The sequence below is a fragment of the Benincasa hispida genome, chromosome 9, assembly GCF_009727055.1.
Source record: "Benincasa hispida cultivar B227 chromosome 9, ASM972705v1, whole genome shotgun sequence".
In the NCBI taxonomy this organism is placed as follows: Eukaryota; Viridiplantae; Streptophyta; class Magnoliopsida; order Cucurbitales; family Cucurbitaceae; genus Benincasa; species Benincasa hispida.
In genome coordinates, this window is record NC_052357.1 from 42,988,867 (window position 1) to 43,060,955 (window position 72,089).

Here is a 72,089-nt window from a genome sequence, read left to right on the forward strand (position 1 = left end):
ATATCTGGCCTAGTGCAGAGCATCGCATACATCAAACTGTCAACGACAGATGCATATGGGACCCGTCTCATCTTCTCAACCTCTTGAGCCGTCTTAGGACACATGTCCTTAGACAAAGTGACTTCATACCTGAATGGTAGTAGGCCCCTTTTGGAGTCTTGCATCGAGTACTTGGGAAAGATCTTGTCAAAATACGATGCCTAAGACCTGTCTCTTATACACATCTAGATGTGTATAAGAGACAGTCCTTAGACAAAGTGACTTCATACCTGAATGGTAGTAGGCCCCTTTTGGAGTCTTGCATCGAGTACTTGGGAAAGATCTTGTCAAAATACGATGCCTAAGACAATGCTAGCACTTTGTTCTTACGATCTCAAAAGATCTGTATACCCAGAACAAACTAAGCCTCTCCCAAATCTTTCATTTGGAATTGGGTTACTAACCAGTTCTTAACTGTAGTCAGTAGACCTACATCATTTCCAATGAGTAGTATATCGTCTACATATAACACTAAGAAAACTACTGAACTGTTGATGATCTTCTTGTAAACACAAGGTTCATCAACAACTCTAGCTGATGAAGCAGGTCCTTCAACAACTCTTGTTGAAGTTTCAGTAGTTTCGTTGGAAAGCTCACATAACATGAATTTGCTACATAGACTGTGCTCCTTGATATGATTCTCCTCCAGGAAAGTAGCATTTGTGAAAACAAACACCCTGTTTTCAGACTGATCATAAAAGTAACCCCCTCGTGTACCTTTGGGGTAGCCTACAAAGAGGCACAACCTCGACCGTGATTCTAACTTCTTGGGATTTGCCTCAAGCATATATGTTAGGCAACCTCATATGCGGAAGTGATGTAAACTAGCTTTATGCATGTTCCACAATTCTAGAGGTGTTCTTGCAACACTCTTGGAAGGAACACAGTTGAGTATGTATACCGCAGTCTCCATTGTGAAACTCCAAAACGAGATCGGTAAGGAAGAGTAACTCATCATCGAACGAACTATGTCCAACAAGGTTCTATTTCTTCTCTCCGTTACACCATTCTGCTGAGGTGTACCTAGCGCTGAGAGTTGAGAAACGATTCCATGTTCTAATAAATAGTCCTGGAACTCAGAATCCAAAAACTCTCCACCTCGATCTAATCGAAGTGTTTTAATCCATCTATCCAAGGCATTCTCAACTTCAGCCTTGAATACTTTGAACTTTTCAAAAGATTCAAACTTTTGTTGCATCAGATAAACATACCCATATCTAGAGTAATCATCAGTAAAACTGATAAAGTACTTATAGCCTTCTCGACCTCGCACATTCATAGGACTGCAAAGGTCAGAATGAACTAATTCTAGAGGCTCTTTGGCTCAATAACCTTTTCCAATAAAAGGTCTTTTAGTCAAGTCATCTTACCCTCAAGGCAAGATTCACACATTGGTAAAGAATTTTCTTCTAACTCACTTAGAAGGTCATTCTTCACCAATCTCTCAATCCTATTGAGATTGATGTGCCCTAATCGAAGGTGCCAAAATTGGGCATTTTCTTTTGGAGAAACTTATTTGCGTTTAGATTGAGTTACGACAGATTTAAACATCTCTATGTTATGGAGGCTAACAGTCTTAGCACATACAAGTTATTTTCCAGTTTAGCTGTACAAATTTCAACACCATCCTTATGAATAAACACTTTATTCAATTAAAAGAAAGAGTGTAATTGCATTGTAACAGACACTTTATAGAAATAAGGTTGGAACTACAAAGACATCTTTTAATACAAGAAACCTATTCTGTAAAGTTAACTGGATGTCTCCCACTGCCACAGCTGAGACAATGTGCCTGGTGCCTACTCGCAATGTCATCTCACCAGCCTCCAACTGTCGCCAGGATCTAATCCCCTGAAAAGAAGAACAAATATGATTAGTGGCGCCCGAATCAATTATCTAGGTAGAATTTTCATTCTCCACTAAAAAATTTTCTAACACAAGTATTGGTATAGTCCCTAAACCCCTCACTTCCCTTTTTCTCCTTACTTTTCAGCAAGGATTGGTAAGTCTGCAACTTGTTGAGGAGAGTAGTAAAGGTATAGTCCACTTTGTTAAGAATCATATTGCTAACAAAGTAGAGGAAGCACTCCGGCAATGAATGCAGGATAATGCTAACCTGGCTGCCCTCATCGATTTTAGACCCATTCATCTCCGCCACGTTAGAATGGACCATCATATTCAGCACGTGTTTACGAACAGAGGTGCCTTCTTCTATTTTGGAGCTGAAGATGTGTTTCAAGGCCTCGTGCTTGAGCTGTCCAGATGGCTGTCCGAACATTCCCTACAAGGACTCCATGATCTCAAGTGCTGAGACCATGGGCTCATGGTTCTTGGCCAACACATCATTAAGACTGGCCAAGATATAGGCTTGGGCTTTCTCGTTTTCCCGTGTCCAACGCTCGTACGCCGCTCGAAAATTTTGAGCAGCGTTCTGAGGTGGAATAGGAGGACAATCATTTGTAAGGACAAACTTCATATCCTCGATGATGAGTATCGTCGTGAGCATATGTTTCCAACTCGAATAGTTTTGGCCATTCAATTTTTCGGCACTAAATAAACTGATAGTGGTTGTAGCCATTTAAAAATGTTGCTGAATAACGAATAAACTTTTATAAGACTTTGCAAAACCACATTTTTAACCAATTAGTTTTAGTAAAATAGTTTCCAAGTACTCTAAGTGATAAGACTTCTATTTTGCAATGATGCCCCAATGAGGCAGGACAAACTTCACCGGTGGGGTGATCATATGTCCCTTCACTGGGATGAGACATTTTCAACCATTAGGCAGAACTAACTCTTGGAAATGAACTTAACAGCCACCATTTGTTTGGTCTAGAACTGTTAACCCTTAACAATTCCGTGTAAGTGTAACCCCTCGTTTTCGGCTCCAGAGTCCCGTCCTAATGCGTCCGCTGTAGGGAAAAGCATATTTGGACAAAAGACTAAATAACCTTATCCTCTTATAGGAGATCAAATAAAGAAACGCACAAAACAACCATCCTACAGGGGGACACTCCCAGGGTGCCTCGAGGCGATGCGTAGAAACNTACAGGGGGACACTCCCAGGGTGCCTCGAGGCGATGCGTAGAAACTTTATTTAATCCAACGAGAGAGACTGTGGGATATGTTGTCGCACTTTTCGTTCCCACTTACTATGAACATTCTCTCCATCCACCTTGATATTGACCTACCCAAACACCATCCTTTAGGGGGACACTCTCAGGGTGCCACGAGGCTGAGGGTAAATCTCATGTTGTGGACAATAAGGGAGAAATGTGAAAGGTTTAAATGAAGCATCATATGCCGCAAATACCTCCCACTGAATGTTCTACCTAGGGGTTTATTAACCTAGAAAAGCCGGCTACCGATTATAATCTAAGTCATTTATTAAATCTGCTAAAAAACAACTTTTTTCTTTGAAATAAAACAAGTTCAAGTAGTCACATTAAACTCTTTAATGGACTGTCCTTAACTTGCATACATGCATCAAATCTATCTAATTCACCTTTCTAGGTAGGTTTCCAAGTATGGGTGTTTCGTTGCCGTCACCTTAAATACTCCAGCCTAGACAGAACCCGCCTTAGACAAAAAGTTCCTTATAGATAGATTTGCTACACTTTAACCTTTTATTATTGATTTTAGTTTTAATTTCATTTAATAACCTTTATAAAAGAAACAACTAAAACGTACATTGCCACATATAATGCTTAATAAATAATGCATGCATAAATATAACTCTTATATTATATAATGCATATACATGCACTTACGTAATTTAAATCATGCTTCCCTAAATCATAACACTTATAATAAAGAGAATGTGCATGACCAATGCATAACCTAAGGTGGGATTTGTCTATATGTGTATACCCTATGACATAAAAAAACAAACATCGCATGTATAAAACCATGGATTAATGGACCGGGATAAACTAACACAAAACCAAAATGAAAATTCTATCTATTACATTATTCCACCGAGCAAACCGGTTCACAAGCAAATCGGGTCTTGAACTTCCAAGCAAAGCTCCCATCATTTAGTAAACACCTCTAGGTAAACGATTGTGTAGAGCACACTAGACGATAGCGCAAAAGCTAAACGATTGCATAGATGACAACGAGGCCGCGAAGCCTGATCGTCTAAATGATCGCTTAACACGCGAAAGGTAAACGATTTACCACGCATTTACTCTGCGATCGTATAGTCAGTAATTAAGCGATGAGGCTTGTTGAGCTATACGATCGTCTAGTGCGCATATGCGTTAAGCGAAACTTGAGCATCTGATACATCGTCTACCTCATCGTCTACACGACTCGACCAACGTTTGATCGTCTTCTTCCTTGAAGAACAACAACCCTTGCTCCGAACTTCTTCACGAACGACTCAAGACTCAAACTAACTTTGAAATTATAGCTTTGATACCAATTGAAGGAACTCTTATTCAAGAGTACCAATGAGCGGAAGAGGATCTTTCCAATTCATTGTGACAAAATTTCCACATATACATTCAAACATATAGATATGCATTTACAACGCTAAATAACTGGCATGCTTAAAGGATCAATAAATAAGAGACCGAGAGATCATACCAGTTGAAGACTTTTCTTCGTAGCAAATCTTGCTTTTGCTGGAACGACAAGTTATTGTTTAGCAACTCCCAATCGTCTACCTTGAACAGTCTCCACACAAACAGAAGGAAATGGGGACGACACCCTCACTCGGAGCCCTCAGTATTCTCAGAGTGAAAATCCAAAGGGTGGGCTTTGTTCGGATTTGGTAGAGATAAGGAGGAAGAGACATCATATACAACGATCAAGCAAGTGGGAGAAAGTCTCCTCTATCATATAGACAAAATGCTTGATCATTTAAGTGAAGTATACGATCGTGTAGGAAAAGGTAAGTGATCGTCTATACAATGAAAATGCATCCATTCTTCCTCGTCATTCATCCATTTGAACGATGTTAATAGACTATTAAACCATTTCTTTTATCCATTTGAGCATATGCATTCCTCCATATCATCGCAGCAGGGTCTACGTTGTCCATCCACTTTTGAAATTTAATGTTCAGATCTTCAAGTATGTCAACGAGGGGATCGTACTTCTGTTGCATTTTTTGCCTCTTCCCATACTTCCTTGTGTCTTTCCACGGTGTAGTTAATTTCTAAGAAATTTTCCCCATTCGGCCACTACGACCTTTTATTATATTTAGATTTTTTGTGTCTTGTGAACTTATATCGATAGCCTACACAATAAATAATGGCTACTATTATTAATAAGAATAGTGTTATTCGATCAATCTACACAATTAATAAAGTCTTGTGAACTTATAGATGATGGTTATACTTCTATGTCCATTATAGTGTTATCGATCAAAGAAATAATAAAATTTCAATTATTATTCAGAATTACAACAATAAATTTACCTACATACTAAATAGAAAGACAACGACGATAAGAACAGACAACAAGGATCATGACGATATATCCTAACTTCTCAACGACAATATTACATCAAAAGTTTTGATCGTTAACTTCTCAACGAGGTCATACCTCGTCCTTCTATCCATCAATGTCTGACCCTTCATCTATAACATCGTCACCTGGAACCACATGTACCATATCACCACCTACAGCACCTAGAGCTCCATGAGAATGACCATCCCTATCACCATCATTTGTCATAGCATAATCACTCGTACCTCCATGGTCCCCACCTCTAGTGCAATCAACGTATTTTCCCTGCATGCATAGCTATTAGATAGGACCATAATAATATATCCTTACCTTCGATAATCGTCGCAAGCAGTTCTTAATGTTCTTTAGGTCACATTCCAAAGGCTAAAAGCTTCTTTTACCCAGTCTTCTCCCATAGGCGATGAAGAGGGTCAATACGATCCCTTTAAAGCGAGTGAGTGAAAAGCGTGGCAAGAGAGCGAGTTCGACTCGCGAACGATCAGCAAGTGAAGGCGCCTCTGCCGCCGTTTCTAGGACCGACCGACGCTTCACCTGCAGTCATGGCTCGCAGGTAGGTCGCCCCAACAAGTCAGAATCCTACCAAGACCTTCGAGATTCAGAGCGCCAGAGCGTTAAGCGGAACCGCTGCTTGCTTGCATAATGAGTGAGCCGGGAAACGGGAAGAGCTAGCTGACAATTCAACAACAACTTTGACAAATTTCTGCAAGAGCTGGCAGATCATCCACTCTTCCCTGAAGCGTTCCTTCTGAGCCAGGATCAAACTCTTCTTTTGAGTATGATTGAGCCCCACTGTGGTAGAACCTGGTGAACCAAACTTTCCATGCGACGATCAAGACCTTTGATTAACTTAATCAATTTGCGATACTTCTTCCGCTTTTTCTTGGTTTTCCCGTGATGCCTTTGTTCACTATTACTATGATTAACCTCTTTAGTGTTCAAAGGTCCAGCAACATTGCCATCATTTATGGGTAGAGGCGGTTCTAGTGGTCCAGCAACATCGCCATCATTTGTGGGTAGAGGTGGTGCAGGTGGTACAACTGAAAGAATGAGTGGCTTCATAGCCCGATTCATAAACTGAATCTCTTCCTCAGATGGAACGAGTTGCAATGTGATCCCTACCTACAAAAATTGTAATAATGAATAAATAAACTGAAAAGCTATAATCATGAAAAAAATTCTAACTCAAAAAACTTAAAAAAGAACATACTGCAACTGACCTGAAGACTTCATCTCTAATCATTCCATATGGTGGAGAATGTGAGCACGGCCATCTCAAAATGCTTAGTATCGCATTGTCATTCAATCTGTTTGTAACGTGACCGGATAATGATGAAATCATTTCGTATGCCCATATCTATATGAAATGTAAGTGTGTATTAGTGGTGTAATTAAATGAATATTCATTAAATCAAATTAACTAAATTAGCTGAAAAGCATGGAGAAACCCGTAAAGATTGTACGTCTGTTATTTTCCATCTACATTACCCTTATATGCCAGTGCTTTATCTTTCAATCCTTGTTTAAATCGTTTGATTGTATTTCCAAAAAGTTTCTTGCTCCAGTCCTCATTACAAAATCTATTCTAGTCATTTATGATCGCTAAATTTTTAAAATCCATTTGTTTTTTCCCATCTCTACCCATCATAGCGAACCCAATAAAATAAAACAATGCAATTTTCATTGCATCAACATCGTTTTCAAACTCAAGTGTTAGAAAAATTGAGTCCAACTCATATGCCTTCATATCCTCATTATCATTTAGATTCTTAGCTCTGAGTCTTACAAAAGAATTTTCTCCCCTCACAGTTTTAGTTTGATGTTTTAGTCCTGTAATAAGGTTAAACTCTATTTGGCTGAATGATACCTTATTCTGTATAAGATTAAAACTAGTAACATCTCTTCTAGGTTCCTCTACATCTCGAAGAAAAATATAATGAACCAGTGGTCCATTGAAGATGATGTTTGTGTCAAGGAGAGGACCAAAACATGTTTGTCTAAACATGGTTAATTGTGTCGGCGTTAGTTTTTTCTCAATTTTAGGGATAGCCTTTCCTATATGGGAACAACAAGAAATGACTACAGAAAAATGATCATTAAGATGAATCTTAATTTCTAGTTCCATTATAACCTACATATTTTATCAAATAGATAAATTAGAAGTCAACATAACACAAAAATGCATCAGAATATTTAAAAATACAAAAAAAAAAAAAAATGTAAGCTACTGGTTTTTGGCTCGGCCCTATACTCGGTCAAGCCTAAAACTGGGCCAAAAACAAGTAGCTAGCTTCGAAGATTGCCCGGTTTGGTCCCTTCCTAGTCCCGAGTCGTCCCCGTCCCAACCATATAACTACTGGTATTTTGCCTGGCCTCATACCCGGTCGGGCCCGGGATCAGGCCAAAATTCAATAGCGGTCTCGCCTACCTCTTCACAGTCCCAAGTTACCCAGTCCCCGTTCCTATTTTTTGGCCCGGCCCCATACCCGACGGGGCCTGGGATCGGGCGAAAAAGGAACGTCCCCTCCCCTTCTAGCCCGGTCCTGCCCAGTTTCCCAAGTCTCCCAGCCTCATACCTAGCTGGTCCCGAGACCGGGCCAAAAATCGTCCACTCCCCTCTCACCTGGTCCCTTCCCCTTCTCACTCGGTCCCGCCCCATCTCACCCGGCCCGCCCTCTTCCTAGTCAAGCCCACTTTCTTCTTCTCGGTCCCGCCCCCCTTTTCGGTCCCAATTTCTCACAACCCATCCCACCTGATCAAGATCTAAAGAAGCCCGGTCGGGTTGCATCGAATTGTAGAGTCTCAAAATTAGAAAATCGGAGTTTAAAGCAAAAAATTAGTTTCTAATGTACAAATCAACTCATATACTATTATAGGTCTTAAATCATTCTAAAATGTAATGTTTTTTTACAAAAAAAAAAAAAAAAAAAAATCTAAAAAAATCATGAAACCCCATGAAAACCCATAAAATCAAGAACAATGTCAAAAAATCCCAAACCAAAACCCTCCTAAAATGTGCATAAATACTTACTTGATGAAGATGAATGGATGAACTTGAAGATGATGAACCAAAATGTTAAGAAAAATCGAAAAAATATGAGGAGTTTTGAAAGGAATTTGAAGGATTGCAAAAAAAACGATTATGGAGGGAGGGATTGTAGTTTTGAATCTTTTTCCTAAAAAAAAAAATATAATGATAATTTCTTATTATAAGGGGTCAAGAAATACATTCTTTTTAGAAGGAGTTCTAAACTTCCAAATTGCCATTTTTACTAATTGTCCTAGAAAAAAGTTATTGGTAGAAAATTTTTTGATTTTTGGGTGTGAAATTTTTCCAACCTAAAATTGAAATATTTGTCTCGGCTCCCGACGACCTCGCCGCCGCTTCCTCACAGAAACAGTGGTTCAGCTGCTAACCCCCCGCCGTTGGAGAGATCGCGCCACCACTCTTTTCTCCATCAGACCCCAAGGTTTTTATTTTTGTTTTATTTTCTTATTTTTTTTTAGGAACACAACTATAAGAGTTGTTGGAATGATGAATGAAACCTTGCAGCGATCGAATTGCAATTCTCCAAGCCCCCAGTCCTTGGATGAGTTTCTGAATTTCGCCATCGAAAAGTTCACTACAAATTTTCAATGGGCAGTCGGAGGAAAAAGAAGCGTACTGTGGATTCAGACGAGCCTTCTTCATCGTCACCGTCCTCCTCCGATGACTCCGACAGCTCCTCTATGCGGTCGCGCCGCCATCACCGCAGTGGCAGTTCTAGAAGGGAGAAGGACAAGGAACGAGAGTCGAGGAGTAGAGATAGGGAGAGGAAGAGAAAAGATAGGAATAGGGAGAGAGATAGAAAGAGGAGAAAGAAGAAATTGAGAAGGGAGAGCAAGAGAAAGAGGGATGATTATGGATCTGAGAGTGATAATGAATCACCCCATTCAGGGGATTCTGTTGATAGCAGGTCTGATAGACGGAAGGTGAAAATTATTGAGCCTGAAGTGATTGTACGCCAGCTGCTGAAGGAATTTCCTGATGTTGGGAACGACTTAAAACAGGTCATTGCCTTGAATTTTTAGCTTATTCTGATTATGTTTCTCATTTGTCATTGTTGTGCATATTTGTTGAATCTTTGAATTCTAGTTAGGAAGGGTAGTTTCATGAAAGTTGGATGGCTTGTTGGCAGGGGGTTTGAAATTGAGAAATGTATACTAATACCAGAGAAGAGGAGATGAGATATCCCCACAAGACCAATGGGTTGCAAAAGCAACTGTCAATTGGCAAAACTATGCATAAGCTTCTAGTTAAAAGTATCTGCAGAAAAAGAACAAGATAAGGAAAAAGTTTCCAAAAGCTCTTGATGCTCGACTCGAAATTTGTAGGCAAGGGAGGTTGTTGATATGAATCAAGTGATTCATCTCTTATGGAAACAGACTTGTTTAGAGCAAACTTCCCTTCTTTCAACCTCTCAATCATAGGCGATTTTTTTCTAATAGACCCTTGATGGAGTGCTTGAGATAGCAGCATAATTCTTCCATTTTTCTAGTCCTCTCAAAATTCTTTCCTCAACAGGCTTCTAGAAAGCTTGTTTTTCCGACTAGTTCAAAAGCCGTTCCAAGTATGGTAATTTACCAAAGGAGCATCCAAAGTTGCTGCTATTGTCATGCTCTGTTCGCTTGCTACATTTATGCTCTAACCCAGAATAAATTTTGTTGGATGCAATTCCAAAATCTTAAAACAGGTCCTCTGGTTTCCTGAGTAACGTGTCATTTACATGAGCTTATTTTACTTTTTATTTTCAATGTAATCTAACAAGTAAATTTGAAGATGTTTGAATTTTTGTTCACAAAGAATTTACTTTAATCAGATTTCATCTATGAGAGAAAAATGAAGAAAGAAATTTGACTTACGGACACAGAAAAATGACCTTTTTCTACATGAATTGTTGAGAATTGATGTTAGAATGTGATTTGATGTTCTGGTCTAACTTTAAATCTTAGGAAACCAGCATGTATTGGGATAAATGTTAGAGTAGGAAAAACAGAGGACTTGGCTGAGGTGTTGGGCTGTAAAACTGAAGCTTCGCCTTTTAATTACTTGGGTCTTGCTCCCCTTGCTGTTTGGGATCCTATCACCGACAAGTTTAGGTCTAAGTTGAGCAAATGAAGAGGCCTTCTCTTATCTAAAGGGGGTAGTTTATCTTTGGCTCAATTAATGTTAAATACTTCACTTATACTATTTTTCCCTTCTCAAATGTCGGGTGGATGTGGAAACAGAGATGGATTGTTTGGATAGGGATTCTTTATGGGATGGCGGTGATTTTAAAAAATGTACCCACCTTGTAAATTGGAAAGGGACTTCCCTCTCTATTCCAAAGGTGGCCTTGGGATAGGATCCTTTAAGCAATCTACAACTGGATACTTCTTGGTGCTGTTGTGGCAACAGTAAATTCTTTTGTAATTATTCTTTTTTGATGTTTTTCGACAATTGGAAAAATTTCTTGCAAGTAGTTTCTCTTGGGAGGGGGACTTCCCCTCACTGCCCCTAATCTGTACCTTTTTCTTTTAATATATCTCAGGTTTGTAATATATATATATATATTTTTTCCTTTCTGGAACTTGTTATGCAAAAAAGTCATCTGGTGTTTTGGGAACCAAAGATATTAATGATCATCACGTTTATAGGGGATAAAATCAAGTATTTTGATGTGATGAATTAAATATTCTCTATTGCCAAATATTTTATTCGATTGTTTGTTTATCTTACACTCTTGATACAACTTACCAGCATATATTTTCTGTTTTTCCTGTGACACTTTTGTGGTTGATATTTGTTATGATCTTCTTTCATAAACAACATCTTCTTACTGAGAATGATTGATGATAGACACGCTGTAGGAAACTAACCTATAACTGCCGTTTATTTTTACTACAACACTCTTACATTGCATTTAATAATTGTTTTTACTTTTCCTTGTTTTTTTATGACATACTTTTTCTAATCTTATTTGTCAATAGCTTCTCAAGATGATTGATGATGGACAAGCTGTTGATATTAGCGGAATTTCTGAAAGGTCTTTGGCCAAGCGTTTGAAGAAGCTGTTTGTTTCATTAAATCTTGAAGAGTCTCAAGAAAGGGTATTCTTACTACCTTCCAATGTCCGTCCCACTCTGGAAGTTATTGGACCACTTATTGAGACTCATATGGAACAAAAGAGCAACCAGGTTGACCATTCTGTAACTGTGGATGATAAGTCGTCACCACCTTTGAATATGGAAACCACACAAGCAAGAGAGGACGATATGTCAGAATTGGCATACCCAGATGGTGAAGCCAGTGGTCCTAAAAGAAGGTAACTAATTTCTCCATTTAGTTATTTATAGGTCGTAATACTTAAATGGCTTTGAAACTTGATTGGAAGTGTGAAATTGGAGCATGAATCAACCAGTCGTCAACATTTGTGTTTTAGAAGTATTACCCTTGTTAGCTTTTTACGTACCTGTTATGCCTTCTATAGTAAATGTTCGCTTTAGAAAGGCTAAACAAAGAAATCGAGTGAAAGTGAGGGAGTGAGAAGTATTTTACCCTTTTAGTAGCTTGAGACCTAAGGTTGAGGTATGTTATTTTTGGATTTGTGGGGCGTTTTTGGAAGAGAACAACCCTCTCGAAGAGGTGGCTATTCCCCAAAATCTTAGGAGCAAAAGTGCTTAACACCAATCATTTAAGAGCCTCAAGGTTTCTATTTCTTCTTTTGATATCCCCACAAAAGGATTGCTGAACAGTCCTTTTCATGTGAAAAGAGTTCTAAAGATGTGTGAAGAACGCCCATTATCTGTTCTCCTTATGTTCACATGGGTCTGAACTTGGTTTTCAATCATCTTTTTTAAATAACCCAATAACGTAGTATAAACAACATAATGTTTGACTCTTGGGACATGGTTCTTGATTTCGTCACATGGTGTCATGTCAAATGGTTTCTCAATCATCTTGGAAGTAACCTGATAGCCTCTCGTTGTTTAGGTATTGCTTTGAAATTTTCAATTTGATATTGTTGTTGTCCTTTCATATTTTGGTTCAGGATGCTTGGCCCTGAAATGCCATCAGCTGAGCTGCTTGCTGCTGCAGCAAAACTAACCGAAGCACAAACTGAGCTTAGGTATTCCATTAAATGTTATGAATATTTATTTGATCATGTAAATCTTTAGATTGAAATTTTTGAACAGACATATCAGTGAAACTGACTTATTTCCATCTTTTCTATATTTCCAGGGAAGCTGAGTTGGAGGAAGACGATGAGTTATTTGTCGGGCCTCCACCACCTGCTATGGTTGCAGAAGCTGAAACAGCCAATGAGGCAGAACGGTTTGAAGAGGTATGCTTTATCAGACTCGTTATAATATATGCTAAAATAAGTTTGGTGGGGCAAAAAATTCAATCTCTCATGCTAAATCTCAAATTTCCATTATTATTGGAAAAGGAGGATATGGCATTTGTTGAGTTGATTGTCAACCCTCTTCTCAGGAGTTAGTTTATAACGACCCAACCTTTTGAGTACTTTGACAATGACCGTTACTCATATTTATAGATTTACATTCAAACCATATTGATCATTAAAGCATGAATTTATTGAAACAGGGAAGATTCTTTCAAATCAATTTATTCAATCAATAAATAAAATATTTATTCAGGATCCCCTAAAAATATTTACAAAGAAAATATTCAAAACATTAAAATTTTCTGTCTGACATCAAATTCTAGTTTCAAAACATTCAAATGACTAAAAAAAAAAAACATAGATTGAGCGGAAGCAATTTCTCTTGTCCCCATATGGCTCTATCACGGGTTTCGTCGGTCACTCGCCAGCCTATTCCTGTCATTGCTTGAAAACCATAAAGGAAGAAAGGATGAGTATGAAATACTTAATAAGTGACCCACTACTAGGCCCTCTAGGTAACCTGTTAACCAATCTATCTAGACATTGGTGTACATCCATATCATATCAGTTGTGGTGATCCCAAAGGGTCATATATCAGTCATAAACGCGATTACGAAGGAACATGCATTAGTCAAGTGTGTAACCCAAGGGTACACAAACCAGTCGTAAATGTGATCGGAACACGCATTAGTCATAGTGTGTAACCCAAGGGTATACAAACCAGTCGTAAACGTAATCCGAAGGGAACACGCATCAGCCATAGTGTGTATCCCGAAGGTACACGAATAATCGTAAATGTGCACATATACAGTCATGGTGTGGACACAAAGGAGCACACAATCAGTCGTATGTGTACTCCTACCCAAATAAAAAAGGTTAACAAGAACCATATAAACTTAGCATACATCAGTTCACATATAACTCATTTGCTATAATCACAGTCGTTTATCTCAGGGAAAAAAGTAATTCTAGTACGCCCTTAGTCAATCTTACATAACATCACAGTCAAAACAGTCCAATCAATCCCTATCATGAAATTAATAATCCAATTAGTCTAAAATAAACAGTTCAATCGGTCTAAATTAAACCGTCCAATCAATCTAAAATAGATAGTCCAATCAGTCTAAAATAAACAATCCAATCATTATCATGCGGTGAAGGACGACTCGTTCGAAAGCGAACTAAGAGAAAGACATTTACCTCAAATTTTAGCCCAAACAAGTTCAATCAATCTTAACTCCTGTACACCCAAAAAGAACACGAACCAAGCCCTATGTCACAAACCAAAATTAGGATTTTCAAATAAGGCCAAAATTCTCAATCACCCAATTTACATTATCCATTAAGGCCAAATATTTACCGTTCCAAGGTCCAATCACTTACCTAAACCGTATCGAAATTGATCTCAAATTTGGTGGACAACACCTCAAAATCCTTCAATTCTTGAATCAAACCCTATCTCAAAAATCAAAATTAATTCCATCATTTAGGACATAATTCCAATCACAACTTAACCCTAATGTTTCCAAACAACTTAACCCAACACGTGGTTTGATCCAAAACCACTTCGAAACTTCAAAATCAACACGATCCAACAACTATATCACCAAAATCAACCTTTAACTCTAATGGACAGCAGCTTTAGACCTTCTAATCCAAACTCCAAAAATCACAATTAAAACAAAAGTTAAGCTGACACTTAATGGGTATCAAAAAATTTTCAACAAAAACCTCAAACCTTACAAAACAGGACGCCGAACAATTTTATCTTGTCGGAAAGCACCTTGAGAGTCTGTAAAACTCAATTGCAACATCAAAACAATATGGGTAAGCCAAAACTTAAACCAAAATTTGATAGGTATTCAAGATCTTCCAAGAAAACCCATAAAACCCCAAATAACTTACCCAAAATATCAATTCTGACGACAATAGCACTAGTGGCGGCAGCAACCATAGACGGGCGGCGGGTGTTGCTGTCGGTAGGCGCAAATTGTTTAGGCTAGCGGCTAGTAGTGAGGGTCTTGCATGAGGAGGGTTTGCGAGAGTGAGAGAGAAGGGGGGTTTTCAGTTTTAAAGATTCTATTCAGCTGTGATTATGGATAAATCAGAGCTTCAAACAACGATACAACCGTTCAAAACGAGACCCTATATGTCTCGAACAGACTGACCAAATTTCAACATGATCCAACGGTTCAAACTTCGCAATCGAAAATTTTGTGGAAGTTGTCGCTGAAAAACTGAACTGCTATCTTTCTCTTCGATTTTCTGCTTCTTTTCACTCTCCTTTAATTTCAAATATCCCAATTATTTCATTTTTTTTCAAATTTTAAAAAGATAAATCAAATATTTTATCACAATATCTTCAAAATTTCCAAAGATTTTATCAAATTAATAAATCAATTAATTTCTCAAATTAGCTTAATTTAGGCTCCAAAAACTAAAATTAAAGGACGTAAAATCCATCAATTTTATACAAATTAAATCATTCCAAATATTTAGATCAATTTAAAACCACATAAAATTGATTATCTCCTCAATTGTTTTAAGTTGGCTCCAAAATCCGAAATTAAAGGGAGACAAAATTCAATATTTTTAAGATAATTAGTTCAAATCTCTAATCAATTAAATTCAGCTTAATCAATAAAAGCTTTTCAATTGTTTGAATTTAATCCCAATTTCCAAAAATAAAAGGGAAACTAAAACTCAATAATTTGAGATAACTAACTTAAATTTCTCTGAAATTCGGGATGTTACATAATTAAAGCTGTCCTGATGTCTGATGAGAAGAGTAGTCAAGTTTATTTTATATCAACTGGCTACAAGATGGATAAACTGAGACTGGAGTCCTTTTCTATAGTTAGTTCTTGGACTTCCATTTTTTGTTGGACTTGTTTTTTTGTATGCCCTGTTATTCTTACACTTTCTCAAGGAAATCTCGATTTCTTACAATAAAAAAAGGAATACATTGAGACGAGAATTCTTAAACAAAAGGATCTCGTATGAAGTGAAAAACCTCTTTTCAAAATGGAACAAAGGTTCTATAATGTTAGCATATAGGTTGATGCAGAAGCATTTCATGAAAAATGTTATATTTCAACCAATAATATTTTCATCTCAGGTTACAAGAATTATGGATGTTGAGGGAGATAGTCCATACGACATATTGGGATTGAACCGAAACCTTTCCATTGAAAATATTAAAAAGAGGTATGATTTTGAGTTATTTATGAAGTACATTCCCTTGTCCAAAAAAAATATGGGTACTTTCTAGCTCTTGAAACCTGTATATTTCATATTAACTAGTATTATGATCAACTACTGTAGATTATGTCCAAGGCATTGATGTATGAATCTATGATTGTAACCTTATAGGAGATTTAATTAAAATCATGAATTTATTCCTCAATGCCCATAATATTAAGTGGCATTTCAATAATTTCTGGTGCATCTTTCTTCAGGTACTGGAAAATGTCACTTTTGGTGCATCCAGACAAATGCTCTCATCCTCAGGCTAACCAAGCTTTTATTCGATTAAATAATGCTTTCAAGGAATTACAAGATCCTGATAAGGTAATTCTTTTCTCCTCCATTGATGTGAACTTGATTTTGACAATGAGAAATCTTTTAGTTGCACGATCTCTTCTTGTGGTTGCAACCAATATTTAGCTTGTATTTACTCTTTTTTTTCTGATTAAATAAGAAACCTGAATGTATAGCTTGTATTTGCAAATCAGATGTCTAGAGAGAGAATTTTATACACGAAAGATCAATGGGAAATTTTGAGGTTGCTGACTCGTAACATTCTCCAACATAACATACAAAAAAAAAAAAAAAACTCAAAATGTTTTGCAGAATTGAAGTTTCTAGCTACATTTTGAGCTTCTCGGTGGTACTGTGGAATTTTAGTTGGGAACTTGTTTAACCTATTATCAATTGACACGTGTATTCATGCATGTTTCTGTTTTCTGGCACCAAGAGTTTTGTGATGCCCACCTTCATTGCTTTATGATTAATTGGAGTCTCTCTTGCTTTTCTTGTAAAATTTTCGTTATTTTTTGTTTTTTTTTCTGGGATTTAGAAGAAAAGCTATATAACTACTTGTCAATTCAAACTGTTTTAGAAATTTAATATTATCAGACAATTGAGGTTTTTCTGTTCTTTATATGAATATGAACGTTAAATGATCTCAGAAATTTCTTGTTCATTAAATGCACAATTGATATGTAATGAAGGGCTACCAAATGTAACAAATGAAAAATGCTTCATAAGATGATGCAGGCAGAAAGCTGATTCTTTCAATTTCAATGTCTATAGTCTCATCTGATTGCACTGGTACTCTTAAGAAGAAACACTTAAAGGTCAAATTGACAAAGAAACATGTTTGCCACTCAATACAAAGAAACTTCATTGGTAATTGCATCAACATGACTTGAAAAAGCGGACCAGCTTCTTACATGTAATGTTCCAATTTTGCAGCGGAAGGCACTGGATGACAAAATTAAATTCAAGGAGGAACAGGAGCAATTTAAAGTATGCATCTTGATTCAAGTTCTACGTACCAGTATGAGTGCAAAGGTCAATTTTGAATTAATATTTTTACTTGCATAGGTTGAATTAAGAGGGATGCGTGAGGCTGCAAAATGGAGAAAATCACAAGGTTAGATGATCGATGTCTATTCATGAGGTCTATGTTCTCTTTCTACATTGATAGTGGAATTCTACTTCGTTTTACTCTTCTTTTCTCCTATTTTTAGGCTGTTAGACATCTTTATTTATTTATTTATTTTTATTTTATTGTTTTTCTAATAATTCGGAAGATCACATTAGCTTTTAACCAATGATGCAATAAGGGTAAAACTGAACCATCTTGAGCAATACAAATGAGAGTGAAATACAAATTCAGATGTCTGAGGTCATTAAGAATCTTTAAAGAGGAGTGATGTGTGTAATACAAATTGGTGTGTATCCTCATTCGGGTCTAAGTTATCTTCTCATTTGTGCTATTTGTCCAATTGTCCATGAAAGGGAGGGAGGGAGGAGGGAGGGATTTTGGGGAACTAAAAGAAGGTACACAAAGGAGGTAGAGATTAGCATTTTTCTTTGTTTGCTGGGGATGGAGACGGGTATGGATGGAACTTTCACCCTAATATTATTTTGGAGTAGAGGATGGGGAATGGCATCAAACCCAGGCCTATCACTATCCTTGAAATTTTATTTACATTTTAGTATTTGAAAAAACTTAACAACTGCTACTATAATGAATATCACATTCCGATGAATAAATGTTCAATAAAATAGTGACCAATTTTTGCAGCTATTCACGAATAACTTACTGTCGTGTGAATTAGTAGTGTATGAATTGTGTTTGCTTTCAGTTTGTGCGCTTTTGCTGTGGAAGCTATACATGAATATTGCCATTAGAAATTAGTGCAGTTTTCTGGGGGCTGCAATCAGTGGAACTATGTCTTTGTTTCATGGTGAAACTTTTTCCTTGTCTGCAGGAATATCAATGGAGGGTGATGAAGAACTCCTTGCCAACATGGATGATGAAGTTAAAGTAGAACCCAAAAGAGATGAATGGATGACCAGCCTTCCTCCTGAAAGAAAGGTAAGGCACCTTTTTCTCCCTGTTGGTCCTAATTCTCTTTTACATCTGCTACTTATACTGTTTCAGATAATCTACATTTTACACTTTTCTCAAGTCATGTCTCACCCTCTCCGTGTCATATATATACATATATATATAACCGTATAGTTAGCAATTATATATTATATATATTAGATGTTTGTACTATTTAAGGAAAATAGTGATTTCTTATTAGATGTTTTAAATTTCTGAAAAAGGTAGCTGAGCTGTAGCATTTCATTCAAGTATCCTTGCTAAATTTTCATTAAAATGGGAAATAAAATTAAGGTTTTTGTCTTGGAAAATAGAGGAAAGTTACATGATTGATATCTTATTCATTTTATACTACTATTAGCATTTGAAGGTTCAAAACTGTCGTTTAGAGGTAGAAGAACGAACCGAACGTTAAATAGTTCGGCATTTGAAACCATTAATCATGTAGGCACGTCTACTTGATGTTACGCCTGAACACTTCTTGATATGGTTAACATCAAGCTTGCGTCTTGAACTTTGTGCCTTCTCTTCCAGCCTGGCATGACTATGCAATCTTCTAGATTCAGCAAGAGCTCCAAGGAAGGTCGTGGCGACACGAGTGTTTGGACTGATACGCCTTTTGACAGAGCTCAGAAAGCAAAGATGAGGTGCGCATTCGTTACCTTGAAGAGTCAAAAGTTTAAAAATTCAATTCCCATCCATAACAAAACACAAACTATTGTTGATTCAATCTTTCATCCATCAGTTACTTGGAAGCATACAATGAAGCCGCTGCACTTGCTTCAAATGAAGAAGCGAAGAAATATAGTTCAGAGTCAGCTTTAGTGGACAAATATAATCAAGAAAAACGCTCTAAATCGCTTGTAGAGAAGCACCGTGAAGGTGCAAAAAGCCGTGGAAAGAAAAAATCGAAGCAGGTGGTGGAGAAAGAAGACGACTGGGTGGGAAAACATCCATGGAAGCCTTGGGATCGTGAGAAGGATTTAACTGCTGGTAGGAAGACCATAAATTTTGATCCTGAGAACATGGCTCAAGGCTTAGGTTCAAGGTTTTCCTCAGGAAGCTACCAAAGGAATTTTCTTTAGATCACCGAATGTTAGAATCATTTGTATCTGCAATATGGGATAACTGAGGATAGAAACTTTCTTTGCAAATCCTTCTCTTGCCATCTTTTGTCACACAAGTCTAACTATGTTGTATTATATTTCATTTTATTTTAGTGTAATTGCATTCTAATTTCTAATGCAAGTTGTTCAAAAATGAGGGTATGCTTTGAATATGAAATTTTGTTTCCATGATATGAATTTATTTTTATAATTAGTGTACCTTTTTTTAAACTACAGGTTTAAATTTTGATCACTTTTGTTCGTTTTAGTCTATATACTTTTGCAATGTTCATTTTGATCATTGTTTTATGATAAGCGATAATTATGGCCTCTTCAATTTCTTTTTTTATCTAATTTGTTTTAACCAAATTTTCAGTATGACAGTTCATTTTTAGTACAAATTTGTGTTAAAATGTTTTCATTGCATATAAACTTTGTGTTAAGTTTTTATAATTAGAAATAAAAAAAAAGTTACTTTTTATAAGTACAAAGACTGCATGAAATAGAATGAACAAAATTATATGTAATTTCATTTTCTTTGGTGTGCTAGTTTTTGTTTCTTATCTTGTTTGACTGTCTTTGTGCTTTAACCTTATGTTGTGAGGTCTCTATTTTTCATTACATAAAGCATAAAGATGTTGGAAAAGAAGATAAACAAAAACTCATTATTGGAAGTCACCACTACCCTCTTGATTGTTCTCTAATATTACGTTAGATTTGTGTTTAAAGAAGTCTCAGCATTGGTACAGCATTGGTAAAAAATAAGTCTTAATAGTAACGGTTTAAAAATATAATACTAAAAAAAAGTCTAAATTGATACAATTATTAATTCAGAATTTTCATATTATTGATTCAACCAAGTTAGCAGAATAGTTAGGATGAGGACAAAGAAGAAAAAGCAAGTTTCATAATGAAAGGATTAAGATTCCTTATCTTTCTATCTTTATTTTCATACTTGTGTTTTATCTTTATTAGTTCAAAACGTGAATGGAGAGTCGAACATTTGACTTCTTGGTATTACTTTAACTAGTTAAATTATGTTCAAGTTTGTAGTTCAAAATTCATCTGATTCAGAAAATTTGCGATATTTAAACTCATGGTGCTATTAGTGATAATGCATTTCTTACAAGCAAATTATTGCCTTTGATGATGATGATCGTATCAAAATGCTCTTTCATTTTAATTTGAGATCTTTTGGAGAAGACAGCAAGCTACAATTTAAGGTTTCCTTGTGGAGTTTATTTATCTCATCAATTGATGTAATTGGTCTTCAATGGCGTCATTTCTTTTAGGCATACTTTTCTAAATCTTAGGAATTCATACAAATTTGGAAAAAACAAATAACCATTCATTCAAGTTGTTTCTCTTGACATGATACAATATATTGCAAAGGAAAGTTATAAGTTTAAGTAAACTTCTGTTTTACAAATAAGTGAGAAGTTTCTTTTAAAGAACTTAGAGTGATTTTAGTGTGAAATGAAAAAGTTTTTCTTTTAATCATGACATCATAAACTTTTAATGATATATTAATAATCCATTGTATACTGTGATCATTACATTGGAGTAATGTATTAACACCTCTATGTAAAATAATAGATTGATAGAATGAATAGTACAACATAATATCAAATATATATAGTAAAATAACATATCGAACTTTTATAAAGAAATATACTTTCAAAATTGATATAATAAACGTCCTAGTAATAAAGTAGTCTCTGTAAAGAAATGTTGTGTTAGTTGGTTATGCTTCAAAGTTGCATGGTGCATTTTGACTCTCAATGCACATCACAACCGAAAGCAATAAACTATGGGGGGGGNGGAATGATACAGCCATCCATAATTTTGGAATATAACTGCTGAAGCTATCTCTTCCCCATCTGCCATCAAAACTGGAACAAGGAATGTAGATTGCCAATCGGCTTCTGATGAGAGTCTCTATTTACGCTTGTACCTAGAAGAATACATTCGACATCGACACGATAATATTAAGAGAATAGCTGATAGTTTAGATGCCTCTATTATAACTTGGAAGGTTGAATAATAAGTTTGTACCTTGACTTGCTTTTGAAGGAATGCTTAGACTTTTTCTTTCCAACACCGCCACTGCCACGTCGTTTCTGCTTCTGCTCGCTCATATCGCTTTGGAACATCTCTCGCATCTCCTCGGACCTCGATTGAGTTCTGTGGGAAGACTTTTTAGTTTTTTGGTTTTGCTTCTTCACAATCTTGCCCGAGTCAACTGCCCTTTTCACAGCCTTCACTGCTTTTGCCCGACGGTAGGCAAGCTTCACAAGTGACAATCCAGAATTGCCTTTCTTATTTTCTCCACCACCCTGCATTTAGATTATTTCTTTTAAAACGAAAAAAATACTTTTCATTGAGGAAATAAAAAGAGACTTAATATACTCGAATTACAATGATACGTAATGAGTAATAACATTGGGTAAATTGCAAAAACCACTCCTAAAGCATGTGATGGTTACAATTATATCATTAAACTTTCAATTTTAAAAATCAAGCCCTCAAACTTATACAAATGTTAAAATTGGACCCTCAAACTTACATAATTTATTAAATTGTAATAATTGTATAAATTTGAGAGTTCAATATTTAACATTTGTGGGTCCAATTCCTATAATTACTGTAAGTTCAAGGGTCCAATTTTAACACTTTTAGAAGTTTTGGGTCCAATTTTTACAATTGAAAGTTTGAGGGTGCAATTGCAACTTCCATCATACTTCGGGGGTGATTTTGCAATTCGCCCAATAACATTTCTCTAGCTGCATTTATATTATAATTGCAAAGTTTACAGAAAAGTCAATAAGATACATGATGGGTGGATCTAAAATTTACTTCTCACATGCAGTATAAGTTGATCTTTTTACTTGTTCCTTAATATATAATAGCTTGGATAAAAAATACACTATTTAAATGTCATAATAGGAGAAAGAGAAAAAGCCATACTCCTGTTTTGTCATTTTGCTTCTCCTCCTCCAACATTTCTCTAGCTGCTTCCAATTTCCTACGCTTCTTCCTTGGCAAATTTTTCTGCTCAAATCATAGATCTCATCAAGTACCATTCAGGGTTATTACTTTAAACTTAAATCATAGATCTAACAGCTTCTTCCTCCAACATCAAATTTTTCTGCTCAAATCATAGATCTCATCAAGTATATAAAGAATGTTTTAATTCATGCAATGTTACGACACCTCACGCTCACGCCTCCTTTTTTCTTTCATCCTTTGGTCCTCGGCTTCTTGAGCACTTAGGGCCTCATTCCCTGAACTCTTTCTCTTTTCCAGAGATGCCTAGTTGAGGAAAAAAATAGAAAGAGCACAATTATTCATTATAAAATTTGCAAACAGACGAGGAATCTGATGCGTACGTAATTTAAAGTCAGTACTAAATGCTCACCATTTCTACTATTTCAAAGCAAATAGAACAAAAATCTTTTTGGATTTGACAAGAGAGCAATTCCTTCTTTCTCAACAGAAGTAAAAGTTAAAATTTGATGTTTCATTTGAGGAAAATCATGGAAAGAAATTGAGCAAACTTGAAATAGTGCATGTATAACAAGACATGTTCCAGACAAGGAAACAAAACTATCATAAAGGCAAGCTGAAGCTTAAGAGCCCAAGTCCACATCACACAATCATCCAAACTTTGTTGCAAACATTGGATTTTTCAAGCATATACATCAACAAGTACTGACCTTGGCTGCTTTTGCCACAAGCCTTTTCTCCCTGTCAGTTATAAACCAGGTTTTTTTAGGGCGTGAAAAAATTTCCTCCTGATGAACAATCATGTTTTCTGCCTGGGTACACAAAGAAAGAGCAAAATCTTGACCATAGTTGGTAAAAGGTTCGAGTAAAAATAGAGGGTATGTGATGTTACACTGAAATATATGATGCAAACTGCCAATTCATAATACAACGTAAAGATGAAAATGAAACAGAGAAGTATGAACAATAGTACCTTTGTTGCTTCCATCTCAGCTTTCCTTAGAGCTCTCTCTTCTCTACAAAATTTCAAAATTAATAACAGCAAAATGAAAGGGAAATTGGACAAACAAGCAGAGAAACAGCCATATGAAGAAACCTTTCTTCCTGAAGAATCACAGTCACTTGGTCTTCCATTTGTTCGATTATTTCAGACCACTTTTTTATGGATTGCTCAGCAACAATTCTGCTCTTCAACTTGGAACCAGCTCTCTTAGCCTGTCAATTGAATCAAGATCCACGGTTAATTCAGAATAAACAAAACTTGAATGAAGATAAGGCAGACAATGTCCAACAAAAACCAGGTGATGCAAAAAAATTCAACCCTAAGTCACAAGAAATGACACCAATTATCAATAAACAGGAAAAGCAGCCTGAAAAAGGAGGAAGAAGCAGCTGAAGAATGTTGTGTGGAGTCCCCTGATCCTAACAGTACAACGGAAATAGTTTATTATACCTAAAGAATTCATTGTTCTATATAAAGGAGTTTCTTATTTCTTATTGTAAATACCAATAAGCACCTAAAGTTAACTTCAGCTTTTGGTTGAAAGACCAGAGATATCAGAAAAACCTAACTGCAGCCTCAAGAAGCATGAACCTAAGAGAGAACGCTCTTGCAAATAGATTCCAGACAGCACAAAATGACCAACCCCCCTTGTCCCAAAAGATCTCTCATAATAATTTCCAATTTTCGATTTTATTTTCCTAATGAATTGTTACTCACTATGGCTTTCAAAAGAGATCGGTCATTGTCAGTCACAAATGTAACAGCATATCCTTCTCTACCAGCTCTTGCAGTACGACCCACCCGATGAACATAGCTACAAAAAAAAATGAAAGTTAAGAATGTAATCAATTCCATTAATCCAATATAATAAATATAAAAATTATTGATGCATGCCTTATTATAAATTTATATGGGGTTATTTGATTCAAGGAATCATGAATGGAAATGAGGTAGCAGATAAAAATTAGATGGTCAAAATCAACTGTCTCAACATGAATGGAAATGTAGTACTTGTGAGCATTAATACATTTTGGTGCATAGAATATTCTGAAGGAAAATTTTTAATCCAAAATTTCTAGAATAGCGTAAAGCGTAATTAAAAAAAAAACATAAATTTTCAAATAAAATCTGAAATTAGAAAGATATTCGAAGAGTGAAAGGAAATGAAGGTAAAATATTATGGGGAAAAATCACAGGCATTCCCTTCTGCATAAAGAATGTAGTAAGCCAATAAGATCGATGGGCACAAATCATACGCAGAACTTCCAACCCAATAAGCGTATTAGAAAGCCATACCCATTGCTCCAGAAAGGAAAACAAATGTGTATGTACTTTTTATTACTTTTTTTTATGAGAAACATTTAACCAAGAAGAAAGATACAAAATAAATGTGGATTAAAACAAAATAAAGAGTGAATAATCCATGAAGAGCAAATAAGGATGCGAAGCCAATAATAGTAAATACGGTTGCATGGTGACAAATACCACAAATCAGAACCCAATATCTACCTGGTGAGATCACGAGGACATGCAAAGTTTATAACAGTTTGAACACCAATAATATCCAGGCCCTACACAACATTTCAACCATAGCATAAATTGCAAAAACATATTAGTAAAATTAATTTAGCTGATTTTTTCTCACCTATATTTTATATCTATTGGACAAGAAACAAAAATAAAAATGAGTTCGCACCCGAGCAGCTACATCAGTAGCAATAAGAAAATCAACTTGCTGTTTCCTGAAGAGTTCCAAGGCCTATACAAAAGAAAATTAACGATCAGCATACAGAAGGGAAAACTGAGGATCTTGATTTAATGATTCCAGCATTGAACAGGAAATCACTCACATCAAGACGCTGAACTTGGGTAAGATTTCCATGAAGCTCAGCAGCTTTAAAGCCAGCTAATCCAAATAAAATCTTTAGCCTATGAGCAGCCTGTTTGGTTCCACTACGGGTCAACCAAAATGAATGATGAAATTAAAATTCACTAGTTATACAGAAAAAATAATAAAATATTAAATTAACTAGACTCAGTTGATCCAGAAGGCAATTGCTTTTAAGGGTCTGAAAAAGGGACCTCTGTCAGATACGTTACTCAGTAAAAGAATTAGATGCATCCCTCCATTTAAAAGAAGCCAAAAACAAAGTAATGAACTTTCCATTCTAGTACCTAAATACAATAACTTTAGAAGTAAATGTCTTTGAGCACAGAGCAAGGAGTACAGCCTCCTGATTCACTTCACGCATTCTACGTAACCTGACCACCCTGCAAGCACAATACACATTATTGATAACTAAAAAAGTCATCCAACAGATAAAACACTGTCGGGTTAAGATATTTTTTTTTTTTTTTTTTACAAAAATAAACTAATTAATGAACTCCAGAGGAGAAATCAAGTTGCAAATTACTCTTCTGTCAATGTTTTTGGCCTCTTGGTAGCTGGGTCAGCTGAGAGGCGCAATGGTTTAGTCAAGGAAAGCTTGATAAGCTCATTAACTTCTTCTGTCATGGTAGCAGAAAACAACATTGTCTGCCTCCTTTTTGGACAAAGACGAACCTTTAACACAAAAATAGAACTATTTACACCAAATACTAAAAAATAGATGTATCAAAGAATACAATCTCCATCATTAAAATTGCCCCATGGAGGCAAAAGTATACCAGTTCACGAATTTCAGCACTAAATCCAAGTTCTAAAAGACGATCTGCCTCATCCAGTATCAAAACTGCTAAATCATCCAAATCTACGGACATGGAATTACGTAGATGATCAATCATGCGTCCTGGAGTTGCCACAACAACATCAGGCATTGATCTTAAGGCAGCCTCTTGCTCCTGAAAAAAATTAAATTTAAGGAAAGGAGAGAAAATCAAACATATTTCTTGGGAAAACAAGTCAACAACCCTGCAGTAACGCATTTTAATTCTTTACTAAATCCTCACATTTATGACGAAACAAGCATGATATATCATGTGAATTCACATGACAGATTGTTTAGAAAATACATTGGAATATAGAATAAGAATTCCAGTAAATGTTATATATGTAGAAAATTCAAACTTCTGCATCATGGAAATAATGTCACCAAAGCATACTAGGTCATACCTTTCTTGAAAGCCCACCAACGATCAGACAACATCTGATATCAGTAAACTGAGCAAGTTTCTCTACCATACTGTGAACTCTGGAGGAAAAAAACAGCACAGTGCCTTAATTCGTTTAGTATTAACATGAAAATGTACAGGAGGAACGCATGTACAAAATAGATCCTCCAAAGCATATTCAATGTTAGCTTTGTGTTTAATTGGGCACTAAATGAATATACCTTTTCTATCCGGATAAATTAGGTGGTCAGACGATAATGTTGCAAGATTCTTTTTCCCTAGGGAAAAGTTGCTATGCTCAAGGAATATAATTTTTTTAATATCTGTCAGTGTCTAGGCTAGCTTACGCACACTTCGACTAATCTTACGGGACAACCCGCCTAACTCTACAACATTCGGGTGCTAAGGAAATTCGTAGGACATTAAATGCTAGGTAGGTGGCCACCTATGAAGCACAGACACAAATATGGATACGATAGAATACAACGATGCATCAATTTTTAAGAAACTAGGATACGGATACATTTTTTTAAAAAAAAAAAAAACTAGGATATATGTAAATTTAACATAAAGATACAAATGCAATCGCTTACAAGCATAAAATGTAAAGTTAATGACAATAATACAAAATATAATATAAACACTAAAATACAATACAAAAGGCAGCATCATAAACATTGAAATACAATAGTCAATAAAATACAATAGAAAAGGTTGGTGGCAAATTGGAGTCAGATCAATCAAAGAAGAAGACTAGTGGGAGAAGTAGGAAGATATAATGAAGAACTTCTTCGTTGAATTGTTGAAGATAATCAAGTAGGTTATTTTTTGTGTGACTTCGTGGGGACTCGGGCGTGAAGAAGAAGTTTACATGATTCTAGGGTTTTGTTTTTTCAGTTATTTATTTATTTATTTAGTGAGTTTTACATAGGCCACTTAGTTTGAGAAGGGGAGACACATATCTGATTTTTTTTTTAAAAAAAAAAAAGAACAGATATGCCACATAGTGTATCAGATATGTATCTAGGAAATATCTAGAAGTATCGGTACCGATTTTCTGCCTCACATGAAGTACCTATGCTTCATATAGGTGACCACCATGGATTGAACACATTTCCCCTTAAGTCTTTCATTAAACCCATGGCCTTTTTTTACCACTATGTCAACCCATGATAGTTGCATAAACTATGGGTTTTACAATCTCTCAAAAGCATCTTCTTGTTGATAGAGGCTTATCATAAGGTCAGAAACTTGATGCTTCCAATTAGGTTTCTTTTAGGCTTCAAAGTTAAAGGATTTACCCTCTCCTTTAGCTTCTGCAAAGGGTGGGTCGTGGTTCGTACTCGTTCAAGTGGTTTTACAATATGCAAGTTCTCTCTTGGGTTTATAGAGTTTCCAAAATCTTGGCAGATAGTTTTTCTGGTTTCGTCTTTCAGTTGTTTTGGTGACTTTTCATAATATCAATAAAAAAGGGGAAAAAAAAACAATTACAATGTCGCTTGACTCAAAATCTGGATATAGAATATTTTGATTGGATTTTCCAAAGTGCTAGCATCTCAATGCAACAAATCTGATTGCTCCATTCTGGCATAAGGAGACAAAAAGGTGACCTAAGGGATTTTGTCCCTCCTTTTTCTTTTTCATTGTTATTCTGTTTAATTCACTGATTTTTTCTTTTATCCCACATTTAAATAATCTCTTCCAAACAAACTTCAACATTACAATTCAGATTGAAAAGAAAAACCAAAATCGATGGACAAACATGTAAACATCTTGAAACCCAAAACAGATGGACTTCGTGAATCTGAGAGATTACACCCTTTAGAGGCTTTATCTTTTTCACTCTTTCATCTTTCACTTAGACACATTTTTTCCACAAGCATTTTTTTTATTCTTCTTTTTCCTCTTTTATTTCACTTTCTTTTTCAATAACAGGCTCTTTCTCCCTTTTCTTTTCATCTTATGTTCTTTTTTCCTTCAAAATACACACTTTTTTGCCTTTACCTCTAATATCTTTTTCCACCTTAACTTGATACACATACACCACACTATTTCACTCTTCTTCACATTACTATCTATTTCTCATCTCTTTCTCTTCTTACTTCCATGTACTTTCCTCTCTTTCTTTTTCCACAACTTCCTGGAATCAATTTTACTTTAACCTGCATCCAAACCTTTTCACCATTACTGAGACTTCCACTAATCCATTCTAACCCTTTATAGCTTCTTATTAAGAAGCTAGCCCTTATAAGCTTATTCAATGTCTTTCAAGCGATATTTCCTACAACATAGCCTAAGGAGCCACAAGAACTAAAAATGGGCACTTCATTAAAAGATATCCAACAACTTTCCCACAAGACATATATGTAGACTAAATCTAAAATAGCATCTGAATTGGTTGATTACATGAAAACATGAGAGGAAAAATACTTAATCTTTAACAACGTACTTACTGGATTGCCAATTCTCTTGCTGGAGTTAGGATTAGAACTCTGATTGCCCGATCACGTTTTGGCCGATAGAGTAACCTCTCCAAAGTAGGTAGTGAAAAGGCTGCAGTCTGTCATAAAAGGATAAAATCAATAATAATAGCAATACCGGTGTTCTCACACTTATTTTCCAAATAACTCCGTCGTTGTCCAGCTCACAGAGTTTATGCAATAGTTCATAAAACTAATTCCCCGAAAGCCAAAACTACCATCCTATTCCAACAACTCTAATTCTCGTGGCAATTTACTACCAAGAAAGTCAAGATAAATCCCCACCTTTCCAGAACCAGTAATTGCACTTCCGCATATATCACGTCCAGTCAATGCCAACGGTATGCAGGCCGCCTACCCAACAAGGGTAGAAAGAAAAACAAGGGTAGTAAGAAAATCAAATTCAAGAACAAAAAGGATTTATAATGATAAATACAGAAAAGAAAAACATTTAAAAAAAAAACCTGAATTGGCGTCGGCTTTGCATATCCCAAAGCCTCACATGCTCGAATCAGTGGGCGCGACAAGTTGAGCTCCATGAACGAATTCGCATGAAAGGAAGCCCCATCAGAAGGCGCAAAAAACGACTTACTGTCATCAGCATTACTAGTTCCATCGTCGTCGTCTTCCGGTCTATAATCTTCCTAAAAAACAAAACGGCAGAATTAGCATCAAACGAATTCGCATTTGGCACAAAAGAGATAAAGCAACAAAGTTACTTGTCTGTCAGATTCTTCTTCCGAACTTTGACCATCATCATCGGCGGTAGGAGTGAAGCTTGCGGAACGATTCTCAAGCAGTTTAGAGATTTTGAAATCAACAGAAGTGGTGCTTCTACGGGCATGTTCATCAGCCACTGACTCGGAGTAGGAGGCAAAATCCCAAGGAGACTCGGTGCGACGGTGAGAAAGGGGTTCATCATCCTCCTCTTCCCCTCCTTGTTCCGCTTCTTCTTGTTCTTCTTGTTCTTCTTGTTCCTCTTCTTCTTCTTCTTCTTCGGAGAGATCAATTTCCTCGTCGCTGGGGGGTTCGAACACAAAGCTGGGAGCCATGGTGGCCTTTGCTCTTCAAAGAGTTCCTAAATTTGTTATACTGAGAAAAGGGTTTTAGGGAATCGGTTTAGGGTTTTGAAGTTTTGCTTCACCACGTTTGGCGGCTCACACATTGGCATTTAATCAATTTAAACCGACTCATTCGATTCGGTTTATAAAAGAAGAAAGGAACTAAAGGATATCAAATTATTACACAAACAACATCAAACAATTCCCTAAGGCATTGGTTTGTCGTGTATTACACGCCATAATGAGAATGGAGTTACATTTCGTCGGCAAAAAGTGAAGCCTAAAATAATCCCTCGATGCCATTAACAAAGGCTTGGACTTCGTTGTTAAAACAAACCCAACCTTCAAGTATGTTTCAAAGAATCATCGAATATGTTTCAACTAATAAATTACAAATCTCTAATTCCTCAGTTGTAATAATTTTATCTAGAGCAGCAGTCTTGACGAGCTAAACAATATCAACGAACTTTATAGGTTTTTGCATCAAAATCATAAGTTCTCCATTAGCAAATAATGACTTTAAAGCCCACCACTCCCATGGTGAAGGAAGTATCAGAGTTAAGCTTATACAAGCTACCCTCTAAGGGCTTCTAGTGGTTGATGTAAACGTCTTCAGTAATCGAAAGAGAGGACGTTAGGGTTATGACAAATTCAATCTTTTCTAAGCAGGATATGTAACCATCTCCCCAATAGAATTCTCAAGTCCATTGGATAGGATCGGTCTATTGGGACTGGTATCCTAATTCTCCTGGAGTCTCGTTGTTTATAATGATACACATTGTTTTATGAATAAAATAACTGTTATTTCATTCTGGCATTTACTCATATCCAATAAACAAAACTCCATGGTTATCTTATGTAAACTTAAGCATGTATATGTGATATACAAGTGGATCATGACTTAAGTGATAACCTAAATAGGTCTGTAGTATAAGGATTAAGGTCCTGATCCTGATGACGCTACGGATACGGCCCGCTTTGTAGAGGTTTGCAAGTGTTGTAAACTACTACAGATGGTAGATCCTGACCATTCATGTGGAGATGTGCCAGCGGGGGTGTCCTATACAAAAAGTTAGTATAAGACCGGACCACAATATGACTAAACTCTGTATATAACGCCATTGATATTAGAGATTTACATCTCATCTAAATGACCATAGGTGACACGACCTCAATCCTTAGTGTTTTGGGAACTCCTGCCTTTGAGGGCTGTTCTTTGATTAGTATGGGTGAGAGTGACCAGATTGCCAACTCAACATGCCTACCTTTTTGGGGACTTGTCTAATCTGGGAGTTGGGAACTCAATACACAAGATGGAATTCACTCCTTTCCCGAAGCAGGTTATAAGTAGAGAGATTGCTCCCTTAAGGGCTAATTCTGGGGCTTGAATATAGTGGCCACAACTTCTATTTGGAAGAGAGGACTCAGTCATAATAGGACTATGACTTATATTAATTAGAGAATTCAGTGGTACTTAAGGAGTTAGATGTAACTATAGGGGCATAACGGTTATTGGTCGAGCTATACTTACGAGCAATATGTGAAGGGTTATCGCACTATTGATTGGTTAAGATGGACACATAATATATCTGTGGTAAGGAGAGTTCTGCTATTGGTCTTTAGTGGAGTGCCTGGCAGTTAACAGATGGTGGATCCCATGACTAAAGAGTTTAGTCAATTATTCACGTACCTTTGAAGCTTCAAGTTACAGGTCCATAAGGTCCCTTTGGTAGCTAAATAGATTCAGTTGAGGATCAGTTTTTTGTGTCGATTTGAAATGTTCAAATTGACAAGAGGTAATTCAATTATATATGATATGATTGGTATAATGTATGAGATACATATAGTGGAGGAATTAATGTAAATGAGATTTACATTAAGTACCATGGAATAGAAAAACAGTTATGGTTTGTATGTTTCATGAGATGAAATATTAAAACTATAAGTTATAAATATAATATGATAAGTTAGTTATCACTTATATTTATAATAATATTAATTATTGGATAATTAACTCTTTTTCTCTAATAACCAATTGAGTGGGAGGTTATTGGTGGTTTCATGGTAACTGTGAGATAAAAGAAAAAATATTTTCCTAATTTTAGGAAGAAAAGAAAAGGCTTGAGATTTCCAATCTCGGAAAAACTCTCACGGAAGTTGTCAAGTAAATTGAATTTACTGAGTGACAACTTGGAGTAAGGTAAACGATCGTGGAGTGTTAGTAAGCGACAAACACTCAGCTAAACGATGAGCTAAACGATCGCATAGTTTTTGCTAGACGATCACTTAGCTCTTCCTAAACGATTGGGCAGACCTATGTGATAGGTTCTGCCATCTCCCACTTACTCAATCGTTTACACGATTTTTGCTTCCTCCTTTCGTCTGCCTCAAACCAAGTCCACACAGAGCCCACCCTCTAGATTTTCATACCGAGAATACCAAGGTAGACTTCTTAGTGGTGTCATACTCAATTCGACATTGTTAAGGTTCTGTGGAGGCCGTTCGTGTTGCTCGGGGTGTTTGTGACCTAAGCGATCGATGAGTTTGAGTGTGCAGTGTTCGTGCTGTGTAGCGGTCGTGTTAGATGAGTGTTTGTGTGTTGTTGTGTAGCTGTGGACGAGCGTTCGTGATCAAGGAGCTTGGCGATGAGTCTACAAAAATGAGTAGCTTTTGTCTTTGATATTTTGTATTATCATGCTATAATTTATGTAATTAATGTATAACCGTATGCTTCTGTTTATTTATTGTAATTGTAAAGTTCATATACGATTGTAATTTGGAATGATCTTTCTGCTGCTCATGGAAATCTCCGTGTTCGATTTCCTTCACGATCTGCATCTTCTTGGTCATATCAAACACCTTCAAGTTATGTTGGTTTTAGATGGTAGTGAAGGAACTCGTATTAAAGAGATCCTTGAGCGGAAGTGGATCGTCCAAATTCCATTAATTATTGAAAACATAATTTACAGTAAACATACAGGATATGCATTCAAAATAAATTACAACATGCTTTTTTACAGGAAAAAAAAGGTTCAAGATACATTACCTTTGAAGAATCTTTCTTCGTGAAACTCCCTCGAACAATCACGAGCCTCGAACAGAATCAACAACTCTTGAAGACCTTCTTCAAGATTTTCTTGTACCAAACAAACTGGACACTACCACAATGAGCCTTTGGTATTCTCGAGGTGAGAACCTAGGAGTGGTGGGCTCTGACTATTTTGGTTAGGAGGGATTGTTTGGGTGGAGGAAGTAGATTGGGAGTTCTTTCAAGAAATCAAGAACACAAAACTTTTCTGCAACTCAATCATTCAGCAAATACAACGTTCAATCGTAGAGGAAAAAGAGAAAAAACTTTTCTTTTATTCCTCTTGCCACAAAATCAATAACCACCCACTAAGGTGGTTGGAGAGAAAAGAGGGAAGTTGTTATTCAAATAATAATAAAATAATATAAATAAATATGATAATTAACTTATCATATTATATTTATATTAAATTATATGTTGTATCAAATATAACATATAACCTATAGTTTTAATATTATATCACATACAATATAAACTATAGTTTTTTTTCCCTATTTTATGACATTTAATATAAATCATATTTATATTAAATTTAACAACTATGAATCACATTCATAGAAAATATATTTGAATCTCATTCAAATATTTATTTCCTCCAATTAAACTATAATGTATCAAATACATTATGACAATTATATCATATATAATAGAAACAATTTAATTATATCATATATAATTAAATCCTTCTTATTAATTTGAACAATTCAAATCAACCCAAAAACTGATTCTCAACTAAATCTTTTTAAGTTACCAAGAGGACCTTATGTACCTGTAGCTTGAAGCTCCAACAGTACATGAATAATTAATTAAACTCTTCAATTACATTATTCACCATCCGTTAACTGTCGAGCACTCCACTAAAGACCGACAGTTGCACTCTTCGCACTACAGATATATTTCTGTGTCCATTGGATATAACCAATCAACAATATGATGACCCTTCATAAATGCTCGTAAGTACAACTAGGCCATATTACCGTTTTGCCCATGTAGTTACATCTAACTCCTTAAGTACCACTGATTTTTTTAATGAACAATATATCATAGTCCTACTATGACTAAACCTCTCTCGGGCCAGGAGAGGGTGTGGCACCACATTGTTCAAGACCCAAAATTAGCCCTTAAGGGAGCAATTTATCTACTTATCCCTGCTTCGGGGAAGGAGTGAATTCCATCTTGTGTAGCTAAATTTCCAGCTCTCCAATCAGACGAATTCCCAAAATGGTAAACTTGTTGAGTCGGTGATCTGGTCACTCTCACCCATACAAATCAAAGGATCGCCCTCATAAGCAGAAGTTCATAACTCATTCATGATTCAGGTCATGTTATCTATGGTCATCCTGGTGAAATGTAAGTCTCTATTATGAACGGTGTTATATAATGAGACTAAGCATTTCGTGGTCCGGTCTTATACAAACTTCTCTGTATATAATATCCCCACTCACATGTCTAATACATGAATGATTAGGATCAGATCATTTGTAGCACTTTATAACAATTGTAACACCTACAAAGCGGACCATACTCGTAGTGTCATCAGGATAAGGTACCCAACCTTATCCATATACTACAAACCATTTAGGTTATCACTTAATCATGATTCACCTTTATGTCTTCACATACATGTTTAAGTTACAATGATAACCTTGGATGTTAGTTTATTGGTTTGTGGTTAATTCAACTAAAATATCACATATTTTATAGACAAAGTGAATAAAATATCATATATTTTTAATCACATAAAGAGTTTGTTCATACAAAATTTACAAACTATAGGACCCTACGAGATTTAGAACATCAACCCCAACAGGTAGTAGCAGTTATTGTGAAAATAAACATTTCCACCGAACTTAGAGCATTGGGTGAGCTTATAAAAAAGAGAAGCAAAGTTAGCATGGTTTGTGTTCATGTATGATAACATAGGGAACCAACTTCTCCAACTTCTCCTCATTTGTTAACAATCAATATAACATGGAGCTTCGTTTTAAATGCATTTTTGTATAGAGGATAATAGTTTGAATCACAAATTTTCGTATGATAAAGATTTTCCTTTTAAGGAAGGGGCTCAATAAAACACACCACAAAAAGATTTTTATTATGAACTGAGAGTGATAGTCTTGCTTCAAACGTTCTTTTCCAAGGGAAGTTTAGTATACAATTTTCAAACTTTTGAAAAGCATGCATCAGGGATTCGAAGAAAGATCGAAGTTCATAAAATCTACAAAGTAGCCAAGAAGCCATAATAGTGGTTATTTTCATCCCACCCACCATTGAACAAAATCTTTAATTGTTGAATCGCCATAGCAAGGGGAGAGTTGAGAACAATGAAATAACGAAATAATGAAAGAGCTAATGGATAGTAAATTGAGAGTTGACGATGGTCGTTTGTAGTATAATTTGATGAAATATGAGGCTGATTCTGTTGATAAAGACAAGGAATTATGAACTAAACCTTATATTTTATATTTAAAACGAAATTATATAATAGAGATAATGCTAACGCCAAATTTAGAAATTAAGAAGAATCGGTCAGAAATATCTATATATTTCATGTTTAAAACAAAATTATAATAAAGACAATGATAAAACAATTTAAAAATCATATGATTTGGTTTGAATTAACAAAAGAGATAAGATAAATATTAAAAATCAGATTTAGGAAAAGTAATATATTATAAGATTTGAAAATTCAAATCAACGTGGAAAGATGAAAGATTCTTTATGTACAATTATGAAAAGTTTTCAAAATTAAGAACCAAAATTTGTGCCAAAATATATGCATGAAAAGAGGAAGTTAATTTATTTGAATGGAAATTGATAGAACCAAAATTATGAATTTGATAAATTAATTGCAGTACAATTAACGAAGCTGTCGATTAATTATAGTGTAATCAAAGGAACTATTTCAAGCATTTTAGGATTATAAGAAAAGAGCTTCAAGTGATATTCATGTGTTTTTGCTACTATTAAGAAAGATTCCGTGTTTTGCTATATTTGCAAATAAAACTGTAACCTGTGCTATAAGATCCATTTTTCCAAATTATTTCAAGTAGAGCAACTAAGAAGAGTGAAACAAATGATGAGAAAGGAAGAGAAGTTAAAGAAATTTTGAATGCAAGGACTAAATTATTATCATTTTTAAAGTAAATAGATTAAATCATTACCTTTGAAAGTTTGAAGACCAAATTGTCACTTTGATGAAAGTTTAGAAACCAATAGTGATTTATAACCTAGAAATTAATAGTTTCATTAAGACTTGACTCGTTTGATAACTATTTGGACTTTGAAATAAAGTATGCATGATTTCTCTCAATTTTTTATAATGATTATACTTTTTCTAAGTAAAAGACTTGAATTTTCAGCTAGATTCAAAAAAACAAAAACAAAATTTTAAACTATTTTCTTAGTTTTAGCTTGACTTGATTTCTTAAAACTTTGGTAGAAAGTAAATAAAAAAGCAAAGAAACCCAGAAGTGCAACAAATGTTTAAGGCCTGTTTGGTACAAGGAATTAATAAAACATAATTGTATTTCATGTTTTTCAAATGTGTTACCAACAGATTCAAAATATAAATTCCAATTTAAACAAATTTTCAAAATATGTTTTAAAATATATTTAGTTACTCACTAAATATTAGGTGGAATATAAACCATTTGACTAATTAATTTATGAACTTTTTATATTAAAATTTTTGTATAATTATTATTTTTAAATATCATATAATATATAATATATTAAATATTTTAATTTAACAAAAGTAATTGAATTTATAACATGAAACCATATATTTATTATTGTTTTTATCATTTTTAATATAATTGTACATTTTAAAATTTTAAATTCAAAATCTGAATATATTGAAAACATAAAAAAATTATTTTCAAAATTTGCACTATTTGGATTACAAAATCCAAAAACAAAATCCAAATTATCAATCAAACACATTCGTCGAACTCTGTGAATATAAAAACATAAAATAAAATTTGAGTTGTCTACCAAACAGACCTTGTAGACTTAATCTTCAAAATCCAAAAACAAAATGATTATAAAACGGAGTCCGAGTAATCAATTAAGAAAATAAAAACCTGCATAATATTAGAGGGAATCATGTTGGTTATCTTATTAGGAAGGATCCACTAGTCAAGTGGTAGATACACATTCGACAAAATTCCTTTACCTCCATATTTTCCATCATTGGAGGTGAGTGTTACATACAATGATATGGCCACATGAACACTACAATTTGCTCATTGTTTGGGGCCAAGGCAATGTCAAAACTTAATGAATCTATAAATGAATGCTCAAGACAGCTGCAGCAAAAATCTGTCTTAAATTGCCCTAATATGAGATATTGCCTTCCTTCCCATTGCAAGTGATAACCAGTGCTCATATATGGTTTTATAATACCTCGAACATTAGATCGTAACCATATTTGTGTTTATTCCCTATCTTCTCTGTAATGAAATAGATTGAACCTGTGATGAGCGGGAACCATCGACACCCCGCTTAGCCTACAGATTATGAAATGTTTTGGTCCAGTGCTCACATATGGTTTGGTTTAACCTGTACAAATTCTTCAAGGGCTTGGTGTGTTGGGATTATCAACTATCTCCAGGCTCTACTTTTTTTACCTGAAATATCCAGTAAAGGAAACAAAAGGATGAGCAACCTAGCTATAATGGACTTAGAATGAAGAATCACATACGAAAAAACTCTCGAACATTGGAGTAGGTTTCAATTATGTTTCTAATTTTCTTTTTTAAAAATTCACTTTAAATTGTAAACTTGTATGACAATTTATGTGTAAAAATTGAAATTATACGTGATTTTAACAAAGTTTTTAAAGATGAAATAAATGGTAAAAAGAATCTAAATCTTTTATACAGTTGTAAACAATATCACATATGCCCTTCTAATTTTATTACATCAACTACCATGAAAGTTGAAAATATATTTTTTTTTAACAATTTGGAAACTCAAAGTTATTTTTTAGAACAAATTTCAAATTGCAAGGATAAAAACCAAATTTATATCACGTATGCCCTAATTTTATTACATCAACTACCATGAAAGTTGAAAAGATATATTTTTTTGAATAATTTGGAAATTCAAAATTCCGTCCCCGCGGGGGAAATGGGTCCCCACAGGGACCCATCCCCGAAATATATATATATATATATTAAAAAATTATCGGGCGGGGGCAGGGACGAGGACGAAGCGGGGATACCCTCCCTGTCCCTGCCCCGTCCTCGACCGAGGACCCGATTAGGATCCCCGGTTTGACCCCATCCTCGGTCAAACCGGGGATTTCCCGCCCCGATCGGGGCGGGGATCACAGAGATTTTTGCCAACCCTATCGGGGCAGGGATCCACAAAGATTTTTGCCAACCCTAGTCTAGAGACATAATTGAAAGTTTGGTCATAAGTATGTTTTTTTATAAGAAACAAATTTCATTGATGTATGAAATTTACAAAAAAAGGTCGAAACCCAAGCCAAAGGAATTACAAAAGAGATGAAAGGGTCTATGACTTGAAAGGAGAATTGCATTTACACCAACTCATAGCATGAAAGATAATGAGTTCAAAAAAAATATCAAAAGAGCTTCGACAATTGTTCCTTTCCTTCCAAGTATTTCCTAAGAAAGCACAAATCAAATGCATCTTGATGAGCTTCTTGATTTTGGTAAAAGGATGACCAATGAAAGTGTCCGTTAGGCACTTTTAGTGTCCTTTGGAAGAGCAGTGCACCAACCAAAGGATGAGAACATCACATTCCAAAATCTCCCGACAAAGTGACAATGGATGAAAAGGTGGCTAGTAGATTCATGTCCAGACTTGCACATGATGCAACAGTGGGGAGATAGGGTCATGTGGGGAAGATGTCTCTGTAACTTGTCACAAGTATTGATGGTATTGTGACTAACTTCCCAGATGGCAGCATAAAAGGGATGGTTAGAGGAATCTGGATCGGCTCCCAGTCTGCGAGATAGGGATTTTGTGAAGGACACGGAAGTGTCTGGTTGCCAGAGCCAAACATCCTTAGTATTGGATAGGTGGACACCATTGATGGTGTTCATAAAATCAAGCCATCCATCAATCTTTTCCTCCATGAGGTTTCTTCTAAAATAAAGAGACCATCCCTGTCTAGCATTCCACTATCCTGTACACCATTGATGGTGTTCATAAAATCAAGCCATCCATCAATCTTTTCCTCATGAGGTTTCTTCTAAAATAAAGAGACCATCCCTGTCTAGCATCCCACATATCCTGTACAGAGGGCATTTATGAAAAGATAAAGAGAACAATTGGGGGTAAGTCTCATTGGGAGGAGAAGCTCCAATCCATCTGTCAAAAGTCTCATTAGGAAGAGAAGCTCCAATCCATCTGTCAAACCAGAAAGATGTGTTTTTCCATTTCCCACTTCTATGGTAACCTTTTTTTTAATGGGGCTCATTTGCATCAAGATGGCACTCCATGGTAAGTCTCATTGGGAGGAGAAGCTCCAGTCCATCTATCAAACCAAAAAGATGTGTTTTTCCCATTTCCCACTTCTATAGTAACCTTTTCTGTAATTGATTGCTCATGTGCATCAAGATGGCACTCTATGGTCCTTTGATGTAAGCGAGGAAATTAGTATTAGGCCAAGACTTTGTAAAAGTCACCCCGTACTTAGCATCCACAACCTGATTGTTCTCATTGTTCTCCCAATGAGACTTACCATGGAGTGCCATCTATCAAACCAGAAAGATGTGTTTTTCCCATTTCCCACTTCTATAGTAACCTTTTCTGTAACGAGGCTCATGTGCATCAAGATGGCACTCTATGGTCCTTTGATGTAAGCGAGGAAATTAGTATTAGGCCAAGACTTTGTAAAAGTCACCCTGTACTTAGCATCCACAACCTGTTTCCACAAAGCCTCATCCTCGTGATAGTATTTCCAAACCCATTTAGCAAGGAGAGCGCGGTTTTTATCAGCCATGCTTTGTAACCCGAGACCCTCTTTAGCCTGAGTCTTGATGATCTTTTCCCATCTAACAAGATGTGAACCACGGTTTGATGAGACACCCTCCCAAAAAATTCTGATTTTGGCTTACCAATTAGATGAAGTCCAAGGTAAGTACATGGCCAAGGACTCAATCTGCAATTAAACTTCCTAGCAATCTGTTCGAACTCATCAGTGGATGTAAAAATACCCAATAATTCAGTCTTGTGATTTATGTGAAGTCTTGAGGCCCTCTCAAATGAGTCAACAAGATCGAAAAGATTGTGTAGCGAGTCATCATTATTATCAGTGAAGAGGATGGTGTCATCAACAAAGAGAAGATGATGCACCTGTAGGGAGCTTGTCCCCAAGCTAAAGCCTTTTATCTAACCCTTGTTACTAGCTTCATTCATCGTTCTACTGAAGCAATCTATAATGATGACAAACAGGAAGGGAGACAAGGGATTGTCTTGTCTAAGGCCCCTCAAAGCACAAATCTTACCTCTAGGACGTCGGACGACCATTAATCATAATAGAGAAGTCTGCCAAGGAGATACAGCCACTATTCCATTTGCGCCAAGTAGTGCTGAAGCCTTTTGCTTGTAGAATAAGGTCAAAAAAATCTCAGTCCACTTTATCAAAAGCTTTCTCAATATCAATCTTGACCAGAAGCCCCTATTTTTGTTTCCTGACATATTCTTCAATAATCTCATTCCCAATCAAAGATGCATCAAGAATCTGCCTTCCCTCAATGACAGAACCTTCTTGAATCTCTCTTAAAGAACTCTAGCAATGATTTTGTTTTGACAAGAAATGAGACTTATGGGTCTATAGTCACCCATAGATCGAGAGCGTTAGCCTTTTTTGGGATAAGACAAGTATATGTTTCATTCAGACTTGCGTTGATAATACCTTCCTTAAAAAAGTCTTGGAACACACTCTTGATATCTTTCTTGAGGATATTCCAATATTTTTGGATTTGTTCGATCCAAGATTCTAATAGCAACCAATATCTCCTATTCCGTGAAGGGAAACTCGAACTCATTTGCCTATAAAGGGGTTACGGGATCCCACTGTTCAATCGAGGGCAGATGTTTATGGCCATTATCTTTCGTGTAGAGAGCTTCATAGAAAGAAACAAATTAAGCCACAATATCCTCTTCAGTGAGGAGGCTGGTCCCATTCCTAGATAATATCTCCATCACTGTGTGTTTTCTCTTCTTTGCAATCATGAGAAGATGGAAGTAAGAAGAGTTCATATCTCCATCTTTTAACCACCTGTGCATACGTTTTTGTCTCCAAGAAATTTCTTCCTTTGTGTTGATGGATATGATCTGAACCTTTAACTGTCTCCTTTTTTGCATGTAGGATGGGTTGAAAGGGCCAAGATCCTCCAATGTGTCTAAGCCAGCGAGATAAAAATAACTGTTTTTTCAAGAATGTCATGCACCCGAAAGTGGATTTGTTCCATTCCTTAACAACCCTTGACAACCTTCAACTTTTGGATAATACCATGGGTCGCCTAGTCAATCAAAGGATTTCCTCTCCACCAGTTTTTAATCGAAGGAAGAAAAGAACTATGCTCCATCCATATATTCTCAAAACGGAAAGTTGCAGGACTCAATTTGATAGATCCTAGTTGAAGCAAAATCGAAAAGTGGTAAGATGTAGGCCTATTAAGCCTTCTCACTGTGGCCTCTTTGAATTTTGTCAAAATGGGATCTATTACTAGAAATCTATCAACGAGGGTCAACATTGGGGGATCTCAACCGTTAGACCATGTGTAAAGACCGTTATTGACAGGCAGATCAATGAGGCTAAGGCAGTCAATGAAAGAGCTAAACTATCACATGCTGCTAATGATTGGTCTGTCTCAAGATTTTTCATTTCTCCACCTGGATACATTAAAGTCACCTCCTAAATCCATGTGTTCATACACAAAGCAGACAAGTCATCCAATTCTTGCCAAAATGAAGGCCTGTACCGTTTAGACCCCTGTCAACCAAAAACTAAAACCATCAACAATAGAAATGAGAATGGTTAAAGTATTGACCTTTGGTGATATTCGAGATAGAGAAAGTTGGATCATTCCACATGATGAGAATACCACCCGATGAGCCATTTGCTTCAAGGAAAGTCCATCCAATATTGCGTGAGCTCTGAATAAATTGTATAAGCAATCAATCAAACTAGATAGTCTCTGTCTCCTAGAAGATAACAATGGTTGGGTTGCGTTTCACAATTTCCTTTTTAATGAGGGCCCGTTTTTCCCATTCCTTAAGGCTTCTGACATTCCAAGAGATGATGATCATAATAAAGAAGGATGCCCGCCAGTGTATGAGGAGGAAGCAAACTTGTCATAATTGATAGAGGAATGAAGACCCGCCAATTCCCTGTTGAGTTGTTTTTGTTTTTTTGGCGTTTTATGATTCTTCTTTACTGCAGGCATAGCCATAATACAAAGCTTTTTTTAAAAAAGCCATGGAGGAGAAACTTTAGATAATGACTTGGATCCTCGATACTGTCTTCTAAGTCTTGAGTCCACGAAAGAGTTTTCTTCGTGGTCGGGTGGAGTAATGTGCTCGGCTTCCATCGATGCTTGTCTGACAATTGAACCCTGTATCAAGAGGGGCGATGAAGGTGGGAGAGAGGGGGATTTTTGGTGAGAGACATGGGGCTTGAGAGGTAGTTGTCTATATTGATGTCCTCAGAGAGCGAAGGATTTGTGGAAAATTTATTACCCGGCACACGATGAGAGTATAGTTTTCTTTAATGGTGATGGATTGGGAATTTGGGACGGTAACAGTAATGGATGGATCGGGAAGGGCGGATGTGGAAGAAAGGGTTGGTTTGTTTGGGTTGGGGTGAGACGTAGGGCTTTTTGGTTCCTGAAGAGGTGTTGGGCTTTTTGGTTGAGTCAATGAGCTTTTGGGAGGTGTTAAATTATGGTGGGCCGATGGATCGATGAGTGGTTCAGAATGGGTTGGTGGGCTTTTTGGAGAAATAAGTTGGGTCGATTGGGAGGATGGATCCGATTCAGAAGAAAGCGTGGTAGGGTCCTATTTGGTAGAAAGGGGTAAGGGGTAAGATGAGGGTCAAGGTGATAAGTAATTTGAATAAGGTTAAATTATAAATTTCGTCCCCATGGTTTGAAAAAAGTTAGAAACTAGTCTTTGTGGTTTTAAAAATTAGACACTAAACCACCCACCTAACCTTACAACATTTGTGGTGTGAAACCAAGGGTCTAATATTTTGAATCAATGAATCTCCCCTCAAAATGAGGGAAGAGGCTTTATTTATAGAGGAGGATTACAAGTTTGTTCAAAACTAACAAACTAACTATAGCTAATTAAAGAAGTAAATCTTCTAGTTACATCAAATCCTAACAAACTAACTATAGTTAAAGTCAAAACTCAAATCCTAACAAATTAACTACAGTTAAAGTCAAAACTAACAAACTAACTAGAGCTAATTAAAGAAGTAAATCTTCTAGTTACATCAAATCCACCCCCTCAAGATTGGACTCGTCCGCGAGGCAATTAGGATGCTAAATGGAAGCTGTCCGGAGCAAAATAAGGCTTCAAGTCAGCCACGTTGAATACTGGATTGATGTGCAAATCTGTTGGTAATTCAATGTGGTATGCATTGGTGCCATATTTCTCTAATACTTGAAATGGTCCAAGTTGTCTATCTTTCAATTTGTTGTACATACCAGTAGGAAATCGAGCTTTGCATAGATGGATCATTACTAGGACTCCTACCTCAAAATTAACTTCTTTTCTAGACTTGTCTCTGTCTTCTTTGTAAGACAAGGTAGTCTTCTCCAAATGATCATGGACTTCTTGATGAAGCTTTTGAATTCTTTCAGCCATACTTTCAGCCTCAATGCTAACATCCACTACAGAAGGCAAGTTAGCAAGGTCAAAAGTTAGTCTTGGAGTTCTGGTGTATACAACTGTAAAGGGGTATCTTTCTGTTGATCTATTCTTCATATTATTAAAGGCAAACAGGGTAAGGGACAAATCCCATTGTTTCAGGTTTGAGTTCTTAGACAACGTATAAGATTTCCCAATGTTCTGTTGGTAACTTCTGTCTGCCCATCAATTTGAGGGTGTGAGGTAGTGCTAAACTTCAATGTTGTATCAAACTTCTTCCATAGTGTACGCCAAAAATGGCAAAGGAATTTGACATCCCTATCAGATACAATGGACTTGGGCACTCCATGAAATCGAACAATCTCTTTAAAGAAGAGATTGGCTATATAAACTGCATCATTTGTCTTTTTGCAAGCAAGAAAGTGAGTCATTTTACTGAAACCGTCCACTATCACCATTACTGCATCATACCCTCGTTGGGTTTTTGGAAGACCAAGTACAAAGTCAGCTGATAAGTTTTCCCAAATGGTTGTGGGAATAGGTAATGGCGAATATAGACCCGCATTAGTGCTTGTGCCTTGTGCTTTTTGACAGATAGAACATCTCTTAACAAAGTTATTTGTGTCCTTCCGAATTTATGGCCAATAAAAACGAGCAGTCACTAGTTCAAAAGTTTTATTTTGACCAAAATGTCCAACCAATCCTCCCGAGTGTGCTTCTTTTAGAAGAGCTTCTCGAAGGGAAGTGTGTGGAATACACAATTGCTCTCCCTTGAATAAGAAACCATCCACTATATGAAAATCATTAGTCTTTATAAAGTGGGCACAATTATACCATATCTCAGCAAAATCAACATCTTCTTTATATAAGCATGGGAGATGAGAGAAAGCAGTTACTTCGGTGGCTAAGATAGTAAAAAGAGAAATCTTTCGACTCATCAACTACTTTATTCTCCTTGCCTTATTGGTGTTTGATCACAAAGTCAAACCTTTGAATGAAGGAAATCCACCGTGCGTGCATACGACTGATATTCTTTTGAGATTGCAGGTACTTCAACGAAAAGTGATCCGTCAACAAGAGAAATTCTTTAGAAAGAAGATAGTGCTCCCATTGTTTCAAAGCTCTAACAAGGGCATACAATTCTTGTTTATAAGTAGTCCAGTTCTACCTTGAGTTACTGAGTTTTTCACTAAAGAACTCAACAGGGTGTCCTTGTTGTGATAATACACCTCCAATGCCCACTCCACGGGCATCCACGGCTACTTCAAATGGTAAAGAGAAGTCTGGTAGCTTAAGAATAGGGCTGGAACTCAACTTTCCTTTGATACATTCAAAGCTACTGTGTTGTTTCTCTCCCCAATGGAAACTGCATTTCTTTAGACCATTAGTAATAGGTGCTATGATAGAGCTGAAATTCTTGATAAATTTTCTGTAAAATGAAGCCAAACCAAGGAAGACTTGAATGTCTTTTACTGAGCATGGAGTTGGCCATCGGGTAATAGCTTCAATCTTCTTTGGGTCAACTTTAATTTGATTGTGACCAATTAAGAAGCCAAGAAATGTAATTTCCTTTACTAGAAAAAGACATTTCTTATGATCGATATAGAGCTTGTCGGTTGTTAATGCTTGAAAAAGGCTTCGAAGATGTTGTAAATGCTCCTCAATGTTCCTGCTATACACCAAAATATCGTCGAAATACACTACGATAAATTTGTTAAGGAAATGATGGAGTACTTGATTCATGAGTCTCATGAAAGTGCTTGGAGCATTTGATAGCCCAAAGGGCATGGCTAGCCATTCGAACAATCCTTCATTGGTCTTGAAAGCCGTCTTCCATTCATCACCCGATCGTATTCTTATTTGGTGGTATCCACTCTTCAAATCCACCTTAGAAAAGATCAATGCTCCTCCAAGTTGGTCAAGTAGATCACTTATACGAGGGATTGGAAAACGGTATTTCACGGTGATGCCATTAATGGCTCGGCTCTACTGTCTACACACATTCTCCAGCTTCCATCTTTCTTTGGAGTTAGTAGGGCCGAGACTACACACGGGCTTAAACTTGGTTGAATGTGCCCTTTGTTGAGTAACTCCTCGATGTGTTGGTGAAGGATTTCGTATTCCTTAGGACTCATTCTATAGTGAGGCAGGTTTGGTAGTGTAGCTCCCGGGATTAGGCCAACGTGGTGTTGAATATTTCTCAATGGGGGGCAGCCCCTCGAGTTCTCCTTTAAGGAGAGGGAATTCATCAAACAATTCTTGTATCACCGGAGGGTTCCCATTCTCTTGTATTTCCTCGAACTTATCAACAATAACAAGTCCTAATATATCTTCTTCTCTTTCTTTCATCAAAGTTTTGCCACTAATTGTTATAAACAAATGGCTGTTGTCTTCCTTTTTCACCTTTACGCCTTTATCATTCTTCTTGTTTGGTGGAAGTAAGACCACTTTCTTGCCCATCCAATTAAACTCGTATGTATTCCCCTTATGTAAGGTTCGAGTATCATATTGCCATGGTCTCCCTAATAATATGTGACATACATCCATTTCCAATACATCACATACTATTTGGTCCTTGTAGCTATTACCAATTGAAAAGGGAATGGTGCAAATTTCACTTACTTGTGCCTTACCACCTTTCTTTACCCATGCTATTTTGTATGGGTTTGGATGAGTCTCCACTTTGAGATTTAGAGCCGCCACTAGCTTTTTGAAGACAAAATTCTCACTACTTCCACTGTCTATGATGACATTGCATACCTTGTTGTTGATTGTACACCTTGTTTTGAAAAGACAATGCCTTTGGGGGTTCAAATCCTCTTTAGGAGTGATTAACATTCTTTGGAGAACAAAAGAGAGTCTATCACCGTCATCCGGTTCAATGAACTCGACTTCCTCATCTTCTTCTTCACTGTTTTCAGCCATCATTTCTTCTTCCTCTTCTATGTAAGCTACTGTTTTTCGTTGGGGGCTTGCATTAGATAGATGACCAACTTGGCCACATCGAAAGCATTTGCCCAAAGAAGGCCTATTGTAGGGATTTTGAGCTCTCTTCTTGAATGTGGTCTCGGTCTTCTTCTCTTCACTTCCTTCTTGATTTTCCTTATCTCTGTCTTTGGTCAAGGCTGGTGGATTTGGAGAATTTGGTGCTTTACATGCAGCACTAACCCTTTTGCTTGTGGAGGCTTCCCAAGCGGACCTTCTTGATGAATTCTTGACTCGGATTTCGTTCATCTCCTCCACGGTTTCAGCAAAAGAGATAACTTCAGTAAAAGAGTGGAAAGGTTGTAGTTTTACTTTTCTTTGATATCCATGTGTAGACCTCCAATAAACCTTGCAATCAAATGTTGCCACCCTCCATAAGGTTTGTTCTTGCTCTTAGTCGATGGAATTCTTCAATGTAATCAACCACTGATCGTCCTCCTTGTCTACAATTTTCATATTGACTATACAAGGTTTGTTCGTAATTAGGAGGTAGGAAGCGTTCCTTCATTAACCCTTTCATCTTCTCCCACGAATGAATTGGTCTCAATTCTTCTCCGATTGATCTCAAGTTGATCCCACCAAGCCAAGGCGCCAGCTTTTAACTTTAGTGCCACGAGATGCACTTTCTTGTGCTTAGGAGTGTTCATGTATGTGAAAAAATTTTCTGTGTTCTTGATCCAATCAAGAAATGCTTCAATGTCTCGCTTCCCATCGTAACTTGGCAAGTCAATTTTCATCTTGAAATCATTGTCCACACGTCTCTCGCCCCTTCCTCTTCTTGGCACAAAGAATTATTATTCTTGATCATATTCACTAGATGAATCCCAATCTTGGTTTTCTTGATATCTTTCTTGGCCAATTGGTTATCTTCTTAGATTTTAATGGTGCTATCTTTGAATTCTTGGATGTCTTTCTTGAAATATTTCTTGCTGGTTTTGGCCATTTCTTGCCCATCCGCCGCCTCTTCTTCCTCTTCCTCCCCATACAGCTGGTTGAATATTCTCTTGATTTTGAGGTGCGGTTGCAAGCATTTCAACTCTTCTAGCAAGGGTTTCCATGCTTTCTTGAAGGTTTGTTAAGGTGCCATGAATTCCCTCCAATGAGTTCTCAACGGACAGCAAGCGTCGGGTTGAGGTTCTTGGAGAGAGGGTGGGAGTATCTTCCACCTCTTGTTCTTGCCCGTGAACATCTCCTTCGATTGGTTGATGGGATCTCCTTCCCGCCATCGGTTCCTAAATCTTGGAGTGCTCTGATACCAATTTTGGTGTGAAACCAAGAGTCTAATATTTTGAATCAATAAATCTCCCCTCAAAATAAGGGAAGAGGTTTTATTTACAGAGGAAGATTATAAATTTGTTCAAAACTAACAAACTAACTATAGCTAATTAAAGAAGTAAATCTTCTAGTACATCAATTTGGGTGTCAAGGAAACTTGCAGGATATTAAATTCTAGGTAGGTGGCCACCATGGATTGAAAAGCCATGACCTCTTAGCCATTTATCAAGGGGATGTTCCCTTATTTACCACTAGGCCAAGCTCATGATTTGGCTGCTAGATAGAATTGTGTTCTCAGCTTCTCTAAATGAGCTAGATCAAACCCTATGAAAATTCTCTCTTTCTGCTCAAGCCAATAGGAATTTCACCAAGCCAGAGGTCGTTTGTTCTGTAATTGTTTTAATCAGTAATATTATTTATTAAAGTATACATAAAGAAATAAATATTATCAAAACGCTAGTAATATGTATTAAAACAAGGGGTATAGAAACTGGCAAAGGATCAACATTTACCTCTGCAGGCGGCTTCTAGCTGCTTTTCAGGTCCTTCCGCACATAAAGCTATTAAGGAAGGCATCCAATTTAACCAACCAGAACGCAAGAGCAGAGGTTGTTTGGGGTAAGGACTCAAAAGACGCTAAAGTATCTAGAATACCAACTGAAGAACCTTCTGCGAGATCATAGAACCAATCCTCATTGATGGCACCAACAAAATCAGCAACCACCTGTTATAATCAAAAACCAAATTATATTTACTGCATATTAATACTACAATTCCTAATGACTACAAGCACAAACAAAAAGGACTTATAACAAGAAATGTTAAAAATATAAGCCAATATCAAAAACCAGAAAAAATTAAAAAACCTGCATAAGTTCTGGCATGGAGGAAGTACGCCTGAGCCGTTTGATCCATAACTTATGAGCAGATGTAGTCCAAGCTCCAACCATAGTGCCCTCAGGCATTATAGACTACAAGAAAAAGAGACGGAAGAAATGATTTTCAAACCACTAGCAAGTAGTTAAACACATCAACTGAAACATAAAAGCACCTTCCAAGTGCGTGGAATTGCAAACAGAAATATTCGGAAACGTGGAAAGCAAAAACAAACTAAAGAATGCTTGGGAGGCTCTCTTATCATAGTCTTCTGTTTTCGCTCTCTTATCATAGTCTTCTGTTTTCTTTCTAGCCTTTGGGAGGGGCTACCGTCTACCCTGGCCCTAAGATGGTTCTACTTTTTGCAGTAATATATTGTGCCATATCCTAGAACACAACATCAGTTATACCAATGACAATCTTTTAATGAAATATACGATCCCAAAAATTAAAAATATAAAAAGCCAAAAAGGAAAAATAAACCGACTTTCTTCCCAAGTTGTAGATAGAAGTCATGTCAGTAACACCTCCAGAAAAAGAGAATACTTGAAAACTAGTTCTTTCTTTTTTCTTTTTACCTTTTCTTTTTTAGTTGAGAAATATGAAAAAAAAAATGTACAAGAACATATAAAAAATAAGGCTGCCAAAAGAAGCCTCTACTCCAATTACACGAAAGGATCCCAATCTAAAAATTAGAATAAGCTGGACTTTACAAAAAGCTCGATAAACAGACACCCAATAACGAGGGGTTAACTCCCAAAGCACAACTCCAAATCTCTCACTCTCTTCAAGAATCCTAATGTTCCACTCCTGCCAAATCCCCAACAAAATGGCAGAAAAGCACGCCTGCCACATAACTCTCTCTTTATCACAAAAAGGAGGGTTTAGAAGCACCTCCTCGATCATGGAGTAACAACCTCTATTATTATTAACCAACACAACACCAAAAATTCTGAAAATCCGACTCTCAAAGGAGAAAAAAGGAGACATCCCATGGAAGATGGTTGAGATCCTCTTCCTAGAGCGCACCATTGGGGTGCAACACAAAAGAAAAATGTCTTTGGAGACGATCATGCATCTTCACTCTCCTATGCAAAACTTGTCAAGCAAAGAATTTAACTTTCTTTGAAATTTTAACCTTCCAAAGAGAGAGCAGATGCATCTAAGAAGGAGAAGTGAAGCAAAGAAAAATGAAAAAGGAATGCAAGAGAAACCCTTAAAAGGTTAAGGGATCCAACACCTAAAATACCTTCTCCCATGACAGATCCCTTAGTCAGAAACAATAATAAGGAAGGCCAATAACTGCCTCTCGTTCGGTAAGGAGATGATGAAACCAAAGGGAAAGCAGTGAGGGAGAATCAGAAGAGGTAAGACATTCATCCTCTTATCTAACAGAAGATAAAGCTGTGGAACCAAACACAAAGGAATGGAGGAGCATGGTGGGGCCCATCTCGTCAAGTGGGAGGTTTTGTTAAAATCAATCGATCTTGGAGACTTGGGCAGTAGCAATCTGAGATCACATATTGAGGCTTTTTTGGCAAATTGGTTGTGACGTTTCTTCACAGAGTGAAATGCTCTGTGGTGTAAGGTTATTGTGAACAAATATGAACCGGGCGTTTTTTTGTGGTTTTTAAGTTGTAGGATTAACGATTCAAGAAAACATCCTTGGACTATTGCTTCGGACTTTCCTTTGTTCTCTCAACTTATTAAATGGTCGGTGGAGGATGGCTCAAATACTTGAAAACTAGTTGATCATCCAAAAACACACTGAAATCCGACACAAGCATAAGCTTACAGAGGGACACCTGCTGACCTTTTTAAATTAGAACCACATAGTGCATCTTCCCATGATACTAAATAATGCTCAGATCATACTTTTAGCTTGGCCTCGATGAAGGCATCTTCAACTATAAAATTTTCGTTTCTTAGTTGAGATAAATTTCAAACACTAGGGAGAGACTTTTGTATTATCCCCTTCGTATATACTTACTAACTTACAGATGAACTTTTGGTGTATCTTTAAGATACGGACCAATACCAACAGAACAATTATATATATTTAATATCTAAACCAATTTTATTTTTTTATGGCCACACACCAAACAACCTATTTGTGGTTTCAACTTTCATACATAAATAGGATTGGACCTTTTGCCACAGTTCCCTTGACATGCAAACCATCCTAATGAAAGAAATATTTCTTATAAAAAAATAAGAAAATAAAATGAAATACCTCGATTGCATGAACTCCAGCTTTCAATGCTTGGAACTGTGATGATAAAACTTTATGCTTTGGAAATACATCATCATCCTCTTTTACTCGACAAGTTGCCCTATGAATGGTATATCTTTCCTCCACGTTGAGGTCAAGCTCAAAGGTAATATGGCAAACTTTACAATGTTTCTCATCCCTCCAATACAAATCATGGCAACTTTCACATCTAGCAAGTGAATCATGATAAGACCTTCTACCATGCCTTACAGCATAAAGTGCATGGTAGAAGAAATTCCACACCCATGAATCAAATGCCTGGAGACGACTCCAGCTTTGCTCTTCTGCTTCTCCCTTTCTTTTAGCTTCAAGAACTATAGCACTACTTAAACGCAACGGATCACCAGTAATCTCAGCTTGATTTAGGCTATTGTCGACATCAGACACAGGAGAATAACTGCTTTCTCTAATCCTATCCGTATCGGATTGTTCAGACTGTGTAAAGCTCCTGCTCACAAGATTCCTAGTGCTATTATTTTTCATGGCTTCACATAGAAATGCCATACGGTTCTCTAGAGATTCAATGAGGAAAGCTTCCCGCTTACCTCTATCATCCAACACAGATAACAAGGCACACAAAGCCTACATTAGGAATAGAAAACAGAACAATAATTAATATTGAATCTATGATAGGGAAACTTGACATAAAATTGTCAGGATATTACCTCTTTTGTATCAATCACTTCCCAATGGCCATCCTCTGAAGATTCAAAATAAACCCTCCTATGACCAGGATCAGATGCATTACAAGGACCAAGAAAAAGCCAGTATCTGTTGTACCTACGATCAGAACCTAAAAAGATAGATTGCATTGGATGCAAGTAAATAGCATTTTTCATCTTGTCTGCACCCGTTCCTTGACCTGCTGAATTCTCTTGAAACTTTGAGATTGCTGTTGCCGAATCGATAGGATGATGTTCCAATGAAGCGTATCTGACACTTGCACCATACAACTGTCCTGAACTAGTCAAGAATGACCTGGACAGGTTGTGTCCCCTGACAGAAGACTTCTTTATTTTTGCTCCAGAACCATAATGTCGAGTGTTGGAAGCATAATCAACAATGCCACAGGATGTAGATGTACCCTATCATATTGAAAAGTCTTAGAGTACAACACCTTAAACTATGAAACAACATACCAAAGAAATATAAAAAAGATAGGCTTCTAAGTATCACTGCCCACAAGCACCAAGGTATAATAGAATAAAGTAGCCTCGAAAACTGTCCCTGCAGGCTGCAATGAATAACTTCTTCTCCCAGATAAAAATAAATTTTCATATAGGAGGCAGAGTAGGTGTTCTTTAATTTTCTAAATATCAGAAAGATTCTTAGAGAAAAATCTCACGAAGGTAAAAACAGATTTTGAACTTAGGATATAAATACAAACACTCATCAATATCTTTCACAATTTACCAAATATCACAAAATTATGATGTAAACATGAAAATACTAGGAAAAAAGACCCTTACAAGATAGAATAATGTACCTTTGGCCTAATACTTGATCCGTAAGAAAGAAGATCAATTAAAGCCACCAATGCATTCAACTTCTCTTCAACGCTTAATCCTGAATATTCATCTTCCATCAGTCCTAACAGCCATGCTTCACCTGGATGGCTTACATCAATCTCTGTGGAAACAGTCGGATTTTCGTTTTTGGATTTCTGAATCTTAAATCTTTGAGAACACAATTTTTCTGAATCACATTCAGAATCATAACTACTGCTGCATATTGATGTACTAGCTGCTATATCATCTACACTTCCAAAATCAGTGTCCGACTGACATTCATCAACATCCATTGAAGCAGAACTAGGCCGGAGACGGTATGCAGATGAAGATATCTTTTCAAATAAAGTTATATCACTGGACAAAGTGGAACATATTTGACGCTCCAGTTCTTCAGTAGTGCCAGCAACATTCAGATCAACAATCTTCAAGACAAGAGCGATGTCAAATTCCACTTTTTTAACAAGTATAATAATAATGACAATGAAGTGATCCACATTTGTCTCAAAATTGTTATATACCTTTGACTCCCTTGTCAAATCAGAAACTTTGATCCCATTGTTTCCTTTCTCTGATAAAATTATAAATAATTCACCCTTCAAAGTTCCACGTTGCACACCATATTTAGACATAAGGTCCCTTTCCTAGAAAAGAACAAGTATGAAGGATACTCAAGAAGGTTTACAATAAAACAGAACACGTGAACCATTCACAAAATCAAACTTGCCGACATAAGTTTATAAAAAACAGAACAAAAGGATAAGAGTGGTTCAGGTTCTGGATCTCCAGTCGGGCCGTATTTCTTAGGTTCTCTGCTTGACCTTATTTTTAAGCTGTAGGATTATTTCGATTGGATTAAAAATTGTATCGATCCAAGAGCATATTTTCCAATCTTTGCACATCTATCAAATCAAATATGATAGAAAGCTAAATGGAACCTCCATCCTTCCAAGGTTCTAATCGAGGCATTTAGGATAAAGTCAAGCTACAAAATAAAAAGCATTTTATCCCTGGGTATTATGTACTGCCAAAGCCACACAACAGCATTATATAACCAATATTCAAATCTTCGTGGCCACTTTATGGGTAATTTACTTCAGGAGTAACTGGGTGAAGATGACTCTGACTCTCCTACATAACCTATCCAATGTCCAATATCTTTTAAATTGTAGATAAGTATACAACCTATATGACTATATCAATACTAAATCTAAAAACTTCATTGAAAAAGCATGGTTACAAAACAATGCATGAACAAGCATCACATAGGACATGAACAAACCGAACTTTCATCACTGACAAGAACAAGATACCTAAATATTGAGAATAGTAAAATTGTGAAGTACTCCAACCATTTGAAACTAAGTTCCATAGGTTCCTATGAAAATATATGGAACATCTGGTGACATTGAAGCAGAAAAGTATGAAAACTGAATACCTTAGAAAGTGTTTCTTTCTGCAATGCACCTTGCTTAGAACAAAAACCAGCTGCAACCAACACTTGACGTAGTATTTCTGTCCATGTTAAAGGGTTCAATGATTTCTTCCACACCTCAAGAGCAAATTCTTGACTTCCAAGCTTCAGAATGATGAAAATGAGAGATATAAGCACATGTGCTTTCTTCATATTCATAAAAGCAATCTAAATTCATAGTGCACTAAGGAAACATGCTAATAACCAAATGTCAGCTGTTTCATTTGTTCTCAATAAAAGTTGCCCTCTTTGTCAAAGTGGCCTAAATTCAATCATGAATACTGACCGAATGAACTAAAGCAAGAAATTTGCAAGACTTGCTCAGAGGAGTCAAATATGCATTGCTAAGTTCTGCCTCAATATCACAAAATAGTAGTTTGAGAAGGGCCACGTGAATCTTTCCAAGTAAGAATGAATTCTGCAGTTGCAAGAAAAACCAAACCACAAAAAGGTGTAAATGTCAAGACACAAATTTAAAAACCCAACCAGGAAGCATTCTTATAGGAAAGGACTAGATCAAATAGAATATTTAACCTTGTCATGCAATGCTTGAGCAAACTCATCAAGGGTGAAGGTGCACGTGCCTAATGTCACAGCGTACGTACAAAGAAAACTGAAGACCTAAAAATATTAAAAACCAAAATGTTAATCTTCGCATTTCAACTGACTGGATTAACTTCCAAATGCAATCAGCATCAAGCTTTTATTTTTATTCTGTTGTTTTTTTTATAAAGAAACAAAAAATTCATTGATACACAAAAGCAAAAATAAATAAATAAATAAAACTCAAGGAAGAACAATTTTAATTGGAAGCAAGAGGAGAATCGTTACAATAATAATAACAAAATAAAATAAAAATTCTTAAGGACATACAAAAACACATTCTAATTAGAAACAAGAGGAAGAATCGTTTCAACTGACTTGAAAAACTTCCAAATGCAGTCGCACATGCTTTTATTATTATTATTATTATTCTCGTTTTTCAATAAGAAACAAAAATTTCATTGATATATAAAAATAATATAATAAGATAAAATAAAAATTCTCAAGTAAGTACAAAAGCACATTCTATTTAGAAATATGAAACGAGAGGAAAAACCGTTACAATAACTCTTTGTAATTATTTGTGCTAACTGGAGTAACTTTTTATAATGCTTTTGGTTTCTTGTTTATTAGTCATTCAATGAAATTTGTTTCTTATATTCAAAAGATAATAACAATAGAACAAATAAAAACACTACCCAATCAAAATTATGTTAGGGATGCTTAGCTTTATGGAAAGTACAAGAAATGCTACTTTTCCTTTCTTCTTTTTTGTATTGACATTCGTGAGTGTTTGAGAGAGCTTGCACACAGCTCAACTATTCTCACTGACCAATCATCTTACTATATTTAGTTGTCTAGAAAACTTATAGGATGTTAAATCGTATATAGGTGACCATCATGACTTCAACTCATTCTCTCTAAGTTGGGTTAGAAATGCTACTTTTCTAAACATGGAAATGACCAAGACTCATCTCAAAAAAAAAAAAAAAAAAAAAAGAAAGACCAAGACTGACAGGTACTTTATGGACAATACATCCTGTTGCAAAGGAAATTAACGATTAGAAAATACCATGAAGAAGAAAATCATGGAGGTTGTGAAAAACTGCAACAGGAAGCAAAATATACATACATATAATAGGCTAAATTATACAAAATGCCCTGAGCTTTGTACTTCGTGTCAAAAATATCCTTGAACTTTCAAAAGTTTTAAAACTACCCTTAAACTTGGAAAAAAATAGTTCAAAAACACCCTTACCATTGTTTTTGATGGAGACTGTTAGTGTTTTGTATCAAATACCCTTGAACTTAAAGGAAAGTTAAAAAAAGACCCTTACTGTTAATATATAACCAGAAACCATCAATACTTCGTTGCATAAATACCTATAAACTTTTAGAAGTTGCATATACCCTTACTTAAAAGAAAAGTTAAAAATGCCCTTGCCGTTTATCTACACCTCAACACCTCTTCCATTTTCTTTCTCTCCTCTACTTCAATCTATGGCCTATCACTTCTTTATTTTCTCTGTCTTTTCCTCCCCTCTTACTCTCCTTCTTGTTAACTATTTAACCATTGGTTTATCTCATTAAAAACAATTTCCCCATTTAGTTAAGGTATATAAATTATAACAAAAAGAAAGAGGATAATGGAAGTACCAAGGGGATCTTAGGACTTATATGTTTTAACAAGATTATACGTTAGTAATTGTTGAGTATGTTTAAATAAGATTATACGTTAGTAGTTGATGAGTGTGTTTTAATAGCCAAATACAAATTTTTGTATTTGATTCTGGCTATTTATAGTTTTGGTAAGTTTTAAGGGGAGATTATTATTTTTGGAGTTTTGTGGGATTTTATGCTTTAACTTGAAGTTATAGTTTAAATTTTGTTGTGAAAAAATTGGTGTAAAAATTGAACAAAAAGAGAAAAATTAGAGTATCTATATGAAAAAGGATGATACCTATATAATTTGTTTCGAACTTAGATCTTTTCGAACTCAAGAAAACTTCAAAGAAATTGATTATTATACTAATGTTAGGTGCATTTTTAAACCCTTTTTTTTGCAAGGCTAAGAGTATTAATACAACTTTGAAAAGTTCAAGGATATTTGAAACGAGTATTAATGATTTGTATTCATATACTAACAGTAAGGGTATTTATTTAACTTTTTGAAAATTCAAGGGTATTTTTTAAACAAAACACTAATGATTTCCATCCAAAACTAACGACAAGGGTACTTTTGAACTATTTTTGAAAGTTTAAGCATATTTTTTGAACTTTTGAAAGTTCAAAAACATTTTTGAAATAGAGTACAAAGTTTAGGGGTATTTTGTATAATTTAGCCTATATAATAAATAACATTGCTAACATTCTTATCTTAATAAACCCTAAACCCTATATATTTTTATCTTAATAAGTGAAAGCAAAATAAAAAAAATAATTACTGGGCAAGGATTAAAAGGATTGCATCCCAATGGGTCCAAGGCAAAAAAAAAAACCAAATTAGTATCAATGCTAGCAAACTAAAACATTTCCGATTGAGGAGAGAATGGGGCATACTGGAGACACCTACTGCTTATTCAATGAACTAAACAGACAAGAATCAACCCCATAAATTTTAGTATGAACCTTGAATAGTTTCTTCACGATGTCTACAGATGAATCCCAAGGTTGCATGCCAAATGGCTGTTTCATCTTCACAGAATTTGGAGGAAACTTGGCCAGCATATCTGAAAATATAAAATATTATTAGAGATGGTATTCCAAAGAGCTTCGTATTTAAATAGAAACAACTTTTTCCTTCCAAAATCAATAGATATTTCATTCATTGTCATTAACTTAGAAAAGGAACAAAAATGCAACAACAGGTGGACAAGAAGTTCACCCGAGTAGCAAACAGCTCATAAAAAAGGACCAAAAGTCAAATTAAATATTGATTGTCAGGTGAGTGGCTATCATAAATTAACAGTAAAAGAAAAATATTAAAAATCAAAAGGACTTGCAAACTTTCCAGTGATACAACACCATTAGTTCGTGAGGAATTATAATAGTGGCATGTCAAAAAAAGATTAAATCTAAAGTCAATCTACCTCTTCTGACAACACAGAAATTCTTAGAACTTCTCAATTATTCACCAACTTCCCAGAAACGAAGTCTGCTAGATTGTTTTCAGTATGTCTTACTAAGCAAGTTAGCAACCATTAAGGTTAGTTTACCACAAATCTCGTCTTTCATAATCTTAAAAAATTCTCCTAAATTTCCTCAGGTTCCAAAAAAGGAAAAACTAAAAACCAGCTGGACTAAGAGTAAATTCTCCCGTGGGCTTGGGAACACTAATGAATTAACAAAAAAGATGGCCAACGGAACCAGGAAGCACCTAGTGGAAGCCAAGTATCTGTAGGAATTTTCTCCCAAAAAGCTCTACTAGAAGGTGTCCAAAAATTGAATGAGGTTCTCTCAGTAATTTTCAAAATCACACAAGTTTGCAGATTAAAACCATAGAGATGGACTCTTCGAGAATTATCCTCAGCTTCAGTCTTTTACTCAAAGATGCCATTGAAAGAAAAGTCTAAAAATGTAATAGATAAATATTGTCAGATTCTTCCAAGACCTTTACAAAGTGAGCAGCTATTGACACCATTTGTCATGAAGTGATCACAAGAACCCATAATATGTTTTCCTGCTTGCAACTCTCTCAGCTCCAACTCTTCATCATCTACCAGTATAGCAAATTGGTCTATGCATCCTTGAGATTTCACTCCTTCCCAAGCAAGTTCACAATTTTCATGGCATAATTGCTCTTGACTCTTTTCTCCATTGTGTTCCACCTGAAAGACAACAAGAACCCAAGCAAACAGAGGATGAAAAATTGCTAAGGATCCCAGCAAACAGAAATAAATGAATAATATATGTACTATACAAATTTACCCGTCTGGTTTTTATTAGTGGCTTTCTCTTTCCCTGTACTTTGGATCCCAGCCTTCCCTGATTATAAGTAGTAAACTTCCCATCAGCAACCATTTTTATTTCAGGTTACATTACAAGTATTGTAATATTCTAAATTCGATATACTGAAGTAAAAACAAAAACCAGGATTAAGAACTACTCAAGTTACCTTCACTTTAGCTTGTCGTGGTGGCCATTTTCTTTGCTGCAATGATTGTTCAGATGAAGAAGTTGAAACTGGAGATACATCCATAAATTTTCGGCGACCAAAAATTGTACCGGCGGGAAAATCCCCAGCATCAGGATTTGTTGCCTGCCACACTGTCATCAGACCTTTTCCAATACCATGAGTTTTAATCGGAGCAGCTATCTTCCCACAGCAATTTGTAGTGACTGAACTAGCTTGCTTAGAAACCTAAAATTTTACCGCACAAAAGATGTGAAAAAAATAAGGGTATGAAAGATGGCAGAAAAAAGCCGGAGCAAGGTCAATTATCATAAACATTTTGAATACCTTTCTCATTTTGGTGTCTCTTTGATTCATTTTGAAGGTAAAACATCAATTTCTTTGGTCAGCTCCCACGAAAATCATGTACAGTATAATTTTAGGGCTAGAAGCCAATGAGACATTGTCCCCCTAAATTCCATTTCTCTAGGTGGATTCTGCAAGGAAATCAAAAGGCCAACCAACCAAAAAGACTAGAACTGAGTGTTAATTAATAAATACAATCCAACCATTGTAGAGAAAGTAACAAAGTCAAAACAAATGGAAGTTGAAAATTTGGAGTTTATAGCATTCCTTGAGGCTAGCGAAAACATTCAGGTCAAAGTAAGTACAATCAAAACCAACTTTTATTAAATCCACACCACCATCTGCATATTATGACAGACAATACATCCAAAAATAGAACACAGCAAAGAAGAAAAACATTCCCAAGCAAAGGAAATCAAAAGGCAACGCAGCCGGACACAATCAATAAAATAAAAAATCAGACTCTTCAGCAACTCCATACACACAATGTGCATATTCTCCAAAAAAAAATAACAGAATAAAATCATAATTCCATATGCTGGCAACTCAGTCATTTCACAGTGCCGACCTCAGTTTCACGCTGGCGTCCCTCGCCTCAACTCCAGTGTCGGCTCCAGTCCATTATCAAGCAAGAATCCAGAAGCATAAAGAAAAGGAATTATGAAAATTACCTCTGAAACAGAAGTGCAACAGTGGTTCCTCACATGATTAAGGTTGGTTGAATTCAGTGAGTTTCCACTCTGAATGGTCGAATTGAAGCGGTTGAGAAATGAAGAGTGTGCGTGTGTGATGAAGAAAGAACAGAGTAGGAGAATTTTGAGAAAGTGAATAGTATGAGATAACAGGGTAACAAGAGTGGAAGAGAGAGAGAAGAAGGAAGTAGGGTTTTGGGTTTTACAAGAAGAAATATCTCTATGCTTTAAGCCCGTTCTGCCCGTTCTGCCCGTTCTGCCCGTTCTGCCCGTTCTGCCCGGTAATTTCAACGGATTAAAGAAATATCATAACTTTATCCACGTTTGGACTAAAATACCCTGCATATTTTTTCAAAACTAGTTTTAATTTTTTGGGTTATTTAAGGTGGGTTTGAAGTTGATTTGGAGAGGATTAAAGTGATTATCGTAAACGTCTTTTGTGTTTGGTAAATAGATATATGATTAAATCCATTAAAATCACAATAATGTCAAATTAATCCAATTTTATCAATTAAGGCTCGCACTTTAATTAAATTAAGAGTTAAACGGACCAGAAATTAGAAACATTTTACGTTAATCTAATCCTCACATTCAAGTCTAGGAGAATACTGTGATGACTAAATTATTAGAAAATTCTAGCTAATTAATTGATTTCTTTTTTAATCCTATATTTCATACAAGCTACGTGTCTCAGGGAAAGTCGTGAAAGACAATACACACACAATGTCGAGCAACACTAAGAATTTACTAAGAAAGTGGCTCTAGAGACAAGGTGAAACTCCTCTCTCTTTCAACCCTATAAAAAAAAAACTATATATATTAAAGCCGAGAACATTATGACATTACAAGTGTCAAGCCCCCAATGCACCACAATGTCGAGCAACACTAAGCATCCTTCATCTTCATAGCATTGAAACGTTGCATGCTAGTGTCACGGCGTTGTGCTACTACTTTGCAACATTGCTTCAAACCATTGCCTAGCCTTGTAATGCTCTTCCCAAGTGCCAATCCGGTCACTATATGTATTTCTTAGTTTAATTGCTCTAATTGACCCATAAGTACTCCACTTTAGCTCGAATTTCACTGAAACTATTAGAATGACCTCTCAAGCTGAATTTCCTACAATATAGCATATTCAAATGTTAAATTTTATAGAACTAACCAGATATAGGCTAAGAAACAAAAAACTTTTATGAAACTATCGAATGATTTATTTGAAATTTATGTTTAAAATCACACATATTGAACATAAAAATCATAAATGTTTTTTTAAATCTTTCTTAATATTCTTTTTCGTTCTATTCAATCTTCAAAATCATTCGTTGTTCCCTTTGGTCATATAGAGTGCCCTATTCATAAAGTTGCATGATATCCTATTCATAAATCCTTAGTCTCATATTTCTTTATGAAATCTTTGATGTTGTTCTACCCTTCTGAACATTAAGATGCAACTTGCATGTTATAATTTAAGTATTCAATTCAAATTAACAAGTTAATCATTAAATTGATCAATAAAGGAAATAACATAAATACATGGTGACAATACAAACTATATTTGTCAAGATGACTCATTCTAGGGCATCCCCTAGATCAAATCCCTTAGAAAATTTAGCTCATCGAGAATAAACAAAATAATCCTTCACAAAATAGAATTCATTAGTATAAGATTGTCAAAGTTGAAATATAACAACAAGAAGAGATAGAAACAAAAAGTGAAAATCTAGAAAAATAGTGATCCACAATCCTCATAACAATTTACATACTCAAAAGGTTCTCTCTCTCCTTACCCAATTCAATATCTTTTAAGGAGAATATAGCCTCATAACTCTAATTCATTAGTGGGAGCTAATCTAAGCTAAAACTTCAGAGGAACTTTTATTCTTGAAGTGTTAGAGTGGTTATTTCAATTGTAGGTATGATTTTTACCGAGAATCATGTTCCCCTCAAAATTGTGAATTTATGTGCTTTATATAGCTTTCCAAAGAGGTGGATTTTTGCCTAGATTTGTATTTTTTTTCCTTTAACCTTGGACTTTTGCAGTGGAGTAGCATAAAGGTGTTGAGTTTTAGGCCCTAAACTCGTGTTTTGTAAATAAATAAATAATTTATTGATTATTAATAAAATAATTTTTTATTATTTATTTTGTTTCTTGAATTTCCATAACTCTATTCGATAAAGCAAAATCTAAGGTTACTTATATGAGGCTTGAACAATATATAGTTGATATATTGTGGATTATATTTAAGTAATAACCTAAAGAGTCTACAGTATATGGATGAGGTTTGATACCTTATCCTGCTAACACTATGGACACGACCCACTTTATAATTGTTACAAATGATGTAATCCAAATTGTTCATGTGGAGATATGTGATTGGGGGTATCCTATACAAAGAGTTTGTATAAGACTAGACCATGAAATAATTAATTTCTCTTTGTAACTCCGTTAATTGAGGATAGTACTATTTCATAGGATGATTATATGTAATCATGAGTGAATTATGAACTCCTGTCTATTAGAGCTTGTCCTTTGATTTGTATGGGTGAGAGTGGCCCGAGCCACCGACTCAATATGTCTATCATTTTGGGGATTTGTCCTAATAAGGAACTGAGAAAGTAATTTCACAAGATGGAATTCATTCCTTCTCGTATAGGGTAAGTATATGAGTAGTTCCCTTAAGTGTTGACTTCAGTACTTGAACTATGGGGCCCCATTTTTTCATTGGCTCGAGAGAAATTTGGTTTATGGTTGGACCATAAACAAAGTGTTCATTAGAGGATCAGTAGTACTTAAGGATATAGAGGTAATTATAGAGATAAAAAAGACATTTGACCCAATTGTAATTACGAACAACTCGTGATGGATTGACTTATGTGTAAGGATTATATTCATGGACGCAACATGTCCTACGGTGCATAAGCGATCGAATTCCCCGCGGAAGAAATTGATCACCTATACCTTTAACGTATGTTTTGGAATTACAAAAATACAGAAAATTACCTTTGAAGACTACTTCTTCAAACCTTCTCCAATTCTTCACTTATTTCATGAATTCTTCAATTGTGAACTAGACACCACCGCTAAGCTTTTCCGGCTATTCTCCGGCAAAGATTTGGTTTGTGGGAACCAACTTTTTGGAAGACTAAGGGAAGAAATTTTACAGAGAAACTTTTCCACCGTTGCATGCGAGTGATGAGAGATTGAGAGAGATCTAAGAGTCAGTAGAATTTCTTCCTCCCACAAAATGTAGAGAGTTCTCTATATAATGAGAGAGGGGGGAGTTAACTCCCCTCACCCAACTCCCTTCAACTCCCTTGTAACTGCAAAGGAGTTATTATTTAATTTAATATTAAATTAACTTAAATTTAATTTAATTTAATAAGTATTAGTTTATCCAATTAATTAAACCTTAATTAATTAAATATCATATATTTAATTAATATTCATTAATCATATTCAAATGTGTTTTCCTTTCATAACCTACAGTTTTAATATGTATCCATGATCAACGAAAGAATGCGCGTCGTAAACCTCTTTCGAAAATCAAATACAAATTATAATTCACCAGACGAACTAATTATACTACTGAGTAGCACGAGCGAAAAGTCCGGGGCCGAATCATAGGGAAGCTCGAATGTAGTTTCAAGTTAATTACGATTTTTAGCTAAAGTGAGTTGGAATGGATTGAGCGTTAAAAGCGACGAAAATAAAATGTGGAAATTTAAATTACGAAAAATTAAAGTGCAAGAAAGTAAACAAGCCTAGTTTAGAGAATAGAATTCACCCAATTATTTGATTTAATCATCAGATTTCCATAAAAGAGTTCTCATAAATTAATATGCATAGCATACTTGTTCGAAGACTAAATCAAGTACCCTAATGCATTAATTAATTTCTTAATTAAATTGGATGCTCGATAAACTGGGTTCAATAGCGTTCATAAATACCAAGACATTCGCATTAAGCCTAGGAGATTTCACTAGGATGATTAATAACCCGAGAAGTCCTTAAATTACGAATCGATTGTGTTTTTGGACTATCCTAGCACTGCAATGTAGCAAATGGGCTATCCTAGACTACCTCAAATTACTCACAAGCATGCTTAGAATCGCTACTCGTAATCAAAACATTCATACAAACATATTATGCATTAATCCTTAGCATAAAAGAAATTAAAACACACCCAAATACTTGGATTAACTACTCGAGATTAACACAATAACATGAAGCACAACATGCATCAAACTCTAACTTAGCAAAGAATACATGGAGATTGGCCAAATCGAGCATACGTTCTAAGCGTTGCACATAAAACAATTCCAAGAACCATAGAAATTCCATGAGAAACTAGAAATTAAGCATTAACCCTCAAAATAAAACAATGGGTTTCACCTAGCCCTAAGCTAGCATACTTACCTTAGCCTTATATCCAGTCCAATATAAGTTTTACAACCATAAAATACTCCTAAAAAGCAATAATTACAGAGGGAATGAGAAGAGAAGAAGAGAAAATCAGAATAAGGGCTGAAAGCATGAGAGATAATTGCCTAAAAATAGGAAAATCAGATTTGTAGTAAGTCGGAGGGTCGCTACGCTTAGGGAGAGTGTCGTTATGTCACGACCTTTGTCGTAGTGCATCGCAGAGCGTAGTTACACTCTGCCCTCAAATACGCACATGAAACACACTTCTTCTTCCGTTAATTTATGGAGCACCACTATGTTCCAAGGCAGCGCCTTTATGCTCCCCAAATTCGTGCTCTCCGCCTTTGGGCGCTAGGTGCAGCAAGTATTAAAGGCATTTTAGTCTTACTGGTATAGACATTATGCTTTTTCTCTTTTGTTTGACCTAGTTGCTTCTTTAGAGCTTCGTTTGGCCCATTTCAGCTCTGTTACCTCTCTAACGCTTGGTTCTATCTCTTGGGTGCTCGATATCTACAAAATAATATATTCAATATATTAAATAGCAAAAAGATCCTGAATTAAGCTAAGGAAAATAACAATTTTAAGTTGCTATCAAACACCCCCGACTTAATTCTTGATCGTCCTCGAGTAAGACAAAAGTATAAATCAAATCAAAATGTTTGCTCAATTGCACGATTCATGACTTTAGTCTCAATGCATCATCACAAGAACATTATTTGTAAGCAAGAAAGTCACACAAGCATATTCATTCAATAAGACAATTTAACAAACATTCTTAACCTATTCATGCAAAGATTAAATGCAAAGCCCTTCTTCTTAAACCATAATAAACCCGAAAAAGCTTTATACGACCCCCTATTTGTTTTTCCCCCACTTTGGCTCAAACACCAACTAGCAAGTACCAAAACACTCAAAACAGTAATATTTCAACTAAGGCGCCTGGAAATTAAACTCCAAGAGCCCTAAAATTGCATTCCTTTTATCTAGGAGCACTAGCTTTCACACACTCACTGTAGGGAATCATACTCATTCTTTTCTCGCGGGTGTTCTAACTGATCATAGCGAGGACAACTCTTTTTACCCCTAATCATGCATACACATTACGTCCTTTTCATTTTTTCATTCATTTTTTAGCTCAATTTTTTTTAACATTCATATATCACTCATTTTCTTCCTCAATTTTACATTACATCCTATCATGCATGAGGCTCTCTAGCCAATGGGGTCTTTTAGAGTGACAACAAAAATATAGGCTATATAACTCAGTTCTAAGCTTAAAATGACCTAAGATAGAGGGGAAAAGGACTTAAACATGTATGAGAGGCTAGATTTTTTTTTTTTTTTTAAAAAAAGGCTCAGAATCACGAATATGCTGCAAACTTCCCAATAAGCAAACACTCACAAACAATCATGCATCAAACAACCAAAGCAAATAAGTAGTTCATGCACATATAGTCCGAGCTTAGATGCTTAAGGACTCAACTAGATCACAAAATATCCAACCCTAACCTTACCAGTCACCCCCAACTTATAAGTATACATTATTCTCAATGTATAAAACAATGAAAAACAATGACAAAACATAGAGAAACAGAAGAACTTCCTTGAAAATTGAAGCGCACGAGATGATGGTGGTTGATTTCTCCTGAAAAGCTTTTCTTTTTCCTCCAAAACCTAAGAAAGAGAAAAGAAAAAGCTAATTTAAAACAGCTAAACAGAAAGCAAGTAAATTTAAAGTCCTGGTTGCCTCCAGGTAGCGTAATTTTTAAGGTCACTTGTTTGGCCATATTCGTCTGTCAAGGCACGTAGAAATTCTCATGATTCTCTGGTCTTTTCTTACTTGAGTCGATAGAGCCTTCAACCCAGCAAGAACTCCTGCATTTGAAAGGCACCAAATTGGTCTTTTTAAAAGAAAAAAGAAATAAAATAAAAGACTCAAGGATTGACTCAACATGAAATAAAGACTTGATAGACTCGTGAGGATGAGGTGAGCAATATTAGAAAATAAAAAATATGCCTGAGGGAAGAATAAGACAAGGCTTTGAAGACTCTAACTCTTTCACCTAGGGCTCCTCAAGATGAAGCTCGGGCTCATACTTAACCTCACATATTGGTTCTGAACAAGGCAGATGTAGTCAACATCGTCGTCTATGGGAGGGTAGAATTACTTAAGGAACTTGGCCTTACTGGTATAGACATTACTTCGTTCTTGCTCTCTCTCCAACCTAAGCACTGAGTCAGTCAGCTTGGCGACAAAGTCAGCCATGCTTTGAAACTCAACTTGGACTTCTCACCAAAATTAAGGATTCTCCTGTGCAACTAGAGATTCTTTTCTATGATATGGAGGAAATCCCGCTGAAGTTGAGAAAAGGCATTAGCAATTTCATAAATAATTTGATCAAGTGTCATACCTTGGCTCGAAGTTTGAGGGATCTGCTACTTAACTTGGCCTCCATAGCTCATCCAAGGTTGATCTTCCCATCCAAAATGGTATGCATGAGAATTTCCATTAGAAAGGTACGGGCTAGGAAACTCCCATGAGGGGTAGGCATCGCGCATAGAGTCACGCGACAGCTAAGGACTGTTGGGATTGTTGTCTTAAATCTCTTCATTATTGTAGTTTGTAAACTTGTATAAAAAAATTGTTGTTAATAAAATAAAGGTTATTTTGTTTGTTCATTAACTTAATCCAATAAACTAAGATCCAATGTTAATGTATGAAATTTAAACATGTATGTGGTTGACATACACATGGATCATGTTTAGGGAATAACCTAAATGGTCTATAGTATATGGATAAGGTTGAGTGCCTTATCCTGGTAACATTATGGATATAGCCCACTTTGTAATTGTTACAGTTGTTGTAAAGCGTTATAAACGATTGGATCCTAATCATTCATGTGGAGACATGTAAGTGGGGGTATTCTACACAAACAGTTTGTATAAGATCGGACCGCGAAATGATTAGCCTCTCTTTATAACATCGTTACTTGAAGAGATTAGCATTTCAATAGGATGACTATAGGTGACTCGACCTTAATCTTGAGTGAATTGTGAACTCCTATCTATGAGGGCAATCCTTTGATCTGTATGGGTGAGAGTGACCAGTTTCGCCGACTCAATATGCCTACCATTTTGGGAATTTGTCCAATTAGGGAGCTGGGAACATAACTACACAAGATGAAATTCACTCATTCTCGGTTCCAGGGTAAGTAGATGAATTGCTCCTTTAAGGGCTGATTTCAGGTCTTGAACAATGAGGGACCTCACCCTCTTTAGCCAGATAGAGGTCTAGTTTATAGTTAGACTATAACTAATTGTTCATTAGAGGGATTAGTGGTACTTAAGAAGCTAGATGTAACTATACGAGTAAAATGATAATTTAACCCAGTTATAGTTATGAGCAATTCGTAAAGGGTCGACTTACTATTGATTTGTTATATATGTGGACACAGAAATATATTTACAGTGTGAAGAGTGCAATTGTCAGTCTTTAGTGGAGTGACCAACAATTAATGAATGTTAGTTAATTAATTAAAGCGTATCACTGGAGCTTTTAATTTGTAGGTCCATAAGATTCTCTTGCTGGCTCACTAAGTATAAAAACAAGGGATAATTGCTTTTTGGAATAATTTGAATTATTCAAATTATTTAAGAATTTTTTTTATTAATATGATTAATATAAAGTATAGTGTATATTGATATATTATAGTTAATTATGAATGCGATTTATGATTAATGGATAAGGGAATTAGTATAATGTATATTGATACATCATAGTCAATTATGAATATGATTCATAATTAATAAGATAGACAAACATATTAATTTGAATAAGACTCAAATTAATATATTATATATTGATGCATTATAGTTAATTATAAATATGATTTATAATATTATATAATATATGAATATGATTCATATAAATACTATAGGTTAAAATTAATATTAATGAGATTCATGTTAAAACTATAGGTTATAAGAGAGAATTGCATTTTAATGTGATTAAAATGCATATTATATAGTTAATTAACTAAGGGTTAGTTAATTAATTATATATTATTATAAAACAACATTTCCCTAGGAGAGTTATTTGGGTTGTTTTCACTTAGAAGTTAATTAACTCCTTCATCTCTCTCTGCATATCCTGAATTGAGAATACATAACCAAATGAAAAAGAAAATAACGTGAAAATCCACAAGGATTTCTCTCTCAATCTTTCTCAATTCTATCTACATTTCCCTACTCCCAAGAACACTATAAAAGCCCACATGTCTTCATCTCTTATCACGAGAATAGCAAAAGCTCCGAGTGGTTATGTCGCAGGAAGTTCATCATTGTATTAACCTATTCAAGGGGAGAATTGATGTACGTAGAGTTCGGTGGGAAATTTCGTTCGTGGCTGTTCATGACTTGGAGAGAAATTACCGTGACAAGGAGTCTTCAAGGGTAAGTTCTTTAAGATCTCTTTTCTCCTTCTTGGTAGTTGCTTAACATGTTTATTATGTTTAATTTCTTTATATTTCATGTTTTCAAATTTGAACTCCAAATGCACGACATTCACATGCTTTCGTGAGGAATTCAATTCTTTTAATTGGTATCAGAGCTAGATCGCGCATTTATTTTTCAATTTTGAAAAGAAATTCAAAGAAAAGGTGGGTGTTTTGCATTATGAATATTGGTTTGAAAAATTGGACAATTTTGAATATCAACATTTAGTTTACTGCTTTAAAGTTGTTTAAAGTTGTAAGGACCCGTTGTTTTTTAGTATTTAATTCTTGCTATCGAGTCTGTAGGTCCGCATCCATTATGGAGCAAGTGTTGCTGAAGAGATCTGTGCAAATTGGAGCAAGAACAGGCTTAGAACGAAGTAGAATCAAGTATTCTGTACTAGAACGTAAAAGGACAATGTTGCAACACTGGCCTTTATACTGCAACACAGAAGGCCAATGTTGCAATGCTCTGAGCATCAAGCGCGCACCTTCTAGACAGTTGGAGGTTGTAGGTTCGAGCCTAGGAGCAGTTTTCAGTAGCAATTTTATTTGTATTTTCGAATTATATGTAATTATCTATGATTTTAATTAATTAAATTAAATTAATATGATTATATTGATTTAACTAATTTTTAGAGTGCCAAAACTCGGTCTAATTTTGTTGTTTATTTAATTTTACATGTGATGTATGATTAAATTATATGTTGCATAATGTATGCCATATAGTTTTAAAAATCTCACCTTAGGATAAACATTTATCATGCATCATATTTAATATAAATGTTATATTATATAGTTGCATGATATTATAAGCATGAATATAAATGTTATATTATATGATATCATGTATCATTAAGCATATCTATGTATCATACTATAGTATAAATGTTATATTATATGGTTGAATGATGGATTTGTTTCATTTTCATTAGTGAATAATATAAATGTTATATTATATGATGAAAATGAATTGCATTGAGCATGGCGTTACTTAGTAAATATAAATGTTATATTTAAATTAATATCATTAAATGCATGATTATAGGTATTATTTTTTCGTTATTTTATAATTGTTATAAGTTTATGAATTAGATTAAAATCTATAATAAAGAGCTGCATGCAAACATAGCTCTTGATTAATTTTAAATGGTTTAAAATTAATTCACATAGGCTTATGTTAAAAATATTTATAATATGATTAGAAATAGGTTATTTTTTTTTCTTTTAATAGGATTAATTTGAATAATAAAATATTAAATTTACAAAATAATTATCTATAAGGGACCTTTGTCTAAGGACGGTTCTGTTTAAGGTTGGTGTATTTAACTTGATGGAAATGGAATACCCCTACCTGGGAACCGACCTCGAAGGTGAATTAGACAAATATTTTATAAGCATGCAATACATGATTAAATTTATTAAAGAGTTCAATAAATTGTAATCATATGTTGTTAAACTATCCAATATAAAAGTTATATTGGGTCAATTTAACAATGGACTTAGATAAATTTATTAGTCAGATTTACCTATGTAATAAACCCTAGGTGTTAAAATATTTAGTGGGAGGAAAAATATGTATATGATATGTCGTTTTTTCACTCACGTTCTCTCTTAAAGCTCACACCGTGAGACTCATGCTTGGCTTCGAGGTGCCCTGGGAGTGTCCCCTTTCAGATGGTGTTTGCATGGGTCAATATCAAGGTGAATGGAGAAAGTATTTATAATAAGGGGAAGAAGGATGTATGTCAACATGTCCTACGGTCTCCTTCATTGGTTTGCATGGTGAGATCTATTTGCATGGCCTCGAGGCGCCTTGGGATGTCCCCCTTCGGATGGTTTGTATATTATGTCAATATCAAGACGAACTCCAAAAATAGATAGGATCACTTTAGTTTTTGCACCAATTGATTTTTCCATTCGTTAGACTCATTGGGGCAAGACTCTAGGATCTAAAATGGAGGGTCACACTTAAGAAAATTATTAAACAAGTTAATAATTTTTTGTTCAAATCAATGGTGACTAGTTATTATAGGAGTAAGAGGTATTTTGGTATAATAATTGGTTGAGCGTGTCTTAGTTCAGTGAAGGGGTGATTGACCACCCTTCGGTGGCTTTTATCCCAAATCAGTAAAGCATTATCTCAAAATTAGATGTAAAAGGGTTCATTAAAATTTTGGTAAACTTGATTGGATTTATAAGAGTTATACTAAAATCTAATATAGATCAATTTGTTTTATTTTAGCAATATGTCAAGTAATGTTCTTTCAATGTTAGCCTCTATAAAGTTGACCAAAGATAATTATATAATATAGAAAAATTTACTTGAAACTATTTTTGTGGTTGACAACCTAAGTTTCATCTTAATTGGGGAATATCCTCCAGTCTTAGCCCCTGATGCAATACGAAATATTCCTGATGCATATGATGAAGGAAATTGGACATGAGGATTTCCATGAGCAGCAGAAGGATCTTTCCAAATTTCAATCGTATATGAACATTACAATTACAATCACAAACGGAAATATACGGTTATGCATAAAACAGAAATTACAGCATATTTTATACAAGATCAAGAAAAGGAATTAACAAACCTTTGAAGACTCATCTTCAAGTTCCTTGAGCATGAATGCTCGATCATAACAACATAGCAACACACGAACGTTCATCCAACACGATTGCTACACTGCACGATCACAGCGAACTCGAACTAAGTGATTCCAAGGTCATGAACACCCCAAACATTGCGAACGGCCTCCACAGACCCTCGACTGTGTCGAGTTGAGTATGACACCACA

The 72,089-nt window shown here is 35.6% G+C and overlaps 3 protein-coding genes across 3 annotated transcripts; 1 reads left to right on the top strand and 2 right to left on the bottom strand.

Moving 5' to 3' along the window:
* The first annotated feature begins 8,782 nt into the window (after positions 1–8,782).
* On the top strand, positions 8,783–19,859 carry LOC120086212 (DNA ligase 1). The gene is made up of 12 exons (XM_039042747.1): positions 8,783–8,984; positions 9,068–9,564; positions 11,524–11,858; positions 12,585–12,662; positions 12,776–12,878; positions 16,060–16,148; positions 16,400–16,511; positions 17,418–17,471; positions 17,550–17,598; positions 18,443–18,549; positions 19,096–19,208; positions 19,307–19,859. The coding sequence occupies exons 2-12, from the start codon at positions 9,151–9,153 to the stop codon at positions 19,644–19,646; spliced, it is 1,794 nt and encodes a 597-aa protein (XP_038898675.1). The 5' UTR covers positions 8,783–8,984; positions 9,068–9,150; the 3' UTR covers positions 19,647–19,859.
* Positions 19,860–21,324: 1,465 nt separating this feature from the next.
* Positions 21,325–30,427, bottom strand: LOC120087203 (DEAD-box ATP-dependent RNA helicase 28). The gene is made up of 19 exons (XM_039044111.1): positions 29,987–30,427; positions 29,732–29,911; positions 29,553–29,621; positions 29,241–29,347; positions 26,789–26,867; positions 26,344–26,517; positions 26,091–26,239; positions 25,852–25,947; positions 25,527–25,629; positions 25,373–25,435; positions 25,186–25,247; positions 24,394–24,490; positions 23,770–23,888; positions 23,647–23,689; positions 23,384–23,485; positions 22,881–22,979; positions 22,635–22,718; positions 21,723–22,003; positions 21,325–21,621 (listed from the first exon to the last, which is right to left on the bottom strand). Exons 1-19 carry the CDS (start codon positions 30,317–30,319, stop codon positions 21,606–21,608), a joined length of 2,256 nt encoding a protein of 751 aa, XP_038900039.1. The 5' UTR covers positions 30,320–30,427; the 3' UTR covers positions 21,325–21,605.
* Positions 30,428–37,511: 7,084 nt separating this feature from the next.
* Positions 37,512–60,564, bottom strand: LOC120086068 (homeobox-DDT domain protein RLT3). Its single transcript, XM_039042496.1, has 16 exons — positions 60,355–60,564; positions 59,666–59,814; positions 59,321–59,566; positions 59,134–59,190; positions 58,817–59,033; positions 57,835–57,935; positions 55,198–55,284; positions 54,950–55,081; positions 54,628–54,768; positions 53,711–53,833; positions 53,168–53,614; positions 52,347–52,766; positions 51,643–52,263; positions 49,400–49,504; positions 49,046–49,257; positions 37,512–38,047 (listed from the first exon to the last, which is right to left on the bottom strand). The coding sequence occupies exons 2-15, from the start codon at positions 59,693–59,695 to the stop codon at positions 49,072–49,074; spliced, it is 2,913 nt and encodes a 970-aa protein (XP_038898424.1). The 5' UTR covers positions 59,696–59,814; positions 60,355–60,564; the 3' UTR covers positions 37,512–38,047; positions 49,046–49,071.
* Between the last annotated feature and the right edge of the window lie 11,525 nt (positions 60,565–72,089).

Excerpts from the sequence above, each read along its gene's own strand:
- LOC120086068 (XM_039042496.1), bottom strand. The coding sequence starts at position 59,695 with ATGAATCAAAGAGACACCAAAATGAGAAAG. Across the intron at positions 55,082-55,197 it reads CTCAAGCATTGCATGACAAG|AATTCATTCTTACTTGGAAA; the intron begins GTTAAATATTCT and ends TTGCAACTGCAG. Across the intron at positions 52,264-52,346 it reads AAGTGATTGATACAAAAGAG|GCTTTGTGTGCCTTGTTATC; the intron begins GTAATATCCTGA and ends TTCCTAATGTAG.
- LOC120086212 (XM_039042747.1), top strand. The coding sequence starts at position 9,151 with ATGGGCAGTCGGAGGAAAAAGAAGCGTACTGTGGATTCAGACGAGCCT. Across the intron at positions 16,149-16,399 it reads ATTGAAAATATTAAAAAGAG|GTACTGGAAAATGTCACTTT; the intron begins GTATGATTTTGA and ends ATCTTTCTTCAG. Across the intron at positions 17,472-17,549 it reads AGGAACAGGAGCAATTTAAA|GTTGAATTAAGAGGGATGCG; the intron begins GTATGCATCTTG and ends TTACTTGCATAG.
- LOC120087203 (XM_039044111.1), bottom strand. The coding sequence starts at position 30,319 with ATGGCTCCCAGCTTTGTGTTCGAACCCCCCAGCGACGAGGAAATTGAT. Across the intron at positions 25,630-25,851 it reads TCTAAAGTTATTGTATTTAG|TGGAACCAAACAGGCTGCTC; the intron begins GTACTAGAATGG and ends GTTGACCCGTAG. Across the intron at positions 24,491-25,185 it reads TGTCCTCGTGATCTCACCAG|CTATGTTCATCGGGTGGGTC; the intron begins GTAGATATTGGG and ends TTTTTTTTGTAG.